Source organism: Bos mutus, chromosome 20 (genome assembly GCF_027580195.1).
Source record: "Bos mutus isolate GX-2022 chromosome 20, NWIPB_WYAK_1.1, whole genome shotgun sequence".
Classification (NCBI taxonomy): domain Eukaryota; kingdom Metazoa; phylum Chordata; class Mammalia; order Artiodactyla; family Bovidae; genus Bos; species Bos mutus.
Window position 1 is genome coordinate 16,422,699 of NC_091636.1, and position 72,089 is coordinate 16,494,787.

Sequence of the window (72,089 nt, forward strand, 5' to 3'; positions counted from 1 at the left end):
TGTAACCCTCCAGGCTCCTCTGTCCATGGAATTCTCCAGGCAAGAATACTGGGGTATTCCCTTCCCCAGGGGATCTTCCCAACCCAGGGATTGAACCCGAGTGTCCTGCATGGCAGGCAGATTCTTTCCCTTCTGAGCCACCAGGGAGTAATCCTGGGATATTACTAGTTACAAGAGGCAACCCTGCAAAAGGCAGAGGATACTAAGTGTGGATAGTTTAGACAAAACCAGGACTCACTGTGAGTTTGTTCTGCCTGGAGATCTTGGAATTACTTGGAATTTTCCAAAGAATCCTCTGGATTAGTCACCCTCCAGGTGCAGATGCAGACAAGCTGCCCTCTCTCTCTCTCTTAAAAGGCAACTCGGGATGTAGAGGAGATGCTCCCACCAGGGGAGGGCCAGTACTATCTGAGTTAGGATGTTGAGGATAACTTAAATGTTTCTTTAAACCACATGGGAGAAAACTTTTGGAGTAGTTTTTAAAATATACATTGTAAAGTTACAGTAAAATGAGCATGAGGAATATAAAGCCTGGAGGTAGCCAGTTTCTGGTGTGGAAAGAGCAACAATAAGAGAAACAAAGGAGAAGAGGCAGTGAGTAGTCAGGAGCCCTAAGGAGAGAGCAGAGGGAACCTCTGCATTGGTCTCCTATAGACGTTTTGACAAAGTACCAAAAATTGGGTCGCTTAAAACAACGAAAACTTATTGTCTCACAGTTCTGGAGGCTGGAAGTCTGAACTCAAGTTGTGGCAGGGACTTGTTCTCTCTAATGGCTCCAAGGCAGATGGATTTGTTCTCTCTGATGGCTTCCTGGCCTTTTCTAGCTTCTGGTGTTTTCTGAGAATGCGTGGTGTTCCTTGGCTTATAGATGCATTACTCCATTCACATGGCTGTCTCTTGCTGCATTTCTTCACTTTATCCTCCCTCTAGCTATCCTGTCTCTGTCCAAATTTCACCTTTCTAGAAGAACATCAGCCACATTGGATTACGATCCCCTGCCCCCCGCAATGATCTCACTTTAACTTCATTGCCTCTGTAAAGATCCTATTTCCAAATAAGATTGCATTCTAAGGTACTGGGAGTTAGGACGTCAATGTATCTTTTTTGGGGGAGACAAAATTTAACTCATAACCTATTCGATCGAAGATGGCAGTTCAAAGGTTAGACTGGGAAGCAGAATTGTCAAATGCAGAAGAATTAACAAGCAACCATGAAGGAAGAATGGACTGTCAGGATGATTTTAAAGGAAAGAATGGGCTAGAGTGAAGAACCCAAGGGAATATATTGGATTGGCCAAAAAGTTCATTCAGGTTTTTCATAGCATTGTACAGAAAAACCTGAACAAATTTTCTGGCCAACCCAATAGTATTTCTTAGGTCATGTCTAGCTTTTATTGATTTGGCATGATCTGAGTTGGAACTCTGAACATTTAAGTAGTCACAAAAGCATACTTACTGACACTGTGTCAGGAAACTGTGGGAAGTCTACATTGGCTGGAGGTACCTCTTAGGAGGCAGAGGGAGATGTTTTAGGGTTAGATCACGTGGGACCTCAAATGGCTATTGAGGAATCTATAGTTCAGTAGTGAGTGGGTCCAGGGAGGGTTCTGTGCAATCCAATGACACAATCAAAGCTGAGTTCAAAAAGGTAATCAAAAAGTGGTGGCGGTTAGATTAGAGTAGGGAGAAATGAGGTGTGAATCTTCCAAATGAAAGTCTAGAGCAAGAGGTTAGGTGAGAGATGTAGAGGGCTTGCACTTCTGTGATGACGGTGGGTTGGTTTAGGAGGGGACCATGTAAAGGTATCATTTTCCCCTAGGGCTAGGCTTGCGGCTAAGGGGAAGGAAGCTGAGTCTTACTTTGTGAGCATCACTGGAGGGGCTTGTTAGGGCACCCAGCACCATTAGATATTTGAGGTTGTTCAGCTAAGATAATCATGTTTTGTTTTTTGTCTAGTTTTTTCAGAGAGAATTTGGTAAGCTGCTGGATGGATTTTGAGGCAGTTAAAAGAGATCTACCCAAGGAATGAGGAAAACTGGGGAGAAGGAATGAATTATCTGCATATTTGAAGTAAGTCAAGAAGCTAGATAATGTTCCTTGATAGGTTTCCCTGTACATGATTCTGTCACACCAAATTAAAAGATTTCACAGTCCTTAGACTGTGAAAGGCTCTCTTAAGAGCCTTCCTGTGGAATGTAAAGATTTCAGACCATAGATCCAAAACAATCAAAATCTCCAGAAACACTCATTCCTATTGTGATACCATGCTATTTATTTTTCACAGAAGACTAGATGGAAAAAAAAAATCATTGTACTGAATTTTTGCTTTATTTTCTTTGGAACCTATGCAGGGTACAATGGATGAAGTGATAATTGCTAGTCCCCATCTCTGGTCAAAATAAGCAAAACTCTGAATTAGACTTTGGAGTTCTCCAAGATACATTCCTAAAGGACTTTTCGTTCTGTGGCTTGAATTCTATTGTCTTTTCTGTGACTGGCTGAATACTCTTTTTGCTGTATTTTCAGAGAAGGTGAGCTTAATTCACAGGAACTTGAACACAGTGCAAAAGGCAACATTTGTGTTGCTAATATCCATTCTTAGAGCCTGGGAAATCCCTCTGTGTTTATGACTTCCCTAGCTCTGCCAGAGAAAACAGCAGCAGGGCATAAGCTGAGAACACAGGGCTTGCAAGCATCTAATTTAGGCTTAGATGCTTTTGATGTAATGGGTTACCTCTGAAGCCTCCTTGTCTTTTGTTATTAGCCACCAGGAGAGAGAGGCAGGAAATAGTGTGTTTCCATTGAAGAAAGCAGGATGTGGTGAGTTGCTGGCTTCTGAAGTCAGGCATAGGATGATGCAATAAGTGTGCCTTTGGCGGCTTGCTGTCAAATTAAACTGTGGAGCCTTAGATGTGAATTGATGTGCTGTGCTCGGGACACTGTCTATACAGTGCGAGGAGCATGGGGCAGCTGAGGGGCGTGAGATGCACACAGAGAGGACCAATCTTCATTGGATTTTTTCCTATTTAGAAAGCATGGTTCTTCTGGGTTACTGCTGGTATCCACTGTCTTTCTCCACATCTGTCATTGATCAAGGATCCAGTGGAGAGAAAAGAAAATGACTCCAGCGGTGTATCATGAGCAGTGGTCAAGGCCCAAGACCAGGAGCCGTGATTATGGTTCTAGCACCAGCTCCGGGTGTCCTGGAAGTGTTCACGCCGTGGCTTCTGCTCTGCTCACAGGCTCCCAGGGGCTCTCACATGGCACCATCTTCCATTTTTGATCTCTTTTCTCCTACGTGGAATTGGATCAAAAATGGAATTGGTCTCTGGAATTTCTCACAAGGCCCAGAAAGAAAAGACAACTCGTATTTGGTGAGAGCCTACTATTTAGCAAGAATCCTTCCAGATGCTTCTGTTACCTCCTTTAATCCTGAGCAATCCCTCTCAAGTATCATTATATGATTTTAAAAATGATAGAACTGAGGCTTGGAGAGGTTCACATTCATAAAAGATTCAAGCAGCAGAGCCTAGATTAGATTCCAGGTTTGGCTTTGCTCCGTGGCACTGAACTGCCCCTGTCACTGTGAATTTTGGGCTAGAAGGCAGAAACTCCAGTTACCAGTGTCTTTTACCACCAGACTGTGGAGCTTTGCATAAGTCTTCCCACCTCTTCCTGCTTGGTTTCCTTGGTTAAATATTAGGACAATAATTCTGACCCCCCTCAGGAAGACCTGCCGAGGGCTAGAGTTTGTTGCAAAAAAAAGCTTTAGAAAATATTAAATTAACATTTACTGTAAGTCCACAAACATTAGACAGTATCAATGGAGTGCTTTTCTCTTCATTGCTCCGACCCAGGCACTATGCAAACCGAGTGAGCCAGGCATGGTCTCAGCCCTCCAGGCACATGTGAGAGCTGCTTACGTTAGATTTGTTTTAAGGAATAAACAGGAAAAAGAAACATATCAGTAACTGTACCAATACAATAGATACAGAGCATAAACAAACTGGTTAGAAACAAAATGTTTTTGGGCTAAAATTATCTTGCAAAATCCTGAAAGAGAAAGGGAATGCTTTGGTTAGAATATGTCCCAGTGGAAAAAGCCACTCCTTTTCTGGTAGGTGGTACATTTTCTTGGCCATCATAGGAAAGTATGGAAGGCAGCTATGCTCACTGTGATCCCACCAGTGTTGCTAGTGGGAAGGTTTGAAAAAAGTTAACTGGTGGATGAGGAGCAGATGGACAAGCACCTAGAGAGAAGAGAAGCACTGAGAAGACAAGTTTAGAGACAAGAATGGGACGCGTTGGAGGGAAAGAAGGAAGGAGACAATTAGGACTTCTGAGTGATCCCAGAGAAGTACTGTAGTCTGGGGTTGCCGTGCGTGCTTTGAGATGTGTGTTTTTTAAATTGAGGTATTGTTGATTTACAATATTGTGTTAGTTTCAGGTGTACAGCAAAATGATTCATATATATATATATATATACACATATATATTTTTTCTGTTATAGGTTACTAGATGATATTTAGTTCCTTGTGCTATATAGCATATCTTTATTGCTTATCTATTTTATATATCGTGTTTGTATCTGTTAATCCCATGCCCCTAATTTACCCCTCCGCTACACATTTTCCCTTTGGTAACTGTAAATTTGTTTTCTATGCCTGTGAGTCTGTTTCTATTTTGTATACATAATCTTTTATATTATTTTTAGATTTCACATATACGTGATATCATATAATATTTATCTCTTTGTCTGACTTACTTCGCTGAGTGAAATATTCTCTAGATCCTTTCATGTTGCTGCAAATGGAATTATTTTGTTCTTTTTATGGCTGAGTAGTATTCCATTGTGTATATATATATTCCACATCTTCTTTATCGATTCATCTGTCGGTGGACAATTAGTTTGCTTCTATGTCTTAGCTATTGTAAATGTGCTGCTGTGAACATTTGGGATGCATGTAGCTTTTCAAATTAGAGTTTTCTCTGGATATATGCCCAAGAGTGGAATTGCAGGATCATATGGAAATGCTAGTTTTAGTTTTGCTTGCTTTCCATAGTGGCTGCCCCAATTTACATTCCTACTAACAGTGTAGGAGACCTTCTTTTCTCCATACCATCTCTAGCTTTTACTATTTGTCCCCTCATAACTCAGTTGGCATATTCAAAAGCAGAGACATTACTTTGCCAACAAAGGTTCATCTAGTCAAGGCTATGGTTTTTCCTGTGGTCATGTATAGATGTGAGAGTTGGACTGTGAAGAAGGCTGAGCGCCGAAGAATTGATGCTTTTGAACTGTGGTGTTGGAGAAGACCCTTGAGAGTCCCTTGGACTGCAAAGAGATCCAACCAGTCCATTCTGAGGGAGATCAGCCCTGGGATTTCTTTGGAAGGATTGATGCCAACGCTGAGACTCCAGTACTTGGCCACCTGATGTGAAGAGTTGACTCATTGGAAAAGACTCTCATGCTGGGAGGGGTTGGGGGCAGGAGGAGAAGAGGACGACAGAGGATGAGATGGCTGGATGGCATCACTGACTCGATGGACGTGAGTCTCAGTGAACTCTGGGAGTTGGTGATGGACAGGGAGGCCTGGCGTGCTGCGATTCATGAGGTCACAAAGAGTTGGACACGACTGAGCGACTGAACTGAACTGAACTGAACTCAGTTGATAAAGAATCTCTCTGCAATGCAGGAGACCCAGGTTCGATCCCTGGGTTGGGAAGATCCCCTGGAGAAGGAAATGGCAATCCAGTCTAGTATTCTTGCCTGGAGAATCCCATGGACAGAGGAGCCTGGCAGGCTACAGTCCATGGGGTCAAAAGAGTCGGACATGACTGAGTGACTAAAGAGAGAGAGAGAGAGAGGGAGAGAGAGAGAGAACTTTTTTAATGATAGTCATGAGATATGTGGTTTGTGTCCTGCTTCTGATCTGTAGGTGATAAGAAAAGAGAAGCAGAGCTGAAGGCTCTGAGGTGGCAGGTGCACTCAAATCCAATAAAATGTGAGAGGCCTGCCCGGCCCTAGCTGGCAGAGGTGACAGTGATGGTTGTAAGGGCCAGTGTTAAAATTGCATCATGATGTGTTACACGATCCTCTCCCAAATCTGTGTGTCAAAATTGCACTCAGCTTTGAATGCCACCTCCTCCATGAAGCCTTTATTGATTTCACTAAACTGGTTATCTTGTCTCATTTCTCAGGACACCCAGTGCTGCTTTTGCCTTTTCTTCAGGGGCTTCACACATTCAGCTGGACTTTCCAGTTATTTTTGTTCATGCCATGTCCATCTAATTAGTAATCTCTTTTAAGGCAATGGAGCACTTTATTCATTTGGGGGGCTCCCATTCCACCCAGGGAAGAGGTTAGCTAAAATATGTTTGTGGAACCAAATGGAAGCAGTAGTGATTTGAATAATAAGGATGTGGCAGCACTGGGAATAGCAGGCATCGAGCTAGTAGCTCTGGCCCGAGAAGGGGCATGTGTGGGTTCAAGCCATGGCTTTGAACATCTGAGGCTATTTTTTTGGTCTTCCATTGCATGCCTCTCATAAATCTTCTCAGCCTAGTGGGATAATATCACTCACTCTCCTGCTATATCCATGGGGGAAATGAGGAGGAAAGGAGAGAAAAATATCATTTATTAGGTACCTGCTATGAGCCAGAAGCTTCTTAATTATTTGGATTTTCTTGATTATAAAATGACATTGATTTTAGAACAATATTTTTTGGGAAAATTAAAAACAACTATATTCCATCAGAAATTCAACTGTAAGATACATTTTGATCTTGGTAAAGGAATTCTGGGATGTAATGTGAAGCTCAGAGACCCCATCTTCTGCTTCACTGGAGCCCACCTAGAGGTAGACCCAAAGCCTTCTTCAAATCCCCCTGGAATCCATGTGAGTCAATGGTGTAGATGTTACTGAGGATTTCATAGGGGAGGTAGGAAGAGAGGTGTATACCGCACACTTGCAGTAACAGCTTATTAATGCTCTTACGAATGAAATTTCTCAAGCACTTCACCACAAGGAGGTTCTTTGAGTTCTCTTTCTCCCAACTGCATCCATCCAAGCAGGTTTCTCTCTCTCTCTCAGTTCTCCTCTCAGCCCCCACGAAGTAAACTCCTCTTCTTTTTTTGTGCAAAGTAGTTCAACTCAGTCTTGTCTATTTCAACAGTCTTTTCTTTCCAACATTCATCCTCTTTTGAAGCCAGTTTAGCAAATCCTTTTTATGACTTGATTGTGCCCTCTGGGATCTCACTCTGCTGCTGCTAAGTTGCGTCAGTCGTGTCTGCCTCTGTGCGACCCCATAGACGGCAGCCCACCAGGCTCCCCCGTCCCTGGGATTCTCCAGGCAAGAGTGGAGTGGGTTGCCATTTCCTTCTCCAGGGAATCTTCCCAACCCTGGGATCAAACCCATGTCTCCTGCTTGGCAGGAGAATTCTTTATCACTGAACCACCTAGGAAGCCCCTCCAGCTAAATATATCATCGAATTCATTCATGTTGTATCTGTGCTACAACGTATTATTATTCACATATTATTCCGATTTTTCAGACAAAGAAACAAGTACAGAAAAAGTAACTTCCTAACTTACAAAGAGGGGCAGAGTCAGGGTTTGTATTTAGGACTGGCAGACTCAGAAACCTGCAGTCGTTCAGTAGACAGAGCTGCCTTGTAGCACGCATCTCTGCTTAGTGCAGTGCCTGCAAATCCTCCACTTCCCAAGAGGGAGTTAGATCTCAGCCACGTTGTCAGGCAATAAACGCCAATTCAGAATCTACTGGACCCTGGAAAGGTTCTGCTGTAGCGGGTACACGAGGATGGAGGCTGCATGGGACAGAGGGGAATGCTTTGTACTCTGGACAAGCCTTCAGTCTAGCCAGGAAAATGGGAATTGCTCCGAGACAGTGGTGGAACAATTTATAATCCGAGGTGGTAGATTTGGGGTGGGTAGGGAGGAGAGCCTCCAAGAGGCCTCCTAGAGGAGGAAGACAAGCACACCTCCAAAGTGGAGTTGGTGATGAATAAGGTAGAGCCTGGGTAATGGAAGAGACCCCTCTGTTCATTCTGAAAATGTTCCCTTGAATAAAAAAAGGAGCCTGGGGCCAGCAGCTTTATTACACTCTTGAAGTTGAGAGTTAGGAGACAGAGGCTTTTACAGAGCACTTCAGAAACCTAGTATTAGGTTTACAAAGATCACATTGTTTAGGAAAGGAAAGGACTTTATACTACCTTGATTGTGTTCTCCTGACATTTCAGAAGAGCCTGGGGGCTCTCTAAGGGTAGTGTGGAATGTTGTGAGCTGATTGTTTTAAAAACCGTTTCCTGTATGCAGAGAGTGATTTTTTTTTTTTTTTTTTTTTAAAAAAAAGCGATGGACTTCAGCTTTCTCTTTATTTCCTTGTTCCTGTGATGTGTCAGGAGCATCATTTAGACACTTGGCAGAGGTGTCCACGTATTTGCATTGAAGGTAGGGAATAAAGCTGGAGATGGAGAAAGGAGATAAGAGTTGAGCATCAGGGTTGCAGAAGATGAGGATGGGAAAGAGGTGTGTCATGGGCCACTGGTGTGGTGGAGGAGAGGAGGTGAGACCTACCTGGTCCCCTGGCTGCCAGCTGCTGTCTGAATCTACACCCAATCTGCAAAAGGTGATTGTCCTGTTTGGTTCCTTCCCCTCTCCTCTCCACCATTTATGCTCATTTATTTTCTTGGCTGAAGGGTTGAAGATTTCTGGTTAAGATGATCTTTCTGATCAGCTTTGATATTCTTATTGTCCGTTCTTGGATTATTTCCCTAGAATGACATTTTTATTATATCAGTGTAGCACTTTTTCCTAACTGAGAATCTATACTGGAAATGTCAGAAAGGATGGCTTGTAACAGTGGATTGTGGGTGGTTAGCCTCCCTATTGAAAGATGAATCTCAAGGCACAGAAATTGCAGGGACTGGAAATAGCAGCTGATGAAAGTTCCCAAGGCAGCCCAGCTGCTGGCCTCCTAGGACTTTACCAGACACGTTTCTCCTGAAATAGCTTCTGAAACAACCAGACTACCACATTCTTCACGAGATGAAGACCATGTGACATAAAAGAGGATTGGATTTAAAGAGTTTTATGGACATTCTGTTAATGTAAACCCAATTTTCTTTACCGTAAATGATGTGGTTGGAACTCTGCAGATAGAATAGAATTCATTAAATTGATGCGCAGAGAAACTGTTTTACATTTCTAGGACTGAAGTCACCTTGATTTATTTGAAAGATGTTTATTCTCCAGCAGTGTCCTCTCTGCTCAGTTCTGTTGTTTTTTATGCCTCCCTGGCTAGGTCTGTGTCTATAGCTTGGAGGATTTGGCTATGTTCCACTTTTTAGGTTCATCAACATCCTTCTAGTGATTGATTTAGTGATGACAGGAGGAAAAAGTGCCTTTGGTCTGCCCCTAACATTTAAAGCACTGGGAGCAAGAGTTCACCTGGAGGTGTGCATGCACCACATGTCTAAATATTTAAAAACTAGAAACCAAACTATGCCCCAATCCTGGGCAGCTTCCCACTTTGTAGCCCTGCAACCTGTTCCCTGGGACTGAGAGCAAGTGCTCTAGAAGCTACTGGAGGATGCTCCAGTGGGGACCAGCTCTGATTCCCAGGAACCAGCAGTGCTATGGTTCTGCTGGGACCCGTAGGAGCTGTGCCCAGCACTCCTGGCAGGTCTCAGGATGGAACTCTGGACTGAGTTAGGCTCCTGGACAGCTGGAAAGGGCATGTTTCCCTCCACTTCACCTCATTTTTTTCATGAGCTTTTCAAATCATTCTGAGCACCTCTAAAATTGATACCATGGGAACAGAAAAGAAGGACAGGGGTGTGCTGTTATTTGGGGGCAAATCAGATGTGTCAAATAGATAATTTGTTGTTTCACTTTAAACAAAAGCAAAGGCAGAGTCTGTGACCCTCTTCTCCTCTCCCACCATCTGACACAATCATACCCCAGGGCTCTTGGACCCCATTGCCACCTGGCCTGGGGGCTTCTGTGGCCCATTCTTCCTTCTCCTTTAATTGTCCTCAGTCAAGTCAGTTATCAAACTTTCAAAAATCTTTCTTGTGGGACTAAAAAGAGAAAGACAATTTTTGTGTTTTGAGAGTTCTTCTAAAGCGCAAGCCCTGACCCAAGAGTCCACTCACTACTCTCCCTTACTCAGGTAGGACTTGAAGGTAGGACTCATAAGGTGTCCTCCCTGTCAGGTTTATGCTTCTGTCTGTACCTGGTTCTCGCTGTGTCTGAAGCTTATGTGTGAGATTTCAAATAAAAGAACAACACCATGTGGTAGACAGAATAATTCTCCATCCCCTGCAAAATATCCATGTCCTAATACCCCAGATCGAAACAGTGACATGCTTTATTATTTTGGGCTACAAAATCACTGCAGATGGTGACTACAGCCATGAAATTAAAAGACACTTGCTCCTTGGAAGAAAAGTTAACCAACCTAGACAGCATATTAAAAAGCAAAGACATTACTTTGCCAACAAAGGTCCATCTAGTCAAGGCTATGGTTTTTCCAGTGGTCATGTATGGATGTGAGAGTTGAACTATAAAGAAAGCTGAGCACCGAAGAATTGATGCTTTTGAACTGTGGTGTTGGAGAAGACTCTTGAGAGTCCCTTGGACTGCAAGGAGATCCAACCAGTCCATCCTAAAGGAAATCAGTCCTGAATATTCATTGGAAGGACTGATACTGAAGCTGAAACTCCAATACTTTGGCCACCTGATGTGACGAGCTAACTCATTTGAAAAGACTGACCCTGATGCTGGGAAAGATAGAAGGCGGGAGGAGAAGGGGACAACAGAGGATGAGGTGTTTGGATGGGATCACTGACTCGATGGATGTGAGTTTAAGTAAGCTCCAGGAGTTGGTGATGGACAGGGAAGCCTGGCATGCTGCAGTCCATGGGGTTGCAAAGAGTTGGACATAACTCAGCGACTGTACTGAACTGAATCCCCCAAACATGTGAATATGTTACCTTACCTGGCAAATGAACTTTTCACATGTGATTAAGTTCAGGATGTTTGATGGAAGTTATTGTGGATCATCTAGTTACTTTTTTACTTGAAATATAGTTGCTCTTCAGTATTACTTAAGTTAACTAGCTAGCTAGTGTGTCTGACTCTTTGCGACTCCATGGGCTATAGCCCACCGGGCTCCTCTATCTATGGAATTCTCCAGGCAAGAATACTTCAGTGGATTGCCATTTCTTCCTCCAGGGGAATCTTCCTGACCCAGGGATTGAACCCATGTCTCCTGTGGCTCCTGCATTGACAGGCAGATTCTTTGCCACTGAGCCTCCTGGGAAGCCCCATTTAAGTTACAGGTGTACAGAAAAGTGATTCACCACTTTTAAAGGTTATATGAAATTTATAGTTATTATATGGATCATCTAGTTATAAAAAAGAGGGTATCAGGAGAGACAGAAGAGGAGGGAGATGTGAGGACAGCAACATAAGCCAGACTGATGCGATTGCTGGTTCTGGAGGGAGAAGAGGGCCTTGAGCCCAGGAGGGCAGGTGGCTTCTAGAAGCTGGAACAAGCAAGAAATGGATTCTCCCTATACTCTTTCCTGGAGCATTTCATGGACAGAGGAATCTGGTGGGTTACAGTGTGGGTCACAAAGAGCCGGATGTGACTGAAGTGACTTAGCCCACTAGAGCTTCTAGAAGCCTCTAGAAGCCCTGCCAACCACGTAGATTCCTGACCTCCAGAACTGTATGATAATAAACTTGTGTTAGTTTAAATCATTAAATTGTGGTAATTTGTGGCATCAGCAATGGGAAATGAATATACCCCCCTTCCAACCCATCCTAAACACCTGTTGCTTCCTCAAATCACACACTTAATCCACTGACTTAGGGATGCTTTGCTTTTTTTTCCTGATGAACTCAAACCGTTTTCCATTTCCCACTAACACACACCATGGCTTCACATTCTTGGACTGAGATTTTGAGAAGTCCTAACGTGCTCTGCTGTGTTTTAGGGAGAAACAGAGCCCCTATGTATCAGCCGTACCAGTGAGCCAGGCGGATAGGCAGGTGTGAAGGGGACTTGAGGTGATGGACCAGCTGTGTGCTTCTGAGGAACCTGCCTTAATTGGGAAACTTGATTAGGTGGTGCAGTGGTAAAGAATCTACCTGCCAATGCAGGAGACATGGATTCCATCCCTGGGTTGGGAGGATCCCCTGAAGGAGGAAATGGCAACCCACTCCAGTACCCTTGCCTGAAGAATCCCGTAGACAGAGTAGCCTGGTGGGCTACAGTCCATGGGGGTGCAGTGAGAGTGAAAGTTGCTCAGTCGTGTCCGACTCTTTGCGACCCCATGGACTGTACAGTCCATGGAATTCTCCAGGCCAGAATACTGGAGTGGGTAGCCTTTCCCTTCTCCAGGGAATCTTCCCAACCCAGAGATTGAACCCAGGTCTCCCCCATTGCAGGCAAATTCTTTACCAGCTGAGCCACAAGGGAAGCCCAAGAACACTGGGGTGGGTAGCCTATCCCTTCTCCAGCAGATCTTCCCAACCCAGGAAATGAACTGGGGTCTCCTGCATTGCAGGGGGATTCTTTACCAACTGAGCTATCAGGGAAGCCCTAATAGCTTCTTTGGGGTTACAGAGTTGGACACAACTTAGCGACTGAGCACAATCAGTTAACTGTGTGCAGCTCTGTATGTTGACTCGCTTCTTGCCCTCCCCCACCCCCCAACCCAAGTCTTGACTAAATCCTCTACAAAGCAGTTCATGTGTGCTATAACTGTGCTGCAGACTTGCAAGGGGAGTTTAATGACTATTTCGGCCAAGGCGATAACGGGGAAACGGCCCTTTTGAAGCCAGAGTTGGGGAGACAACAGCGATAATTAATTTTCCTGGGGGATGCTCACCTGCAGGGAAGAATCCAAAATACTTTTTCTGAGAAAAGCATGTCGTGGCCATAATGATCAGGGTTCTTGGTCTTCCTTAATCAATTGGAAATTGACTAGAGGCCAGACAAGAAATTCAGGCCAGGCTTTATGGGGGCCCTGCTGCAGCAGCAGGGAAGGAGAACAAACAGCAGGGTCCCTTGCTCACTCACTCCCTGAAGGGGCGTGAGCTTGTTCCTCATATGGAGTGAGGCTAGGGCTTGTGCCTAGTGGGTGAGCGGGAGGGGTGGCTTAGGTGTTTTGCCCACCCCTCCTACGGTGATGTTGTGTGCAAGGGGTGCTCAGTACCCTGCTTTTGCTCCTGACTTCCTGATTTTGCTCTTCAGAAGCGGCAGTTGGGCTTTCTTGGTCTTTTTGTAGCTTTTGTCCAGAATTTGCCCCAACTTTCTTTGTATTTTGTTGTTTCAGGAGAGGAGGATCCAGGTGTAAGCATTAATACCAGTCGGTCCCAGGTCCCAGCCTGTCTCAATAAGGGTTAGGATGAAATTCCTTTGCAATGTGAGTGTGCCTCTCTGTGCCAACTACCACTTTTCAACCCCAGGATCTGGGGACACGCAATAACAAAGTGGAACTTAGGAGCTTGGTGGCAATGGGGACTGTCAACCCTAGAAATAGACAGAGGCAGCCTCTGTGGAGTTAGCTTCTTGGCAGGTGAGTCATTGCTTCCATTATACCCAGCCAAGGGCTCAGTTACCTTTACCACGGGTACTGTAACACTTAAACAGCAAACAGCATGTGTTTCTTTTACTATGTCCCACTACAATCATTAGTGGGATGGTTGTTCAGTTGTTCAGCAACTGTTTAACACCTTTGTGCCAGAGAAAATGCATAACCCTTTTGGTCTGCCATAAAACAGAAACAGTTTTAAAAATTGCATTTCTTATAATGAGTGTAAAATTCTTCTGAAATAACATGACCCCCTGCATAATGTGACAATTGTCATACATGCCACACACCCAGATCTTAGCAGTTCTATCTGTAAGCACAGGAACCAGTTTTTCAGCACAATCAGAAACCTGGCTTAAGCCCAGGAAGGATTTTAGTTATTTAAGTGATACTGGAATTAAAACGTTTATGTTCAAGCCAAATAGGTTTCTGAGGGTAGTCCAGAAAGTAGGACTTTGTAATTCACCAACTATCTAACAAATAATGCCACATATTCAAAAGGAGAGACTGGAAAAGATAGTAAATGATGTTGTAGGTTATGGGAGAGAGTGGCTGCTTTGGTATTGGTGGCAGTTGTGAGAACATGACGACAGACTGAAGCTGGTATTTGAAGAGGGAGGGAGTGTCTGACATGACAGAACAGAGTTGGGAAGAGAAAGTGGGAAATGGATAGTCCACCCTGAGGTCAGGGCTTTCCATCAGACCCGCGTTCCAGGAGTGCAACTGTCCCGGGAACAGTGTGGCTAGAGGAAAGGAGCAACAGCTACATCCACCTTCTGCCATCCACCCTCCTGTTTACCTCCACCCACAGCCTTTTGTTTCGAAACTAAGAGCTAAACCTTAGTAACCTGCAGTCATTCTAAAAGGGATAGGAGCTCTTGTGAAAAAGAAGTCATTAAATTCTAGAAATACACATGGCACACATAACTGAGGGAGCTGCTCAGGTGTTGACAACTTGCATTGTGATTTGGAGGACACGGAAAGGCTTCACAAACGGGTCTTTTTACTTCTCTGAAATGTGTTTGGTATTATTGTGGACTTATTGAAATTCTAAGAAGCTCTTAATGATTCATGCTAGCCAAATGAAGAAGTTAGAGCATTTTTGTATGTACCCCATATAAGAGAGTAGAGAAGACATCAGAAGTCAGTTTCATTATTCTTTCTTGTACTTCTCATTTTATTATTCCAGCCAGGGACATGGAATGTCTTGATAGATTGAACAGCTGTATATATTGACTTAGAACTGAGAGACAAAATGTCTTGAGATTTCTGAGAAAGTATAGCGATGAGATTTATTCGAATCACTTAGCAAATATAAGAAGTGGAAAGCTTCATTAATTCAGGAGCAATCATTTTTGAAATTGTCTGCACTTAGAGATTAAAATGATAATCCTGACCTGGTTTGAGCACTTTTATGGAAAACTCAAGAGTTTTATATAGTGTCAACTTTCTTTATATAATTTCTTTACATTTAATTTTTCCTTTCAACTTCAAGTGCTCAGTTGGTTTTGTCACTTAAAGCCTACTGATGACAGCTGAATTATTTCTTAATTTTGTTGGATTTTGATTTTTTTATGGGAGTCTTATTTGTCTTTCTAGAATTATCCTTCATGAAAGCTGCTTCTTTTTATCATTTTTTCTTTATTTCTTGAAATAAATCAAGTATAGCTAAATATGTTATCTCTCGTTATATTAGTTTTGGCAATATATAATGGGTCAATATTAAAAGAATTAAAGAATTAGTGGAAATGCTGAAGCTTTTTTGAGGGAAGGAGGGTGAATTGTTTGGGTTACCTATTCCCTTAAGATTTGTTAGAATCATATTAAGTTACTTAAGCATATTCCCTGGAATAGCCTGATATTTCATCACATTTGAAAGCATGTGTTTCCTTCCTAAAGCGGTAAGCCTTAATATCGCTGGGGCTGGAAATAAAAATTTCAAATGTCAAAAATTTCTCACATTGTATTTTCAAAGAGAACAGACTTCACTGATGTGAGTGGTTGATGCTTTAAAAGTTCTAAGCAAATGTTCACTTTCAACTGAAATTCTATTCCATCTGCTTAATGAATCCATGTGAAGTACATCACCCTCAAGTTATAGTCATTCTTTCTTTGGTGTGAGGCCTCATCTGAAAACCTGGGAAACAAGCCCCACCAAACAGCACACCGAATACAAAGAATTTAGTAATATTGTAGGTTCCGTTCCAATCTGTTTCCCAAGGTCTTGGTGAAAGGTATTACTCCAGGTTTGCTAGGAGAACATAATTAGGGAGTGTGGGAGAGGGAGCATTTGATCAACCTAATCGGTTATTCCTATCTTGCAGAATTTTTTGATTCCTTCCTCAGTATTACAGAAGGGAATTTCCAGCATCTCAACTTCATCTAATAGGGCTCAGCACTTAGTCCAAATTTCCAGCAATTATTGCAGCACACAATTGGAACTGATATCAATTATTGAAGCTATCGCATTAATGCAACATACTCACTGAGAAAACTCATAAGTATGACTTCAGCCTGATATAAAACTATGCTTTTCCCTCTTAGGTAGAGAACTCTTTTTATCAGATTTTTCCCTTTACAAGGAGCAAAGCACTCTTTGTACACAGATTTCCAAGATTTTTGTCTAAAGAGATTAGCAAAATTTCACAGTTCCTCTTTTGCAGCTAAGCCCTTTCCTCCAGATTTTTGACTTCAGAAGTGAGTACCCTAGGTCATGTTGGGATCTGACTCTAGGTCTAGAAATAATAGAGGTGACTGTGGAGCCGGGCATGAGAAGAATGGGTGTGCAGGTTGTTACGTGTTTGCTTCTTCCCATTGGTTCTTTGTCTTCTCTGTCTTGCTTGGTGCTTTGGCAAACTGATCTTTTGGACTGTGTCACTGAGCACAGTCCAAACTGATCTCTTGGACTGAGCTCCTTTGACCTCTGACTTCTCATTGGTTTAGGTGAATGGGAAACAGGATCTTGGGTAGTGAAAGAGGAGAGAGTTCAGAGCTTTTCCTTTGCCTACTTTCTTCTTTTGCCAGGGTCCTGGTTGGGACTGTATCCCTCTATACCCATACTTCCCAGTGGGTGGCCCGCTTCCTGGACAGCTCTCACTGGTTTCAGGCCACATGTCTTTCTTTTCTTGCTCCTTTGGGCTTAGTCATGATAATGGTTTCTTGCTGTTAGCATGGGGTGCCTCGTCATTCCTTACTGGTTCCTTAAAGCTACCTCGCTCACTTGCTCGCTCAGTTTGCTTTAGTCATGTCCGATTCTTTGTGACCCTATGGTCTGTAGCCCACCAGGCTCCCCTCTCCATGGGATTCTGCAGGCAAGAATATTGGAGTGGGTTGCCATACCCTCCTCCAGGGGATCTTCCCGACACAGGGATCGAACCTACCTCTGTTTATGTCTCCTTCATTGGCAGGCGGGTTCTTTACCACTAATGCTGTCTTGGAACCTAGACTTTTGTAAACAGTTATAAAATAAATCCTTTTCAGTTAAAACCCTTTGGGTATTCTGTATCTTACCTATAAGGACCTTAAATGATAAAATTAGCCTTTCCTTTCAAGATACGTCCAACATCTAAGGCTGTTTCATCTGTGTTTATGCAAACAAATGGTAAAGGCCTCATCAGATGAGGAAAAGAGGTTGCTATGGCTACAAGGGTGTGTGGCTGGATGTTTGGAGTCTCCTAGTTCTCCAAACCTCCTAAATAGCTCCACTTTGATTTTTGCTCTATATTTAGCATGAACATTCTAGTGAGTCTGTGAATTCAATCAGTGGAGTTTGTTTTTAAGGTACTTATTTGGAGAGGGCAATGGCACCCCACTCCAGTACTCTTGCCTGGAAAATCCCATGGATGGAGGAGTCTGGTGGGCTGCAGTCCATGGGGTCCCTAAGAGTTGGACACGATTGAGCGACTTCACTTTCACTTTTCACTTTCAGGCATTGGAGAAGGAAATGGCAACCCGCTCCAGTGTTCTTGCCTGGAGAATCCCAGGGATGGGGAGCCTGATGGGCTGCCATCTATGGGGTCGCACAGAGTTGGACACGATTGAAGACACTTAGCAGCAGCAGCAGCAGCAGCAGCAGCAGCCTTATATCTCTAAGAGATAAAAAGATTCTTTTAGCTCAGTCTGTGCTTTGAGATGTAGGTCATGATTTGACTGTGTTACTCTCTTTTTTGAACTGGCCAGAGCCAGTAAAAGAAGCCATCCACCGCTCTACATGGAATTCCTCACATCCTTTATGTTGTTTCATGACACTGAAAAATTGGTCCCCCACAGCCTTGAAGTCCAAAAGGACTTCATTTTAAGTGATCCCAGGAGATACTTTAATGAGCTGTTTCTCCTGTCTGCCGTGAGTTAGAATATTCTCTTTCCTGAATACTAGAGGGATTCTTACTGCTTTCAGCCAGATAACCAATCCTAGATCTGCCCATTTCTTTAAGGGTCCATTACCTGCAATTTCATTCTCTGGTATCAAACTATGTTTCAATCAGCATACGTGATTTTAATCAACAGAAATTGCCTTTAGGTGGTTTAAGCCAGAAAAGAAATTTTTGGAGGATGATGAGTAATTCAGATTCCACTAAAAAATGGGCAGACACTAAGTGAAGAGTCTAGAAAATAAGAAAATTAACTAAAGTCATGTCAAAGCAATAGTTTGGTTAGGATTCTACCATGGGATCTTGCCATAGTCATTGATGGTCTCTCGGTGTCACTGAGACCGTGAATAATTTTTCAACATTTCTAGCATATTTAGGGCATTTTCTCAGATTGCCAGTGTTAAAATCTCTGATTGGAGCATTTGATAGACTTAGTCTAAGCTCTAACTGTTAGTGAATGAGTATGAGCCTGGACCTTGCCTCCCACTAACGTTACCACAAAAGAGAATTCTTGCTGAATTGGTTCAGCTGGTAAAGAACTTGCCTGCCAATAGGAGATATAAAAGATGCGGGTTTGATCCCTGGGTTGAGATTTCCTGGAGAAGGAAATGTCAATCCACTCCAATATTCTTGCCTGGAAAATTCCATGGACAGAGGAAACTTGTGTGCTACAGTCCATGGGGTTGCAAAGAATCAGACATGACTGAGCATGCACGCACACACTCAGTTGTTGGTTAGCTAAAAGTCAAGACAAAAACTGAAAAAAAAAAAAAAAAAGGGAGCAATCACTGTTTAATATATGCATCCTGACTTCTTGACTCTGTATAGTCAGAGTCCTTTTGTGGGGCCAATGTTGGAAGAGCAGTCAAGCATACTTGCTATAATTCTTGGCCACAGTGACTCAAATATGAAAGTAATGATTATTCAAATTGGTTATGGTTTGAGCATTGTTATGCACATCATTTATGGTCTAAACTCCTCTCCCTTTCCTCCTTTTTCCTAATATCCCACTGGTCACAAATCTTTGTTGATTTGTATTCCATTCTACCATAGAGATTTGATAATTTTATTTTTTATTATTTGTAATTTTGGCTGATTAGTCAAATCAGTAAGTGATGCTAAGCCATACCTAGTATCAAACATTAATAAAAGAGGACAGGTAAAGGGGAAGAATGTTCTTGTTATCTTTACTGTCTCTTTTTAAAATTAATATAGTTTTTCTTTGTTTCAACTGTTGTTTCTCTGAGTCCATCAAAAATTGAAAATTGTACATTTTGTATTTATTCTGCTGTAGATAATTTCTTCCATTTTGATAAAATTGACGATTTAGCCAAGGATGTAATGTTTTGATTCTAATGATTAAATGAATACCATTTTTTACAATAAGTAGGGGCATATTTATGATTTCATTTGTCATTTTACTTATTATATAGAAATTGTAGATTTCACATATCATAAGTTCTTACTACTTGCATAATTGAAGATTTATAAAAAGCTTGTATTTCTGTGGAAACCTTCCATTTTTGAACTATGAACACTGTGAATTGCCCTAGAAGATCCCAGTATCGTCACTGGTAAACATAATTTTGACGTCACTGTTGAGGCCAGCTTTTCGCTCATGATCCAGCTATGGAAAAAATAGACAATGTTGAGTAGTTACTATTTATCAATTGAAAGAACAGGAATGATATTTGGGGATGTTCTGAGTGAGTCATAAAGAATATGCAGGAGCCATGAAGTTAAAATATCTTGTTGGCATCTGGCTTTCCCTGTTCACCCCTAACCTATAAAATAGTTAAGAAAAACCCCTCTTACTGCAACACCTCCGTGAAAGGGACATGAACAGGAACTTAAATCCTTCTGCTGTGTCTGTGTATCACGTCCTCTCTCTTCTTTACCAGACGCTATTTCATATGGTCTGTATATAGTTACAAAGGCCTCATTCCCAGTCCCAGAGAGAACAACTTGGCTTTTGACTTACATGTTGTCAAGTAGCCAATTAAATAAGATTTTCCATTTTTCAAGTGGTGTTAGGGTGTTGTCTAGGTAAAATATCTGTCATCCTATCACATTGGCACATCTGTTGACTAGATTTAACTGAATCTAAAACTGTAATATGATTAGAACAGCAGATGTGGAATGACGTGAAAAAAAAGGCAGGCAGCTTGAGGAGTATCTATTGTTTTTTATTAATTATGGTATCAGCTTTAAAAAAATGACAGAGTTCAGACAGATCCTTCATATTTAAAGAGGAAGTCTTCAGGTATCAGTTAATTTTAATGGGCAGGTTCTCTACTGATATGGACATGTATATCCCTACAGACATTCCAAGTATACTTATCAACATCTGGAAGCAGTGTTGGCCAAACCGCATGCTTAGTTCTTAACATCAAAAACCATATTTTGAAAAGAATCTTTTATAAATTTTGGAAGGAAGCTGTGAATAGTTACCAAAAAAGTAGACTTTTCAATATATTCTAATGTCTGAGTTATTAGGGAGTCAGATGTCTGAAACGCAACTCTAGCGCAATCTGGAGTTTAGAAAAAAAGAGAAAAGTATCAGCAAGGATGTGACTAGATTAGACGAGTTGAATATACTATTGTACTCACTGAAAAACTTCTCTTTCATTCATTCATTCATCCATTCTTCCTTCCTTTTTCTTCTTCTCTTTTTTTAGGCTAAAATTTCAGCAGCTACTTAGCTAGCTCACACTCCAAAAAATGAGGTTGATTGATCCTTTGATTAATTAGAAGAATGGGAAAATGTTATGGGTGAGCCAAAGCTTTTAAGATTCAGCTCTGTAGGTTGAAATGCATAGGAGAACTGAATAGGAAAGAGAAGAGATAAAGAAGGGATAAAGAAAAAATATGCCTCAGAGGAAAGACAACACAACAAAAGTGGCAGGCACTAGAAGACAGGAGCTAAGAACTGCTGCTGCTGCTGCTGCTAAGTCACTTCAGTCGTGTCCGACTCTGTGCGATCCCATAGACAGCAGCCCACCAGGCTCCCCTGTCCCTGGGATTCTCCAGGCAAGAACACTGGAGTGGGTTGCCATTTCCTTCTCCAATGCATGAAAGTGAAAAGTGAAAGTGAAGTCGATCAGTCCTGTCCGACTCTGAGTGACCCCATGGACTTCAGCCTACCGGGCTCCTCCATCCATGGGATTTTCCAGGCAAGAGTACTGGAGTGGGGTGCCATCGCCTTCTCCGGGAGCTAAGAACAGAGTGATAAAAAACAGATAATGCAGGACTGTGACGTTCATGATGTGTATCAGATTCCATGAATTCACTCGTTTATTCATTCAAACCACATTTATTGGGTTAATCATCTGTGCCTAACATTAGGAAAATCCTGGATGGTTCAAAGGTGGACAAATACTGTCCCCATCTCTGTCCTCCAGGTGCTCAATGTTGGGTGAGGGTGGGAGAGTGTGGACCCATGTTATAGGTGCGATGCTGCTGCTGTTGTTGCTGCTGCTGCTGCTACGTCGCTTCAATCGTGTCTGACTCTGTGCAACCCCACAGATGGCAGCCCACCAGGCTCCCCCGTCTCTGGGATTCTCCAGGCAAGAACACTGGAGTGGGTTGCCATTTCCTTCTCCAATGATAATGATGATGCTATATGTGTGCAAATGATACAGCGGGAGCACAAGGGAGGAATTTACCACTTTTCCTTGGAAAAGGAGGAAGGAAGGCTAGAAAAGACTCTGAGCTGAGCCTTAAATGTTACTTCCTTACAGTTTCTGGCAGGTTCCAATGGAGACATTCAAAATAAGAATTAACCACCTACCAACCCTAATAAATAGTGATCATAATGGTGCCTGAACCATCTAAGGAAAGTTTTTATGTTCTGTACAACTTGTGTGTGCCTTAAGACTTAACTCAGTGACTCCATCTATTCTTTGGAGGTGATCTCCTTCTTTCATCACCCAGACTTAAACTGTCCTTATTAGAATTATCACAGGCTAATGGACCATGTCTAGTCTATCATTAGATCATACTGCTTTCCACTCTATGTAATTTCCCTCATTACTGGATTGTAAATTCCCTGCTGCTGCTGCTGCTAAGTCACTTCAGTCGTGTCCGACTCTGTGTGACCCCACAGATGGCAGCCCACCAGGCTCCCCCGTCCTGGGATTCTCCAGGCAAGAGTACTGGAGTGGGTTGCCATTTCCTTCTCCAATGCATGAAACTGAAAAGTGAAAGTGAAGTCGCTCAGTCATGTCTGACTCTAGCGACCCCATGGACTGGAGCCTACCAGGCTCCTCCATCCATGGGATTTTCCAGGCAAAAGTACTGGAGTGGGGTGCCATTGCCTTCTCCGTAAATTCCCTAGTGTCCTTGAAATACTTTCCTAGTAAATTTTAGCATCTGTTGTTTGTTGTTGTTCACTCCCTAAGTTGTGTCTGGCTCTTTGCAACCCCATGGAATTTACAGCTGCAAAATGAGTGAATCAATGTGGTAAGGCTCTTGACACGTCAAAAGATTACGCTTTTGATTATCCGGAAAATGTAATACTTAGTTCTAGCCTCTTCTCTATAACAGAATTGTGAATGTAAGGCTCAATCCATCATCTAGCATGACTTTATCTTACTGTTAAAAAAAAAAGCACATCTGAAAGTTAGGGACGAAGTGCAGGTAATGGCTTCGCATCATGAGCACTTTCAGAAGAATATTACCTGTGGTCAGGAAATAACAGTTTTAAGGAGGCTGAGGTGCAACCCCAGTCCTAGATTGCTGCTCAGCATGGTTTATCAGGAAAGGGTGGGAACCACTTACAACGGTGTGAAATTCATCTGTGAAGCCTCTCTCAGTGCTGTGCCATCTGGTGAAACACTGGTGAATAATGAGCCAATTACATTACCAGAAAAGATGACATTGATTCTAAAATTTAAAATTGTGAGTGTTTCCTCATTGAATTCAGCCATCAGGCAGTCAGTCAGTGTTGATGAACAGAATATCTGAAGATCTCCGGCTTAAATTTATTTGCATTATTGAATTCATATTTTCAGCTAATGATCCAGGGCTCAATAGTTCTCTCTCTGACATTTTACATGTCCTAGAACTTTCCTGTGAATGGGGAGATATGTTTTTTCCAGTAATTGAGAATGTGGGTCAACGTTTTTGAGAACCACTCTGCAAATGGGAAGTGTTGCAGTGTATAAATTCAAGCCATTATTATTATTGCTATTAACTCTGCCTGGTAATTACCTGAAGACCAGTTCATCCACTGAAACTTAACTTTTTAATGCAGACTGCAAGGAATTTATAACCTTATCTACTAGTCCTTTTCCTTTTTTAAAATTTTAATTTCCTTTTAATGCTACATGGTCAAATGTATGAGGTATAAAATTATATGAATGAATAGGTTACACATATAAAAAGTGATCCTCTCTGTATGGAGAGAGTAACATGGAAACTTACATTACCATATGTAAAATAGATAGCCGATGGGAATTTTCTGTATGATTCAAGGAACCCAAACAGGGGCTCTGTGACAATCTAGAGGGGTGGGATGGGGAGGGAGATGGGCGGGAGGTTCAGAGGGAGGGGATATACGTATACCTGTGGCTGATTCATGTTGATATTTGGCAGAAAACAACAAAATTCTGTAAAGCAATTATCCTTCCATTAAAAAAATAAATAAATTTAAAAAAGTGATCCTCTCTGGATCATTCTACATTTCTGTGGGAAGAATTGAGGAGAAAAAACAGGAAATGTAGGTGTGAATTAATTTTCATTTATTTAAAATTAAAGAAGAAAGGAAACTCAAGTCTTCTAAAATAAAGTGCCTTTGGAGGTTAATTTTGGTTAAATGAATTAAAAACTGTTTTCAGATTAAAGGAAATAAGCAACAGTCAAATGCTCTGAAAATTTTTAAGGAAAAGAAAGCTTAAAGACTCCAATTTAACATTTAAAACACAAGTATAAGCTTCCCAAACCAAAGGAAAAGAGAAGAAAATTCCTTTTCCTGAGACTGTGATAATGGCTTAATAAGCAACTCCCCCCCAAACATTCTAAAATTTCAGAGAAAAACCCTGAAAAATACAAATATCTCTGATATTCATTTAATGAGAAGTCACAGAATAGATTGAAATAAATGTGCTAGTAATTAAAATTGGTTGAAAATCACCACTGAATTCCTTAAAAATGTTTAGAGAACATAGGAAGATACACAGATGCTTTGTAAGATGTTGATATCTTAGAGACACTTCACATAAAAGATATTGCCTGTTACTGGACATAATAAAATAGAATTATTCTAAAATCTTCCAATAATAAAATTGAAATTATTATACTGGTATTAGAATTTGTAGTTTATAAAAATGCTGCAGATATGTTTTTCCACAGTTAAATCCTTGATAAGAGAAATATTCAAAATCATGACCTATAGAAATAACTCAAGACATGCTATTATGCTAAGCAATGGAAATAAAATTATTTTTGTCAAACGGTAACATAATGATGTTAATTAATATGATATTACAATTTTCCTCTCTATTTTAATAGGCCTTATCTGTAACAGTTTTGCTGTTTTACAAGTATAGTGAAGTTTGATAAGTCAGATATTAGAATACACATTTGATCAGCAGAACTCTACTCTGAGCTAAAAGTTCAGTTGATTATAAACTTTATAAATATTAATGGAATGCTGCTGTTCCTTTATGCTTATTTAATAAGGGAAACAAAATAAGGAGTTATCAAAATGGTGACTTTTGGGGAATTAAGAAATTCACATTAGCTGTTCAGATAGCCAGATTTTTCAGTATATTTTAAGATATTCTATTTCCTCAGTGCTTATATAAATATGAATATCACTGACCCATATAATTCACTGTCTCTATACAAAGAAGTAAAACAAAACCAAAATTCTAACTAAGAAGGCATGTTTGCTAAATACATACACATTTTTTTTACAGGTTGTACAGCCTGATATTGTTAAATATTTAAAGCAAGAACTAGTATTTAAAGATTGAAAATTCTAGTTATCTGTTCTGGAAGGACATTTCTCACTTTACTCCTTGTCATTTATTTTCGTTTAAGCAAGTCTATATTTCTTTGACCCCTCATGGTAAAGAAAATAGAATAGAATATCAGAATTCCCCAGTTGATAGAGGTCATATATTGTTAGCTGGGCGGGAGCCCACAATGCTTGGATGCAGATGAGTTTGCTAGTGTACACACTAGCAAGAGTGGAAATTTACCTTGACTCAGTTGGAAGTGGATAAAAGCAGTACTATCGCCATGATCTAGAACTTGGGGACAATGCCAATGCATTAGCATGGAAGCCCAGTCAGAAACACTTCCTGTGGACAATGGGAGGCCCAGCCTCATCATACTCCTGCTTACTGATCCACATTTGCTGGAACGTGGACAGGCTGGCCAGAATGGAGCCCCCAATCCAAACGGAGTACTTCCGTTCTGGGGGAGCAATGATCTTGATTTTCATGGTGCTGGGTGCCAGGGCTACAATTTCCTTCTGCATCCGTTCAGCAATGCCAGGGTACATAGTGCTGCCTCCAGACAGCACGGTGTTGGCGTACAGATCCTTGCGAATATCCACATCGCACTTCATAATAGAGTTGAAGGTTGTCTCGTGGATTCCACTGGACTCAATGCCCAGAAAGGAAGGCTGGAAAATGGCTTCTGGACATCGAAAGCGCTCATTCCCAATAGTGATCACCTGCCCGTCGGGAAGCTCGTAGCTTCTCTCCAGGGAGGAGGATGCTGCAGTGCTGACCATCTCTTGCTCAAAGTCTAGGGCCACATAACACAGCTTCTCTTTGACGTCACGAACAATCTCCCGCTCAGCCGTGGTGGTGAAGCTGTAGCCTCGTTCTGTCAGGATCTTCATGAGGTAATCGGTCAGGTCTCTGCCGGCCAGGTCCAGACGTAGAATGGCATGAGGCAAGGCATAGCCTTCATAGATGGGTACAGTGTGAGTGACCCCATCCCCAGAATCCATCACGATGCCGGTGGTCCGGCCTGAGGCGTAGAGGGACAGCACGGCCTGGATGGCCACATACATGGCAGGTGTGTTGAAAGCCTCAAACATGATCTGAGTCATCTTCTCCCGGTTGATCTTGGGGTTGAGGGGTGCCTCAGTGAGGAGGATGGGATGCTCATCTGGAGCCACGCGGAGCTCGTTGTAGAAGGTGTGGTGCCAGATCTTCTCCATGTCATCCCAGTTGGTGACCACTCCATGCTCAATGGGGTACTTCAGGGTCAGGATGCCTCTCTTGCTCTGGGCCTCATCCCCCACGTAGCAGTCCTTCTGGCCCATGCCTACCATGACCCCCTGGTGCCGGGGACGCCCCACCATAGAGGGGAACACAGCCCTGGGGGCATCGTCACCGCCAAAGCCTGCCTTGCACATCCCTGACCCATTATCCACCACCAAGGCAGACAGCTCGTCATCACTCATGGTCCTGTCCAGAATCTTCCAGATGGGTGAACAGAAGTTAAATGCAAAGACCAGACTCTGGTGTGCAAGAGAGAGAATGAACAGGCTGACAACTCTTCAGAGCTGCCTGCAGAAAGGGGAGACTCTGCTGTGATGATAGGTATTTAAAGGTGCACACTGGCGCCTCCCATGTCCTATCCCACCAGTTCTCAGCATTTCTGGGTGGGGTTGCCTTTGAGGTATTAATAATTATGATGATACAAATCATTAGTAGACCTTCCTTCATAAGGGGAAAATTGGCTACCGAGTGGCTGAATCTCAGGTTACTATAATTAGGCAACCCACACAGGCTGTCAGCTTGCTTTGGTGCAGTGTCTGGATAACTATGATGATGCACTGGGGCATATAAATGCAAGATGAAAGAAAGCTGGAGCGAGGTGTGGGTAACAATGCCAAAAGGGGCATTTCCTCCCTAGTTTGCCCTCTGGGTCCATTTTCTGTACCCTAGATTTAATTTTCCATTCTTAATACATTGTTCTTGACTCTGAAAACTTAATTTTTTCAAGATTTTATTTCCCATTAGATTCCAAACCCCAAAGGATATCATCATGATAGAAACTGTTTTAATGAATAAAAATAATGTATGACCAAGAGAGGCCTCACAGCTGTAATTATTATGCATTTGTGTCATGTAAAAATTTAGAGATATTTAAGAGACTTCTAGCACATTAGTGATCAAGTAAAATCAATAAACTACTACATATTTTCTTTCCTGATATAAATTCTAATAACCAAATTTCATTAAGCTCTATGCTTATTAGGTATTGTTCATAGAGCTAGGTTTGTTGGGTTCGTGTTGATTGCATAGGGGCTGAATGTCCAACCATCTTGAATGATTTATTAGATAAAATGCAGATTATAAAATATTTATGTGCAATAATTCTTGTTTTATAACAATGAGCAAAGTTTAGCAATAGATAAAATTTTAAGTAATATTTGAATTGATCTTTAAAACATTTTGATCTTCAAGATTCATATTATGATATCAACCATCTCTGTAATTGTTAAAATGTATCCAATTGAAATAGTATTAGCTTTCCTTCAGTTTTAGGATGTATTAAGCCCTGATCATTTCACAGGAAGTTTGTCTGCATTTTATTTCTAATAAAATAGATAGAAATATAGATAACCTGGTAATGTGTGTATCATGATAAAACATAGGATATTGGTAACATCTTACAAGGAAACAGCAATTAAGGGAGTTCATTACTTTGTTCCTTTATGTATTAGGTAAATGGGATATTTAGGAAGTCGAGAGATAACTGGAGTAACAGGCAAGTTTGGTCTTAGAGTACAAAATGAAGAGGACAAAGGCTAACAGTTTTGTCGAGAGAACACTCTGGTAATAGGAAACACCCTTTTCCAACAATGCAAAAGACGATTCTACACATGGACATCACCAAATGGTCAACACCAAAATCAGATTGATTACATTCTTTGAAGCTGAAGATGGAGAAGCTATATACAGTTAGCAAAAACAAGATCTAGAGCTGACTGGCGCTCAGATCATCAGCTCCTTATTGCAAACTTCAGGCTTAAATTGAATAAAGTAGAGAAAACCATTAGGCCATTCAGGTATGACCTAGATCACCTCCCTTATGATTATACAGTAGAAGTGACAAATGGATTCAAGAGATTATATCTGGTAGACAGAGAGCCTGAAGAAGTATGGACAGAAGTTTGCACGTTGTACGGGAGGCAGTGAACAAACTATCCCAAAGAAAAAGAAGTGTAAGAAAGCAAAACGGTTGTCTGAGGAGGCTTTGTTTACAAATAGCTGGGAAAGAAGAGACATGAAAAGCAAGGGATAAAGGGAAAGATATACTCGACTGAATACAGAGTTTCAGAGAATAGCAAGAAGAGACAAGAAGGCCTTCTTAAATGAACAGTGCCAATAAATAGAAGAAAATAGTAGAATGGAAAAGACTAGAGATATCTTTAAGAGAATTGAGAGATCAAGGGAACATTTCACACACAGATGGGCACAATTAAAGACAGAAAAGGTAAGGACCTAACAGAAGCAAAAGAGATTAAGAAGAGGTGGCAAGAATACACAGAAGAACTATACAAAAAATGTCTTAATGACCCAGATAACCATGATACTGTGGTCACTCACCTAGAGCCAGACATCCTGGAGGGTGAAGTCAAGTGGGCCTTAGGAAGTATTACTATGAACAAAGATATTGGAGGTGATGGATTCCAGCTGAGCTATTTCAAATCCTAAAAGATGATGCTGTGAAAGTGCTGCACTCAATATGTCAGCAAATTTGGAAAACTCAGCAATGGTCACAGGACTGGAAAAGGTCAGTTTTCACCAATCCCAAATAAGGGCAATGCCAAAGAGTATTCAAACTCCTGCACAACTGTGCTCATTTCACATGCTATGAAGGTTATACTCAAAATCCTTCAAGCTAGGCTTCAGTAGTACATGAACCGAGAACTTTCCATATGAACAATCTGGATTTAGAAAAGGCAGAGGAACCAGAGATCAAATTGCCAACATTTGTTGGATCATAGAGAAAGCAAGGGAATTCCAGGAAAACATCTGCTTTGTTGACTACATGAAAGCCTTTGTGTGTATTACAACAAACTGTGGAAAATTCTTAAAGAGATGAGGATACCAGACCACCTTACCTGTCTCCTGAGAAAACTGTATGCAGGTCAAGAAGCAACTGCATGTAGATTAAGAAGGCATGAAATTAAAAGACTCTTGCTCCTTAGAAGAAAAGCCATGACAAACTTAGTGTATTAAAAAGCAAAGACAGGAAAGCCTGGTGTGCTTCAGTCCATGGGGTTGAAAAGAGACACAACTGAGCAACTGAACAACATAAAGCAAGATTTAGAGCTGGACATGGAACAATGGACTGGTTCCAAATTGGGAAAGGAGTACGACCAAGCTGTATATTGTCACCTTGCTTATTTAACTTATATACAGAATACATCATGTGAAATACCAGGCTGGATGAATTGCAAGCTGGAATCAAGATTGCCAGAAGAAATATCAACAACCTCAGATATGCAGATGATGCCACTCTGATGGCAGAAAGTCAAGAGGAACTAAAGAACCTCTTGATGAGGGTGAAAGAAGAGAGTGAAAAAGCTGGCTTGAAACTCAACATTCAAAAAACATTCATGGCATCTGGTCCCATCACTTCATGGAAAATAGAAAGGGAAAAATTTAAAGCAGTGGCAGATTTTGTTTTCTTGGGCTCCAAAATCACTGCTGATGTTGACTGCAGCCATGAAATTAAAAGATGCTTGCTCCTTGGAAGAAAAACCTTGACAAACATAGACATCACCTTAAAGAGCAAAGACATCACTTTGCTGACAAAGGTCCATCTAATCAAAGCTATGATTTTTCCAGTAGGTTGTATGGATGTGAGTTTTGGACCATAAAGAAGGCTGAATGCCAAAGAATTGATGCTTTCAAACTGTGCTGCTAGAGAAGACTCTTGAGAGCCCCTTGGACAGCAAGGAAATCAAACCAGTCTATCCTAAAGGAAATCAACCCTGAATATTCATTGGAAGGACTTATGCTGAAGCTGAAGCTCCAATACTTTCACCTGATGTGAAGAGCTGACTCGTTGCAAAAGTCCCTGATGCTGGGAAGGATTGAAGGCAAAAGGAGAAGGGTCAGCAGAGGTTGAGATGGTTAGATAGCATCATCAATCTTGTTGGATATGAATTTGAGCAAACCCTGGGAGGTAGTGAAGGTCAGGGAAGCCTGGCATGCTGCAGTCCATGGGGTCACAATGAGTCAGACACGACTGAGTGAACAGCAGCAGCAGCAACAGCAAAGTGGGATATAATCTCCTCTGTCAACTCTTCTAAAGTAAACTTTTCATGCCCATATCTAAGTTATCTAAAACCTTCCTTTAGGTTAATTAATTAATTAATTAATCATCTCAATAATGGTCACTTTGTAAGAGGTAGCAGTAGCCCAGTAGTCCTGGACAGATATGTATCCTCTAGTTCAAGGTCAGAATCAGGCAGTGTCCTTGCCCATGAACTTCCTAGAGGATCATGGTAACATGAAGTTGTGAGTGTCAAACCCTCTTCTTTGTCTACAATTTGATATAGAACTGTTTTTCTCTGGGTTTTTCCAATGCTTTCCTCTATAATGTGACTTTGACACTTTCCTTCTAACTAGTCCTGGAAAAATGTGTGCTTCACTACAAAGTCCATAGCTTTGCTTCTTTTTCCGCCCACTATCTTTTCCCTTAGTTTTTTTGTAGCTGCAAATCCAATTCCTCGTTCAACAGAATTAAAGAATTCACCCTTAAACCTTCACACTGAATGGTATTGTGTATTTCTGTTTCATGTAGCACAATGAAGCTTTTGATTAAAACAGTATTTTATTGCTATAGGACGGTGCTTCTGGAAATGTTTTTTTTCTTATTTAGACCTGTAAGAAATTGCATGTACATCCTACAATACTGAAACAAAATAAAATATTGCATTTAGCACTGGTTCCTATATATGAATCTCTTCCAGAATATAAAACAAAGTCATGTCAGTATAGGAGCCCATATGACACCAAGAACAACCTTTAGATTCTAGATTTACTAAAGCAGTCTCCTAGAATCACCTTTGAACTGAGAGCTGGCTGGTAATGAGTCTGCACTGCATAATTGTCTTGAGACTTGCTAGAAGACCTTCTAGCCTCTTGGTGTCCCAAGAGAAATTTTCATTAATTATATATTCTTAAAATAAGATTAAGTTCTTTTAATTAACCCCCCAATAATACCAGAGGGATATATTATAATTAGACAGTCATTTAAAAATTGCATCTGTTGGACTGGTTACATTTTTTTTAAGTAGTAAGAATTTGTATGAGTGAAACATAGGAAGATGGGTTTACAAAAGCTGGGCTCTCAGTTCAGTTCAGTTCAGTTGCTCAGTCTTGTCCGACTCTTTGCGACCCCATGAACTGCAGCACGCCAGTCCTCCCTGTCCATCACCAACTCCTGCAGTTCACCCAAACTCTTGTCCATCGAGTTGGTGATGCCATCCAGCCATCTCATCCTCTGTCGTCCCCTTCTCCTCCTGCCCCAATCCCTTCCAGCATCAGAGTCTTTTCCAATGAGTCAACTCTTCGTATGAGGTGGCCAAAGTATAGGAGTTTCAGCTTTAGCACCAGTCCTTCCAAGGGGTCTCTAGTTCCTGAAGGTGATAGATTTCATAACTGACTGGAATTTGCAGATATTTAGTTGTATGTGCTAAGCTGCTCAGTTGTGTCCGATTCTGTGCAACCCTATGAACTCTAGCCTGCTAGGCTTCCCTGACCATGGGATTCTCCAGGCAAGAATACTGGAGTGGTTGCCATGTCGTCCTCCAGGGGATTTTCCCACCCCAGGGATCAAAGTGAAAGTGAAGTTCTCTTTCGTGTCCAGCTCTTTGCGACCCCATGGACTATAGCCTATCAGGCTTCTCCGTCCATGGGATTTTCCAGGCAAGAGTTCCGGAGTGGGTGGCCATTTCCTTCTCCACCCAGGGATCAAACCTGCATCTTTTGAATCTCTTGCATTGGCAGCCAGATTTTTTACCACTAGCACCACCTGGGAAACCCATTTAGTTACCTAAATCTAAAACCTATTAGGGTCTTTAAGATTAACTTTTGGAAGCCCAGAATGTCATATTCTTTTACATTTGGCCTAGTTTGACTCTCACACAGCTATAAAAACCCAGGAAGGGATAGGTAGGGGCATGACACGTAAGGACAGTCAACTGAGGTCACTTGAAGCATTGCCCTGCCTTTTCCATGTAACCTTCAGCTGATTTAATCCACAAACACTTACTAAACATCTCCCATGTGCTGGGGTCTGGTGATGTACCCATGAATAAAACACAGCCCTTATTTTTAAGGGGTTAACTGCCTGATGGGTGAAAATCCCCTCTTATCAGGCTGACTTGTGGTCACTCTGCACTGATGCAGGAACAGCCAGCTTGTGTCCTGCTTGGCACTGCCTGGGCTGCACCGGTCCTTGTGACTTATTTTGAATATCATTCCCCAGTACACAGATAACTGTGGTTGATGTATAGGGAGAAGGAGCTTGGGGTGATAAGAACAAGGAGGGAGAAGGCCTTGAATCTGGGGTGAGGGGAAGAAGAAGACCCCTATGCTGAGTCTCAGAGGAAGAGCAGGAGGCTGCTGGCCCATGTAGAGAATGTTGCATGTATGAACTTGGAAAAAAATCAGAGAATCAATAATGATTTGAAATTAGGTATCTATAGAAATGTCAGCAAGGGTTTGGAACACGAATGTGGATCCTACTAGAAGGGGTGACAGAGTGAGGGGAACTCTAGAATTGGAGGTAATTTCCCCTCTGTGCACAGATAATTGGACTAGGGGTCTCTCGGCCATGTGCCCATGGAGGCCTGTCTCAGTGATTATCTCCTATCCCCAGACTCTCATCTCTAAACCAAACCACTTGAGATTGAAAGTTTGAATGAGGCCCCTTTCTGCTGCCACCCTAGGGACCCAATTTGAAATTCGAAGCCAGCTACCGTGTTCCCTACTCAAATACATGGATGAATGGGTAGTGAGATTTTTTTCATTACATTTGCTGATTTATTCATTGATAGATATAAATGACCACTTTTTAAGTTAAAAACTCTTTTATCTTATACGTAAATACTATCCAATATTTATATTTCATATTGGTAAAATGGCTTAATCATATATTGGGAAGTATAATTGTTCACTCAAGAGAAATCTAACTTTATGGTTTAATAGTTTCTTGTGATAAATTCATGAAAAGCATTTACTGATAAAGAGTTTATAATGATTTACTGTTTATTTATTTTAATATATAGAACTTTGTAGAAACATGGGAAAAATTTACAAAATACAACAAGCACTCCCCAAGATAAAACCCAACTCACCTGTTTTTTAAGGCAGGTGTGGGCAAGAGGGAGGAAGAGGTGGTATTGGTGAGGTGTCACCTAGTTAGTTCCGGGAGGCACTTGGAAGAATAATTGGGGCACAAAATTGTTTTAGTGGCACAGTGACCACAGCTCCCAGCCCCCGGCCTGTGCTGGCCTATTTTTATGTGAGCAAGACCAGCATTCACTCCTCAGGCTGACAGGGCTTCCCCTGTGATATTTAACAGGATGAATTTTATGGCAGTTTTTCTTAACTCTTAACTTTAAAATACGCCATAGATCAGCTTTCGGCTAGATGGATTGACTTATTAATATAAACAAAGTTGTCAAGAGGAGGAATGGATTTCTATGTGCAGTAGATGAGCCTTGGGAAAATATCTTGATTCTAAGGAGGAGAAAAAGCAGGGGAAATTTGTGCAAATGGAAATGTCAATATTCACCGCGGCTCACCCACTGCTTCACATCAGGCAAGCTCCAATTGTGCTCTGATTCTGAAAGGTGGAGAGAGCAACAGAAAACATTGAGATTCCTGATCACTGAATGTGTGCCAATTTCTTGGCTAAATGTTTTCCTCACACACGCCAGTTCTTTAATCATCATGACAGTCCTCACAAGAAATCTAGCATTATCATCCCCATCGTAAGGATTAGACTGAAGTTTAATGAGTAAACTGATCAAAGCTACACAGAGTGATAGAGGCAGTGTCAGCATTCGAATCCAAGCAGATCAATTCCAGAGCTCAAGCTCTGCCTGAAGATGGGCTGAAAGAAAGTGTACGGGGGCCTCTGACTGGCAACCAGTGAGACAGGCAACCAGCTAGGACCATGCCTGTGAAGTCTTTGTATTCCTGTTGGGAAACATCATCTTAAAGTGTCCAAACACCATTGTAGAGTGGAGACCAGGTTGAATATTAAAGTCAAAAGACGAAAACGAAAAATAATTATAGAGAAATCTAACAGGTTCTTTCAAGTTATTGGTGCTTCCCTGGTGGCTCAGAGGTTAAAGCATCTGCCTGGAATGTGGGAGACCCACGTTTGATCCCTGGGTAGGGAAGATCCCCTAGAGAAGGAAAATGGCACCCCACTCCAGTACTCTTGCCTGGAGAATCCCATGGAGGGAGGAGCCTGGTAGGCTACAGTCCATGGGGTCGCAAAGAGTCGGACACGACTTCACTTTCACTTTCAAGTTATTAATAAGAATATCAAGACCTCTTACTCTCTAAATGGAGAAAAAGAAATGGTGACTTATGCCTGGACTGAGAAGGGAAGACATTTACAAGTAAAGAGTCAAATCTATGATCTAAAATAAGAAAATAGCAGAAAAGTGATTTCATCAGGCAGTTGCAGGATGTGGCACTAAATAGCAAAAACCAAATCATTACAGTAAATGCATGCTTTGGATTGCAGCCATTTGCAAAGTGAAGCCTTCCGGGTGTCAGTCTTCAGAGCGTAAATGGCATTGTCTCCAAACCTCCACACTTGACCATGACATGCCAGTGGTGAATGGTAGAAAGTGGGGCAAAGACTTTCTGCTTTCAAGGGATTTAGGAAGCACGGTGAGCCTGGGGTAACTGAATCCATTTGATGGTTTCTGAAGCAGGCCAAGAATAGAAGTCAACCAAAATGGACAGTAACTATAGATTACAGAGGTGAGGTAGCAAAACTTAAGAATAATAAAATGTCAGATCAAAATAAAGGCCCTAATGATCAGAACATCTTAAAGATTATAAGTTGGAGTTGGGGATAATTCACCTGGGAGCTCAGATCATTCACTGAGTGTGGGGGCCTGACAGGACCTGAAGGGAAGATATTATAGACAGAGAATAAACAACTCTACATGTAGGTATGGTCTGATATAGGCTGGGGCTGGGGAGACCATGGGTCCTTAAGGCTAATTTACTGAGTCCAGTCTTTCATAAAAAGTCACAGCAAAATGTGAAAAATACCTTTCAGTCACTGGCTTGTGTTTGCTGCTGCTTATTCATTCTGGGGAAACTGGCTTTGTGACTGCTCAAGTATCATGCCTGATTTATTGCACATTTTCATTAGGATCATCTATAAGTCCTTGTCTGCCCAATGGGATTATGACTGTCAAATGCTGGACTGTAGCAGTGTCTCCTCTCTGGAAGAGCGCTGATACTCTGGGGATGCGCTGCCCAGGATCAAGTACGTAGAAGGGGATGACGTAGGATGAGGAGCTCACTTAGGGTCTGGAAGCACTGTAACTTACTTTCCAGGGGAAACGGTGTGATTGGCAAGAAATGACTCGGTGTATTGTTTCTCTAGTCAAGGGAAGCGGTCTTTCTGGGGATCTCAGAAGACATAGCCAGGGAATCGTTTCTGGTATCTGGGACAATAAGGCCTCCTTAAGGTTTTCTTAGTTCTTTCTGCTGATGGCAAGGCAGCATGTTATCTGTTGATAGGAATGGGCAAGAGGACCCTTTGGGATGGAGTATAGGAGATGAGGGGGCAGAACTTACAGTAGGGAATCTAGAAGAAAGTAAGGGCAATGAAATATGAAAACTTACACCTGTCTGTTATGGTCTCTCTCCCTTTAGTTATGTCACAAAGCCTAGCAGAAATATCACTGAAGACGTTACGGTAAAGACGGTCCTGCTATTTGCTGCAGGTCCTGGATTGCTCATCGGGGCTGACCCTCAGCGCAGTGCAGGCGTGCAGACTGGGCACAACTTCTTTGGTCCACACAGTGCTCTTACAAAGGTTTTTAAATTTTTACTTGTGAATATTTGCAAAACAATTAGCTTCTGAAATTCTCACTTCTCTTGGAAAAAAAAAGACGAATTAAGCAACACCGGGCCCAAGTACAGCTAAAGAGCAGCTGCCACCTTTAACAGGGTCTCCTTCCCCCACCAGCCCCCACATTCCTGTGGCATTGCTCCCACTCAGCTTCATTCAGGCTCTTTACAGGTGAGTTTAATGTGTTCTGAGAAGCCAAAGAGGAGCATGCATCTTGGAGGGGTGGGGAGGGGAAGAGACAGGTGGAAGCCTGTGCTCTGGGACCCTTCGTTGTTTGGGGTATGAGCTGGTATCCGCAAGAGAGGAAAAATACTATGTAGCCAAATTTCTTTAATTAACATGACAACTGTCCAATGTAATATTTAGTCTTTAGGAGTTTAAAAAGAAATTCACTTCAAAATACAGTAGAGCACAAAGGGAGGTCCTGTTCACTGTTTTTGAGGCTGGGATAGGGTGGAATGGGTTTGTTTTACAGAAGGAAGGATTTTTAAGTCAATAATTAGAAGAAAATGGCCGAGAATATAATGCATTACAAGTCTGTTTTTTGGTTAACTGTCTCTGTTGCTGCTTTGAAAATTCAGAGGGGTGGCACCTGGGATTTTCTCTGTTCTGGTTGGACAGGTTGAAAAAGACTGGTCTGAGTTTTTAAATGGTGTTATCTCATTCTGGACTTTCCCCCACCTCTTTAAAGCAGGACATCTGTCCTTATGAAGGAAATGAATGTGTTTTCACTTCTTCAGATCCTTTTCCTCTGAAACTGTGAGTTATTTGTAAAAGGGCACCCAAAGATGCTGCAATATAAAAATTCACTCAAGGAAAACATTGGTTGAAGCATTCAGAGTAAGTCCTCCTTTTGTATCAGCTATAAATGGAATCTGAATCAAATTAGTAGAGTATCTGAAATTGACTTCTGAATTAAAATAAAAGAGAAAAAATTATTTCATTAATGTCTCTGGTCCACATTGGTTACATTTTCAGTTTTAACCAAAAAGGGAAGAAAAAGTACTCCAGGTTAGAGAGAAGGTTAATTAAAAGTACTGTATGGAATATAAAAATGCAAAAACATTCAGGAATGTTAACCTAAGGGCAAACTTTGCCAAAGAAAGTAGAGTGACTTGGGAGAGAGAGAAAGCAGAATTTTATTTATTTTACATAAATCCAACATTCATTTATGGAAATGAAAGATTAGCATATAACTCACAAATGAACCTGTCACTCCTTGCTCTAAAGCTTTTGATGACTCCCATTTGCTATAGAACAAAGTCCAAACTGCTTAGCACAGGCTTTAAGGCCCTCTATTATCTGGCTCCAACTATTTCCCGAGCCTGACATTTCCCATCCTTCCCTCCCCCATTCTGGAATCTTGTGTTCCAGGCTCCTGGACTAATTGCTACTCCCACTCCCTTGGACCTGCTGCTATTACTTACTCCACTGGGAATGTCCTTTCGACCTTCTCTGTCGTTTGACCTTCCATCAGTCTTGGAAGCTCATCAGTTTCCCCATAAAGCCTTCTCTAGTTTCCCCAGTAGGAGTTACTCTATTGCCTCTCTCAAGTCCTGCAGCACGTAGCTTGGATTTCTGTTGTAGTTTTTTCCTTTTCTGTTTTCTGCTGTTTATGTGCATGGCTGTCTCCCTCACTCTACTCTCTAGATCAGGTCCACATTTTATTTCTCACAGGGCCAGCGACAGGGTTTTGTGACTTTTGTTGTTTAATTATTGCCTATTGACCTGTACTTCCGGTGTTTAAATAGTATTTGATTGATTGGGCTATGATAACATTCCAACATATTCTGTGTATAAGTTCTAACCAAACACCTTTAATACCAAATTCATCAGCTTCTCCAAAATGCTCTGTTTACACCAGTGGTTTCAAAATATTGAAAATCATTCCATTTTCTAATTTGGAGTTCATTTTTGACTCAACTGTTTTATCTTTTTTTTTTTTTTTAATCATAATGTAGGAGAAGGCAATGGCAACCCACTCCAGTACTCTTGCCTGGAAAATCCCATGGATGGAGGAGCCTGGTGGGCTCTAGTTCATGGGGTCGCTAAGAGTCGGGCACGACTGAGCGACTTCACTTTCACTTTTCAGTTTCATGCATTGGAGAAGGAAATGGCAACCCACTCCAGTGTTCTTGCCTGGAGAATCCCAGGGATGGGGGAGCCTGGTGGGCTGCCGTCTATGGGGTCACACAGAGTCCAACACGACTGAAGCGACTTAGCAGCAGCAGCAGCAGTATGACACCAGATTCTATTGGGTATTCTTTGAGATTATTTCCATTTTCTCATTTCTGCTGCTCTTTACTCTTAGTTCAGGCCTGGGTCACTTCACAGTTAATTAAGGTCCAGAGAACTTTGCTGAATAACTCTTCCAACAACAAACCATTCTGCCAGGAAATTCTTAAATCATGTATACTGAAATCTCCCAAGCTCCAATTTGCTACCACATGCAATCTAAACCTCTCTGCCCTGCTCTGGTTCTAAGTAACTATCAGAACACGGTGGTTAAGAACAGAGCTCTAGACTCTGGCAGAGCTGGGTTTGTCCCTACGCTTATGAGGTCTGTAAACTAGGGCATTTCAGAAGTCCCCAAAGTCTGTTTCCTCTTCTCTGAGCTGAAGATAAGTGTACCTGCCTCATAAAGTTGTCTTGGGTTTGGCAAGAGATGATGCCTATAAAGCCTTTAACAGAGTGCAGAGGAAGAGCAAGAGTGTAAAGGATATGCACAACAATCATTGCGTTTCCCATGACTCTGGGATGCTAGCTCAGCTCTGCTCAATTGCGCCTCCTCACTATGAAGGAGGCGAAGGGCAGGCAGCAGAGCTACCCTGAAGGGCAAGCTGCTCAGTCGTGTCTGACGCTTTGGGACCCCATAGACTATACAGTCCATGGGATTCTCCAGGCCAGAATACTGGAGTGGGGAGGCTTTCCCTTCTCCAGGGGATCCTCCCAACCCAGGGATTCAACCCAGGTCTCCTGCATTGCAGGCAGATTCTTTACCAGCTGAGTCACCATCGAAGCCCAAGAATACTAGAGTGGGTAGCCTATCCCTTCTCCAGTAGATCTTCCTGACCCAGGAATTGAACCAGGGTCTTCTGCATTGCAGGAGGGATTCTTTACCAACTGACAAGGATCCTAATGGGGACTGAGCAAACTCTATATATGGGGCAGGAATCTATGTATACTGCTAAGAAAAGGAAGTTCAGTTAGGGATGGCTAAATGGAGGTGGCCAAGAAGCAACAGTTAAAACCAGACATGGAACAACAGACTGGTTCCAAATTGGGAAAGGAGTATGTCAAGTCTGTATATTGTCAAGGCTGTATATACCCTACTTACTTAACTTATATGCAAAGTGCATCATGCAAAATGCCAGGCTGGATGAAGCACAAGCTGGAATCAAGATTGCTGGGAGAAATGTCAATAACCTCAGATATGCAGATGACACCACCATTATGGCAGAAAGCAAACAGGAACTAAAGAGGCTCTTGATGAAGGTGAAAGAGGAGAGTGGAAAAAGCTGGCTTAAAACTCAACATTCAAATAACTGAGATCATGACATCTGGTCCCATCACTTCGTAGCAAATAGATGGGGGAAACAATGGAAACAGTGACAGACTTTATTTACTTGGGCTCCAAAATCACTGTAGACGGTGATTGTAGCCATGAAATTAAAAGACGCTTGCTCCTTGAAAGAAAAGCTATGACAAACCTAGACAGTGTATTACAAAGCAGAGACATCATATTGCCAACAAAGATCCATATAGTTAAAGCTATGATTTTTCCAGAAGTCATGTATGGATTTGAGAGTTGGACCATAAAGAAAGCTGAGCGTCAAAGAATTGATGCTTTTGAATGGTGGTGTTGGAGAAGATTCTTGAGAGTCCCCCTTGGACAGCAAGGAGCTCAAACCAGTCAATCCTAGAGGAAATCAACCTTGAATATTCATTGGAAGGACTGATGCTGAAGCTGAAGCTCCAATACTTTGGCCACCTGATGTGAAGAGCTGACTCACTGGAAAAACCCTGATGCTGGGAAAACTTGAAGGCAGGAGGAGAAGGGGACGACAGAGGACGAGATGGTTGGATGGCATCACTGACTCAATGGACATGAATTTGAGCAAGCTCTGGGAGATTGTGAAGGTCAGGGAATCCTGGCATGCTGCAGTCCACGGGGTTCAGAAAGAGTTGGACACGACTGAGTGACTAAGCAACAAAAGGGAGGTGGACAATTGGTGAAAGACCCTGCAGCCAATAGTGAGTGTTTTGAATTCCATAAGCTGGGCAGTGATTGGTCATCCTGTGTCAGGCTATATTCTGAGCAGAGATGGAAATGAAGTTGTTTCTTGTGATTTATTGATTTAGACATAGAAAGCAGAAAATACAAGGCCAGAGGTTTCTCCTACTGATCGTGATGCAGTGTTCTTGTACTACTGGGGTTTGGAGAGAGGGTGGTCTGTTTGCACCTCTGACCCCATGTTGGGATGCTGCTCACTGGAGTCCTGTGGTAGAGCTGCACATGCTCCCTGGAGAGGGCAGGGAGCACAAGGGCAGCCCTCGTGGGCACCTCATGAGTGACCCCAACATGTAAACCATGCTCTTCTGCATAGTCAGTGGTGACTATTGGCAGAAACTAGATACCTGCAACTAGTCTGTGGGCCATTCAGATCAGATCAGTTGCTCAGTCGTGTTCGATTCTTTTCGACCCCATGAATCGCAGCACGCCAGGCCTCCCTGTCCATCACCAACTCCCAGAGTTCACTCAGACTCACGTCCATTGAGTCAGTGATGCCATCCAGCCATCTCATCCTCTGTCGTCCCCTTCTCCTCTTGCCCCCAATCCCTCCCAGGATCAGAGTCTTTTCCAATGAGTCAACTCTTCCCATGAGGTGGCCAAAGTACTAGAGTTTCAGCTTTAGCATCATTCCTTCCAAAGAATACCCAGGGCTGATCTCCTTCAGAATGGACTGGTTGGATCTCCTTGCAGTCCAAGGGACTCTCAAGAGTCTTCTCCAAAACCACAGTTCAAAAGCATCAATTCTTCAGCGCTCAGCTTTCTTCACAGTACAACTCTCACATCCATACATGACCACAGGAAAAACCATAGCCTTGACTAGACGAACCTTTGTTGGCAAAGTAATGTCTCTGCTTTTGAATATGCTATCTAGGTTGGTCATAACTTTCTTTCCAAGGAGTAAGCGTCTTTTAATTTCATGGCTGTAGTCACCATCTGCAGTGATTTTGGAGCCCAGAAAAATAAAGTCTGACACTGTTTCCACTGTTTCCCCATCTATTTCCCATGAAGTGATGGGACCGGATGCCATGATCTTCATTTTCTGAATGTTGAGCTTTAAGCCAACTTTTTCACTCTCCACTTTCACTTTCATCAAGAGGCTTTTTAGTTCCTCTTCACTTTCTGCCATAAGGGTGGTGTCATCTGCGTATCTGAGGTTTTTGAAATTTCTCCCGGCAATCTTGATTCCAGCTTGTGTTTCTTCCAGTCCAGAGTTTCTCATGATGGACTCTGCATATAAGTTAAATAAACAGGGTGACAATATACAGCCTTGACGTACTCCTTTTCCTATTTGGAACCAATCTGTTGTTCCATGTCCAGTTCTAACTGTTGCTTCCTGACCTGCATACACATTTCTCAAGAGGCAGATCAGGTGGTCTGGTATTCTCATCTCTTTCAGAATTTTCCACAGTTTATTGTGATCCACACAGTCAAAGGCTTTGGCATTAGTCAATAAAGCAGAAATAGATGTTTTTCTGGAACTCTCTTGCTTTTCTATGATCCAGCGGATGTTGGCAATTTGACCTCTGGTTCCTCTGCCTTTTCTAAAACCAGCTTGAACATCAGGAAGTTCACAGTTCACATATTGCTGAAGCCTGGCTTGGAGAATTTTGAGCATTACTTTACTAGCGTGTGAGATAAGTGCAATTGTGCGGTAGTTTGAACATTCTTTGGCATTGCCTTTCTTTGGGATGGGAATGAAAATTGACCTTTTCCAGTCCTGTGGCCACTGCTGAGTTTTCCAAATTTGCTGGCATATTGAGTGCAGCACTTTCACAGCATCATCTTTCAGGATTTGGAATAGCTCAACTGGAATTCCATCACCTCCACTAGCTTTGTTCGTAGTGATACTTTATAAGGCCCACTTGACTTCACATTCCAGGATGTCTGGCTCTAGGTGAGTGATCACACCATCGTGATTATCTGGGTCGTGAAGATCTTTTTTGTACAGTTCTTCTGTGTATTCTTGCCATCTCTTCTTAATATCTTCTGCTTCTGTTAGGTCCATACCATTTCTGTCCTTTATCGAGCCCATCTTTGCATGAAATGTTCCTTTGGTATCTCTGATTTTCTTGAAGAGATCTCTAGTCTTTCCCATTCTGTTGTTTTCCTCTATTTCTTTGCATTGATCGCTGAAGAAGGCTTTCTTATCTCTTCTTGCTATTCTTTGGAACTCTGCCTTCAGATGCTTATATCTTTCCTTTTCTCCTTTGCTTTTCACTTCTCTTCTTTTCACAGCTATTTGTAAGGCCTCCCCAGACAGCCATTTTGCTTTTTTGCATTTCTTTTCCACGGGGATGGTCTTGATCCCTGTCTCCTGTACAATGTCACGAACCTCATCCCATAGTTCATCAGGCACTCTGTCTACCAGATCTAGGCCCTTAAATCTATTTCTCACTTCCACTGTATAATCATAAGCGATTTGATTTAGGTCATACCTGAATGGTCTAGTGGTTTTCCCTACTTTCTTCAATTTAAGTCTGAATTTGGTAATAAGGAGTTCATGGTCTGAGCCGCAGTCAGCTCCTGGTCTTGTTTTTGCTGACTGTATAGAGCTTCTCCATCTTTGGCTGCAAAGAATATAATCAATCTGATTTCAGTGTTGACCATCTGGTGATGTCCATGTATAGAGTCTTCTCTTGTGTTGTTGGAAGAGGGTATTTGTTATGCCCAGTGCATTTTCTTGGCAAAACTCTATTAGTCTTTGCCCTGCTTCATTGCATATTCCAAGGCCAAATTTGCCTGTTACTCCAGGTGTTTCTTGACTTCCTACTTTTGCATTCCAGTCCCCTATAATGAAAAGGACATCTTTTATGGGTGTTAGTTCTAAAATGTCTTGTAGTTCTTCATAGAACTGTTCAACTTCAGCTTCTTCAGCATTACTGGTTGGGGCATAGACTTGGATTACTGTGATATTGAATGGTTTGCCTTGGAAACGAACAGAGATCATTCTGTCGTTTTTGAGATTGCATCCAAGTACTGCATTTCGGACTCTTTTGTTGACCATGATGGTTATTCCATTTCTTCTGAGGGATTCCTGCCCACAGTAGTAGATATAATGGTCATCTGAGTTAAATTCATCCATTCAAGTCCATTTGAGTTCGCTGATTCCTAGAATGTCGACATTCACTCTTGCCATCTCTTGTTTGACCACTTCCAATTTGCCTTGATTCATGGACCTGACATTCCAGGTTCCTATGCAATATTGCTCTTTATAGCATCGGACCTTGCTTCTATCACCAGTCACATCCACAGCTGGGTATTCTTTTTGCTTTGGCTCCATCCCTTCATTCTTTCTGGAGTTATTTCGCCACTGATCTCCAGTAGCATATTGGGCACCTACTGACCTGGGGAGTTTCTCTTTCAGTATCCTATCATTTTGCCTTTTCTTATTGTTCATGGGGTTCTCAAGGCAAGAATACTGAAGTGGTTTGCCGTTCCCTTCTCCAGTGGACCACATTCTGTCAGACCTCTCCACCATGACCTGCTCATCTTGTGTTGCCCCGAGGGCATGGCTTAGTTTCATTGAGTTAGACAAGGCTGTGGTCCTAGTGTGATTAGATTGACTAGTTTTCTGTGAGTATGGTTTCAGTGTGTTTGCCTTCTGATGCCCTCTTGCAACACCTACCGTGTTACTTGGGTTTCTCTTACCTTGGGCGTGGGGTATCTCTTCATGGCTGCTCCAGCAAAGCACAGCCATTGCTCCTTACCTTGGACGAGGGGTATCTCCTCACCGCCACCCTTCCTGACCTTCAGCGTGGGATAGCTCCTCTAGGCCCTCCTGCGCCCGGGCAGCCACAGCTTCTTGGGCGTGGGGTTGGTCCTCCCGGCCACCACCCCTGGCCTCGGGCGTGGGGTTGCTCCTCCTGGCTCCCCGGGCGTGGGGGTGTGGGAGGCGTGGGGGGTGTGGGGTAGTTCCTCCTGCCTGCCTCCCCTGGCCTCCAAGCAAAGGTTGCTGGTGTTGTTCTAAAGGACCCAGTTCCAGCTACTTCTTACCAGTTCAAGAGTCATTTGTCTGTCCAGTGAGGACGCTATGTGTAGTTTGCAATTTTGTTTTGGTGTAGAGCATGAGCATTTGTTTATGTAGTTAGAATTTTAAATGCTTTTTGAATATTTTTAAAATTGTGTCTGAGTGTTTACAGGTAATTGGTTAAAAAAAAAAATTCACAATTCTATGTGAACAATGGTTTAGTCATCAGCCGAGATGCTGTGGGCTTCTCTGGTGGCCCAGATGGTAAAGAACCTGCCTGACAATGTAGGAGTTTGATCCCTGGGTGGGGAAGATCCCCTAGAGAGGGGAATGGCTACCCACTCCAGTATTCTTGCCTGGAGAATCCCATGGGCAGAGGAGTCTGGCAGGGTACAGTCTACGGGTTCGCTAAGAGTTAGACACGACTGAGTGACTAACACTTCACTTCAGAGATCACATATTTACACAATATACAGTATATTTTTACTGTTTACCTCAGAATGTGTGGTGAACTGGCTGATCATACTGTTTTTAAGGCTGGAACAGACAATGGCACACCAGGATCTCCTGTTCTGTGCAGAAAAAACCTGCAATTATATCAACTAAGGAAACCTTTAGTCCTGTGGGCTTCCTGATGTAGTCATGGAGGCAGCAGGGAAGAGAGGAAGGACCATTGACTGCTGCCAGGGCTCTGGAGGGTTCCAGGTGTTTCACTAACCACCCTGGCTTTGAGCAAGTCACTCAGCTGCTATGACTTCAGTGTTCTTCTCTATAAAATGAAGTGAGGAGATTTCATCTTATTTGGCAGATTGAACATACGTGTTTGGCTACATATGCTCTGAAAACACCACTACACTTTGCAGTAGTTAAGTAAAAGACAGTAAAATTGAGGGCAAAGAGAGGAGGAGAGGATACAGCAATAACATTTTGAAAGCAGGAATGGTGTGAATGAGGGGTAAGTAAGCTGACTTGAGGAAACGGAAACCTCAGCTGGGTGTAGAGGAGCCCACAAGCAATAATGTTCTTCCTGCAAAGACGCGGCAAGGCTCAATATGCTGAGACCCCAGGTACTTCTGAAACTGGGGGTGCACTCGGGTCAGAAACAGGAAAATTGGCTAAAGATGTGGAGCAAAAGCAGGTAATCAAAGATACCCTCCCTGCCTTGCCCCATATCTTCAGCTGGGAAAGCTGAAGTGACCCATCTCTGGTCCATAGGGCCTTTCATCTTCCGGCAGGCTGGGCCCAGGCTTTTCCCGTTGGCTGAGTGGGTTTCTGAGAGAAACCTGAAATTGAAGCCTGAAGGGATGCTTGAGGCCGAGAGTGAGAAGCGACAGAGTGTCTCTTCCATGCATTCATCTGGGCAAAGCAAGGCGCACGGCCAGCTCAGATTCAAGGGGACAGAGAGAGATTCTACCTCTTGATGGACAGGGCTGCAAAGTCACGTGAGCGCCAATGGGGTGTGGATAAAAGAGAAAAAGTCTACCATAAGATGCCGTAAGGATGGGATCCCTGAAAACACCCATAGGTTTCAAGATTGCACTGTAAAAATAAAAGGCCATATGGGAGAGAGAAAAAAAAAAAGAGTGGGGCAGAGAACTCAAAACTTATACAAAACATTAATAAAAACAGTAATTGATACTCAGGGAAATAACTTGGACTCTGAAGGCAGGCAGCGTATTTGCGGCTGGGGCCTCTTGTGGCTGGTATGTAATACGAAGTTGGAGAAATAATTGAGTGGGAATGTTGGCAACATGTTCATGATAGCAGGGCTGCTAGTAACTCACGCAGTGTAGATAGAAGTGGCATTTTAAGTCAGTCCCAAGAGGCAGTAAAACCTGCCTGGAGTCCAAAGCCACACAGGGCTTGGGTGCAGCCTCTTCTGGGTGGGAGCCCAGGTGGAAATGCTTGTTTTTAATTTTCAAAATACAGGCACATTTGGAATTCCACTCCACGATCTATTCTCTTGTGCTTAGGAAATACTGCATGTGAATTAGTGTGACTTTTGCATTATACTGACATTTTTTATGTGCCAAATGCATAGGAGCCATTTGTATGGCAGAACCATGCCTTGTAGGGGAACAGACTCTACTGAGGGATTAAGTAAAAGTCTACATTGTTCACGGAGAGATCCTTAGCCTCCTTTCCCAACTTGCCTTCAAAAGCAGGCTTCCAGCCAGGCTTTCGCCCCCTGGACATGGGAGTAGAGGGTAAAATGAGCCGTGGAGGGAAGATCTCCGACACTTCTCAGTCCCTCCCACGGTGCAGTGTATCATGTTAAGCATGAGGAGCCCCCAGGCTGGTTTGATTGCCTCACTTTTAAATTTTTTATCTAAAACATTTTTATTTTTTAGTGGTTCAGTGTCTTTGTATGTTACAAAATGATCACCAAGTGTCTCACTTCTGAAGAATAAGTGACAGCCAAGAATACCAGTCATCTGAAAACAGCTTCTAAAAACAGACCCTGAGAAGACAATGGGAACAAAAGGGCCATGAAAGACGCCAAAAAAAATCAAGAAACAGAGAAAAGAAAACCCTGCAAAAAGTAAAACTATGAATAATATCCTCAGGGAGATAAAAGGTGATATTGCATCTGTAAACCAACAACAGGATGACATAAAAAGAAATATAAAAAGAAATATTAAAAGCACCAAAAAGAACTTTGAGAATTTAAAAACAAGATTGCACAAATAAAAATGTCAACAACACAACGGGAATGTAAAGTCGAGGAAATCTCCCAGAAAGTATAATAAAATGATACAGAGGCAGAAAAATAGGAGAAAAGAAATTTAGATAAAAAATAAAATGATTAATCCAATTGTAGAAAATCCAACTGTTTTTTTCCATAAAGAAAAAAAATGGTTTCTAGAACTGAAACATGTAAAATTCCAGATTGAAATTTTAAAGTTACAAATAGACGGAAAAACCTCTCTCACAACTCATGTCATTGTAAGACTTAAAAATATTGGCATAGAGAAAATGTCATAAAAGCTTTAGGTGGGGAAAAAAAACACAGATCATAATCAAATAAATGAGAATTGGAGTGTCATCAGGCTTCTCAATAGAGAATGAGAAATTCTGGCAGAAATTGATATCCAAGCTAGAGTTTCATACCCAGCCAATCTCATAATTAATCTGAGGAAACAATAAAGCTTTTTTCCAAACATGTAAGATCTCAAAATTTTATCTCCCATTTACCTCTTCTTAGTTCATACTGGCATATGTGCTCAAGGAAAACTGGAGGATATATTCCCAGAAAGAGGAAAACGGGGGCTCTAGAACATCAGAAACTAAACTCAGAAGACAAAACAAAAATGTCTCCAGGATGGTGGTAAAGGGAAATTCAGATGCAATAGCGGTGAAACAGGCTTGGAGAGCAACACATCCAGAGGGAATGGGGCACAGAAGGCTCCAGACAGGCCTTAGAAAGGGGTGGATGAAGCGTTTAGAATTCCTGATGTGCTTGATGCATTGAGAAAAGATTTATTCATTTGATAGAGATTGGAGAGACGGGTACATAGAATAGTAAACAAAGAAAAGAGACTGTTAGTAACACTAAAATAACATGTAGGTAGAAATGTGGGTGATCCTGAGATGGCCATAGTGCTGTAAATACTGAATAATGATTCCATAAGAATTAATGATATAATGATACCCAAGTTTGGGGAACAGGGAATCCATGAACATATGGAGGCATCAAGAGTGCTAAATCTTCCTCTTCCTTAATAGGAAGACACAGATAATATCTAAATCTGGAACATTAAGAAATAGCTATATAAATATGTTATTTAAAAATAAGGAGGCAAAACTCAAAACAAATGTCTAAAAGAATTATTCATTGCCTCTGAGGAGAAGGATTTGGTGATAGAAAGAGGTGAGACAGGGAAATCCATTTTTTTTTTTTTTTTACTTTGTGTTGGAGTATAGTGCATTAACAGTGCTGTGATAGTTTCAGGAGCACAGCAGAATGATTCAGCCACACATATGCATGTATCCATTCTCCCCCACCTCCCCTCATACTCAGCCTGCCGAGGAACATTGAGCAGAGTTCCCTGTGCTGTACAGCAGGTCCCCTGCTGGTTATCCGTTTAAAGTAAGGCAATGGCACCCCACTCCAGTACTCTTGCCTGGAAAATCCCATGGATGGAGGAGCCTGGTGGACTGCAGTCCATGGGGTCGCAAAGAGTCAGACAGGACTGAGCAACTTCACTTTCACTTTCACGCATTGGAGAAGGAAATGGCAACCCACTCCAGTGTTCTTGCCTGGAGAATCCCAGGGACGGGGGAGCCTGGTGGGCTGCCGTCTATGGGGTCCCACAGAGTCAGACATGACTGAAGCGACCTAGCAGCAGCAGCAGCAGTGTGTACATGTTGATCCCAAACTCCCTGACTATCCCTTCCTGTGACCATAAATTCATTCTTTAAGTCTGTGAGTGTGTTTCTGTTTTGTAAATAAGTCCATTGGTATAATTTCTTTTTAGAGTCTGTCAAAAGGGCTGCTGTATGATACCTCTCTTTCTCTGTGTGGCTGACTTCACTCAGTATAACCGTCTCTAGGTCCATGCATGTTGCTGCAAGTGGCTTTATCTCATTCTTTTTTAAAGGCTGGTAATATTCCATTACATGTATATGTACCACAACTTCCTTATCCATTCCTCTGTTGATGGACATTTAGGAAAATCTAGTTTTTAAAAGGTGGCTCAGACAGTAAAAAGTTACTAACCTTTAAAAGATGCATATATAACTTTGATACAAGAAGCCAAAGTTTAAAAAGTATTGGACCCTCATTAGAAGCAACTTTGTAAACTTGCATCCAGAGATAATCACTACTGTTATTTTCACGTATTTTTCCTACATATTTTGTAATATATAATTTATTTCTTATTTTCCTTGCATATTAATGCATCACAAACATTTCTCCCTATATCATATAAAACACAAACAATAAATAATTAAATGAAGAAGAGCTTCCGGTAGATATTCTGGGGTATCTTCATAAGATGAAACAATGAGTTAGGCTAGACACAAGAGGAGAAGGCAATGGCACCCCACTCCAGTACTGTTGCCCAGAAAATCCCATGGACGGAGGAGCCTGGTGGGCTGCAGTCCATGGGGTCGCTAAGAGTCAGACACGACTGAGTGACTTCACTTTCACTTTCCACTTTCATGCATTGGAGAAGGAAATGGCAACCCACTCCAGTGTTCTTGCCTGGAGAATCCCATGGACAGAGAAGCCTGGTAGGCTGCAGTCCATGGGGTCGCACAGAGTCGGACACGACTGAAGCGACTTGGCAGCAGCAGACACAAGAACCAAATTTCCTGGACTTGAATGGGGGATATTCCAATTTCAAATTATTCTGTCTATTTATCAAATCATGTTTCCTTTTTTAGAGGAGGGGGAAGAGGTAGTTTAGAATATATGATCTTTGAAGGAAAAAGCACCCTTATCCTTATCCTTGGGGACATGCTCTCACCTTCAGGAAAACTGACTCTGACATAAAAGTTGCCTCAGTTCAGTTTTACTGTATTTGACAATAACAATGACATCTTATATATGCATACTGTCCTTTAAGAGCTGTCTTTACTTCACTTGATTTCAGAACAACTGTGAGATACATAAATAGAAGATTTTTTTGTACAGCCCACATTAATATTTAATATAATATAAACACTAATAATATCTACTGTAAATAACATTTTGTGTTTGTCTAAGAAAGGATTTTTTTCATGTAAAATTGCATGAGATTCTTTGTTTAGGAGCATAAGATTGTAGAAAATTCATGAATATGCTGGAACTCTGATGAAATTTTGTTCCTTGCTCACTTCTGTCCATCCATCCATCTATGGTTGGTCTGGGGACTGTAAAAGAGATAATTACACAGATAGCCAATTTTTTATTTTGCTCAATTACTCAATCATAACTGAGTTATAACATAAGTTTCTCTTTTCTTGTTCTAATAGTAGTTTCTCTCAAGGCTTTCCCCCTTGAATAGAATAAGCTCAGGATTGTAGTATTTGTAGGACCCCAGCAAAATCAGAGGCAGGAGGTGGACAGGGCTGCTCCCTTAAACAGTGAGGAGGAAGAACCATCTCAATTTATGTAAGCACCCTGAACTATGAGCTGGTTTGGGAACAAAAGGACTGGGTGGGTCAGCATAAAATGTCCTAATATTAATCAACCAACCACTATCTCTTTGTCCAAAAACACAGAAATAGAGTTCAGAACCCATTCAAAAGGCACATTGTGAAGATCACAATAAGTTTTCTCATTTGGATGTTTAGGAATCTCCATGGTGAAGGAGTTGGAAGCTTTCTACCTTTGGCACATGAAAATAGTCAAAGCTCAGTCCTTTCAGCCTTGGTAGAGCTTGAGGAAGAACACCAAAAAGAATGAAAAGGGAGCCTACAGTTCTGGGTAAACTGCCGTCCTCCAGCTTGAGGTCTGATCCTCTGGAAACTGCAGGGAAGGTGGTTCCACTCTCCTCGGGGGGCCGGGGGCGCAGTGTAGGTGTGTGTAGGACAGTGTGGTTGGAGAAAGACTTCTGTCTATATTCTCGTTCTTCTTAATTTTCATTTTATTAGAGTCTGTTTAATTTTTAAAAATTCATATATATTTTTTTAAAGCGAAGGAATTCCCTTGATTTATAATTTGCTGAGAACTTACTGCTGTCTTGCTATGATCCAATGAAAAGCGTGAGTAGAACGGAAGGTCCTACCAGAGTTCTGGGGCCACTGAGACCGCCTTACCCCTCTCCACCCCCAATCAACTGTGAGAATAGAAACAGCCACCGAACACCTGTTATCAGAAAACCAGACCTTCCATTTCGCATGACACACGTGAAACGGAGAAAATAAATTAATTGAAGGCACTAAGTTAATTAATTAATTGAATACTCTAAGTCATGTATATTTTTAAAAAGTTGTGAACAATTGCTTGCCATGCAACCAAAGGTTTTTTTTTTCTTTTTTCTTTTCAGTGTTACGAACGTGGAAATAGGTTCATTCTATGCCTGTAGACCTTGTGGCGCCTGCCCTTGGAGCCAGGAATGCTGTGCTGTTGAGGATCCCTTTTCATCCGCTAGGTGGCAGCAGCGTTCTTTCTGGCTCACGGGGAAATAGCTCTGTGGCACAGCACATCTCTACTAAAGGCAGAGGCTGCACGTTTTTACAGTCAAATTTTATTTACTGCTGTTTTTGAGGCTGTTTGACTTAGTCTACTGTTTACTAATGAGAAAAAATGATTTTTCTCTTTTGTATGGAAAAATAATGGTTTTGTATTTCTAGAGTCATTCATACTTTTAGACCTGGGCTGGAGTCGGGGGTGGGGCGGGTTTCTCAACAGTGGCATTGAAATTTTGGGCTGGATAGTTCTCTGTTGTGGGGGTTGTCCTGAGGAATGTAGGTTGTTTATCAGCATTTCTGGCCTTTACCAACTTGATGTCAAAAGCACCGTTACCCAGACTCCCCATTTGTGACAACCAAAGATATCCCCTGGGATTCTCCAGTCAAGAATGCTGGAGTGGGTTGCCATTTCCTTCTCCAGGGGATCTTCCCGACCCACGGATCGAACCTGCATCTCCTGCATTGTCAAGTGGATTCTTTATGGCTACACCATCAGGGAGGACCATAAAGATGTCCCCAGACATTGCCAAATGTCCCCTGCGGGAAAAAATTGCCCCTGGCTGGAAACCACTGAACTGGGTGGTTTTAAGTCTCTCCAAATGATTGGAGCTTGCATTCCTCCCCATTTAATTTTATATGAGTGGATAAATTAAATCATATATGCTTACAGTTTCAGTTCAGTTCAGTTCAGTTCAGTTGCTCAGTCATGTCCGACTCTTTGTGACCACATGAATTGCAGCACACCAGGCTTCCCTGTCCATCACCAACTCCTGAAGTTCACTCAAACTCACGTCCATCAAGTCAGTGATGCCATCCAGCCATCTCATCCTCTGTCGTCCCCTTCTCCTCCTGCTCCCAATCCCTCCCAGCATCAGGGTTTTTTCAATGAGTCAACTCTTCGCATGAGGTGACCAAAGTACTGGAGTTTCAGCTTTAGCATCAGTCCTTCCAAAGAACACCCAGGACTGGTCTCCTTTAGAATGCACTGGTTGGATCTCCTTGCAGTCCAAGGGACTCGCAAGAGTCAGTTCAAAAGCATCAATTCTTCATTGCTCAGCTTTCTTCACAGTCCAACTCTCACATCCATACATGACAACTGAAAAAATCATAGCCTTGACTAGATGGACCTTTGTTGACTTACAGTTTAAATATATTTTATTCTTTTATTTATTTTCTTAGAGGATAATTTTTCTAGAGAAGAAAAATAAAGTAGAAAAGAAAGTTAATGGTTCAAGTATAGATGTTATGCATCCCTCCCCATGAAAAGATTGAGGTTTTAAAATTAGAGTTTCCTATTAATAATAATGACCACAGACATGTGGTTCTGTTACTCTTCATTCCTTTTGATTTGAACCAACTTAACTGAAAGTGAATCATGAAAAGAAGAAACACCATAAGAAGCTATACTTGCAAAGCTTTGTTTTTGAAAAAAAAAAAAATTTTTTTTTAGTAGATGAAAAATTTTCAAAGAATTATAGAATCTCAAATTGGAAAGGGCTTTAGGAGTAGCTTGGTCCAGACTTGGAATCTCTTAAATCTGGGGTGCAGGGGTGGGGTGGGGCCCGAGTGGAAGGGTGGGGAGTGACGATGTCTATCTCAGGTCCTGGTCTCTTCCAGGTGAGCAAGGTGAAGGCCAGTTTAGAAATAAAGACAAATATTTGGTTCTTTGCAAAACAAAAGCAAGCAAAGCAAAACATACAAAACAAAATCTAGCTCTTCCTTCAGCCAGTCTTACATTGCAAATTCCCAGAGGAAGATGGCACTAGGGTAGGAGGCCCCTATTAAGACAAGACCCCCGAACCAGGCTCACTGAGACAGTGATAGGACTCAGGAGTCATATCAAAAACTCCACTACAGTAAGAACTTCTTTTTTTCTATTTGCTCCAGAGACTCCTTACATTATCAGAGCTTTCCAGTGAGTGAGTGGAAGGAAGACAAGGCTGTGAGACTTGAAGTCAAATATGAATAAATTCTAAAGGTGTATTCTCTACCCTTTCCCTCTTTGTGCTGGTTCCAGTTTTGGAGAAGGGAGGTATTTCTCTGGGCAACCAGCCAAATCGGGCTTGGACGTGTGTTCCGAGAACCCTGTCAGCTGACACAGAACCATGTTTGCATGTTCACAATAGATTTGACTTCCAAGTCAGCTGAGACAGACCATGTTCACAAGAGATACGATTTCCAAAATAGAAGGGGTGCTTTCACTGGTGAAGAAAGAGACAGAGGCCAGAAAAAGAAGTCCGTTTGGGATCATTTGAGTCCTCTTCCTCTGAGCACATAGCAACTGTGATGGACTCACAGGGCAAAGGGTATCAAAGGGTTACCTATTGAGTGTGGCCTGGGGAAGGGTAGTGTGGAGAGCAGAGGGAAAGCCCAGTTCAAATGTACAGAAGGTATCTGTTCTTTAAAGGCATAGTCACATTTTACTAGAATTTTGCTACACTGTTGGGTTAAGCTCTGTCAAGAACGTCAGTCCCATTGGAGAATGAAATCTTTCCTACAACCCATTTCTCCTCACATGGATCCTGTTGTTCAAGGATTGGCATCCAAGCAGTGGCTGAGATGAGAGAGAGAGCTGGATCCCAGGGAGAGACACAGCTGAAGAGGTCTCCCCTCAGTGACTTGACTTTGTGGCCTCCATCCAAGTAGCATCTCAATGGTCTTGGCAGTGCAGGATGGGTCACAAAGCCCTGTGTGTACCCTGGGAGGCTGGGGATGTGAGAGCAAGCGAAGGTCAGCAGTGAACTGGGGTTAGCCAGGGCCGGGGTAGAACTTGATTCCCTAATTCTTGTTCCAGGATTCCAGCAGCTTGGCTTTGCTGGGACCGGTCTGGTTCTGTTCATAGAGCTGTCATTTAATTTTTGGTCACTTATACACCATTTGCTAACTGTTCATAATTCCTGTGCAATTTTGCTCATGACATGGGAAACAAAGACAGCAAAACAAGGGGCCCTTATGCTTTTCTCTGCTGTCGTCAGTGGGTAAAATTGGCTGAAAAAGCAGAGCAAGAAGCTTTCCCTAGCTACTCTGGATGGATTTTTTTTTTTAGTCTCATGAGCATTTTTTTTAGGAAGAAAATATATGTGTGTGAAGTTAAGTGTAGAATGTCTGGTGAGTTGTATAAAATAAAACATTTATCCATCTATTTTGATAGGGAGATGGATTAGAGTTAGCAAATTAATCTTTCAGTCAGCAAGTATTTGAATAGATACAAATCAGTCATTGTAGTCAGAGCTGCTGCTAGCCTACACTGAGTTGTGCAGAAAGAGCCCTGCACCAAGCCACATGCTTTTAGGCTTCAGCCTCTCTCAGGTGGATGTCTTTGTGCAGTGTACCAACTGTACAGCTGTGCATGACTGTACCTTGAGGCAAGAGACTGGACCATCTATTATGCCCTTTGACTGGAAAAGTTTCTGAAGAATTAGGTGTTAAGCAGGGTTTAAAGCAAATAGCTCTGTCTTTGGGGCGTGATGTACAGGAGGAAGGTAGGTTGTTTATTCTGTGGGGAAAACTATAAAGACCCACTGGGATCTGCCCCTGCAGTCTTTACCCCTGCAACTGGGTTAATGAAGCCTTCTCCCTGCAGCTGTAGGAGCCATCTGGACTGTAGGGAGAAGGATAGAAGAAGCTGAGAAGTTAGCATTGAATGACTTGCCTCCCCTTTCAGTTTCAGGGCACTACCTCCTGTCCATCAACCTCAGCTCCTTGTTTTTTTTGACAGTGGCCATGTCTTGGGAGGGAGTTTTGCACCTGGTCTCTGGCCTTCTCCCCATCACCCCTCCCCTCTGCCCCAGAAGCCATGACTGGCACCCGTGACCCCTCAGGCCGTCCTGACTTCCTGGCAGCCTGCATGCTTCCAGGCGCCATGGACTTCTGACCACTGGCCTCACCTATCTGGGTGATATCCTGGATCAAGGACTCATTTTGGACCTCTAAATACTATTTAACCCATAAATCTCTCTCCTGGCTTTGGACTGAAGTTTAGAACAATGGTTCTCAAAAGGGACTGCTCATTAGAATTGCCTAGGAAACTTTGTAGAATTTGGAGGCCCATGGCACACCCTGGATCCATGAAATCAAGATTCCTGGGGAATGTATAGGCACCAGGAATGTTAAACCTCCACAGGTTAACCCAGTGCACCACTGTTCTTGACTACGTGTCCTGTCTATCCAGCCACAGATTACTCAGCCCCTTCTGTGCCTCCATGTTTAGACCCATGGCCTTTGTCCAGCCTCGTGAGTGGATTGTATCCCTGGTTCCAGTTCTCCCTGGGATGGCCTGGCTCACCACCAGCCAACCTTAGATTATGATTATGTTTTGGAGCCAGAAGGCTAAGAGGGATATCTGGAGACCCAAAGTAAGCCTTTTGTGGTTTCCTTAGCCTGTAATTCTAATAAATGCAATCCATCAGCCTTGTCTTCCCTAAGAAAGAACATCCTTTGTAGGCAATCCTCAGTGTATAAATGGGTTGTGTTCCAAAATTTGTTTGTGGTCAGTTGTTAGGGATGTAGAACCCAATTCCCATAGTAACAAAGTTACAAAGGAAAGTGGCAGGTTGCAGTAGTCATCTGAACCATTAAAAAGCTGAACTTTATTAAAAAAATTTTTTTTAAGATTTTTTTTTTTTATGTAGACTGTTTTTGAAGTCTTTATTGAATTTGTTGCAATACTGCTTCTGTTGTTTATAATTTGGTCTTTTGGCCTTGAGGCATCAAACCTGTACTTTCTACATTGGAAGGTGAAGTCTTAACCACTGGACCCCAAGGGAAGTCCCAGAAAGCTGAACTTCAGAACGAACAGATTCAAAGAATCAAGCCACTATTATTAGATTGAGTCATATGAAACTGACATTTTTGCATGTCAAAAAAGATTGAATATTGGTAATTTTATGTGTTGTGTTTTACTTATGCAGGGGAAGAAAGTTTTAAGCACTAGATTAGAAAATTCAAGGCACAGTCACCCTTATAAGGATTCTAAGAGGATCAATAATGCCTTTCTTCCTACCCTCCCTCCTCCTCCAGTCTCTCCCCTTCTAGCCAAGTAGACAAAGAGCACAAGTCTTCCAAGGGAGAAGGTATGCAAATAAAGAGGGCTTTCCCAGGTGCGGACTTCTCCTGATCCTGCTGGTGACTAGGGGTGAGGCGGGGGAGGTGAGAAGGGGAGGGCATGGCTCTGATGTCAGCAACCACTAGGGAAATAGACATTCCTACAGAAACCATTTAGGTGCCACATGGAAAACTGAGCCTTTCTTAGAGCTGTCTTCTGGGAGTTAGGGGCAGCAGCAGCTAGGATTTTGCCAGGAGCAGGCAGACTGGAGATAAGGAGAAGCAGTAGCATCCGTTTCACATACATGGGCCACATGTCAGCTGAGAGTCTGTACGTGAGGCCAGTGAAAGTTACCTGCCTTGATGAGTGATGAGCGTGCTCCATGGATGAGTAAAACCATCTGAACCTCCCTGTGTGCACTGTCTTACCATAGAAGCTGTGCATTTAGACAGTGTGCTTTATATGAGTCACAAAGTGGCCGTGTGTCCTTTTTCTTACTAACCCAGGAAAGACCATTTTGTTTCCAGAGCTCAGGATACGTGTCTGACACATAGTTGGTATGTGGCAGGGGTTGCCTAGGAAACAAATAGCGCTGATAATTTTCCCTGTCTCTTTTCTATGATCAGCTTGAAGAATCATGCACATGATGCCTCTGGAGGGAAATGTAGAGTTCTCAGAAAAAATTTTATGTATTCGTATTACCTAGGAAACTCATGATTTTAGGAGAAGCTGTATGTTCATTTAGGAAACAGCTGTTTTCTTTATTTCAGTGCTGGGTATTTTATAAAGGAAAACACCATTTTTCTTTGATGCTTGTTGTTTCTCTGATAATCCAAGTTCCTATCTTCATTCCACATGATTTAAAATCCTGTTTATATCCAATATTCATTCAGTAAAATGGCTTGAGATTTGTGATGCTCCAAATGAATTCCAGTTCGAGAGGGGGAAATCTCAGAGTCCTACTGGAGCTGGCTGTCTGAAGACAACTGAGGATTTACACTCAGAACAGATAATAATAGAAATGGGATATAAAAAATGAAAAAGATTTGATTGCATGGACTACAATGATTATGGAAGCTTTTTTTTTCTCCTTAGCCAAGTGTAAGTGAGTAAAAAAAAAATTAGAGGCCATGTATGGGAGCCTTCACAAAAGTCTGGGTCACATCTTTCAAAACAATGAACATAGCAGCAAACAAATAATTATAAATTCCACGGACTCTGAAAAATAGGCTGATCTCTTAGGTTTTGTAAATGCTTTCCCTAATGCATTTTCCTTCACCATCACATTTTAATGCCATCTGTTGCCTGTTTTCATGAGTGAGGTCAATTCTGAGTCACTTTATGCAATTATGCAAATATGGTTTCTATGAAGTACAGGGAAAGTAATGTTGCTTTCAATCATTTTTGAAAGCCTTCCAGTGATCAAGTCTCACTCTAGACTGGTAAAACTATATTGTTCTTTCAATTGTTTAATATAGTTTAGCAGTAAAAGTTTGTCAATGTCTTTTAGAAATGGTTTCTAATATACCTCTCTCAAAGGTTTGCTTATTTTTAAGATGAACTGGAATAGTCTTTTATTTTTTTAGTTGGTGTGCATTACTAATTGCTACTCCCAGACTGGGGCCAATCTGACTATAATTGTATTTCTGCACATTAGGCCCAGCAAAACACAGACACATCCTCTTATACACACTGTGATAACCTTCTGCCCCAGCCCCAGTCAAGGGGAAGAATCATGTGGGGTTTTCTCATTATCTTTCTTCTGTGATTACGCAGCTTACACAGCAGCAGACATAGACTGATCCACAGCACGATGCAGGAAGTGACATCAGCCCAGCAGTGCTGTCTAGGATTTGTGTGTCTAGGGCAGGAGGGCTGGGAGGAGACAGAGATAAGGAGGGAAAATGTTTTCTCTCTAGAGCCTAATCAGAAGATTATACTTGTATCCAGAGGAACATAATAAAAATACTCTTGCCATTGAGGGTACATAGGCTGTATTTGGACTACTCAGAGATCAAGAGTATTTAGGTAAAAAAGGCAGAGATGTAGCATCTAAAAAATAGAGGAGTAAGTCTAGCCATAATTAGGAAGTGGGTAACTGGTATTGAAGGGATAAAAATTCAGTGTATGAACTATAAACAAAATGAACTTCTGGCAACTATATAGGAAGATACTAAAGATAAAGGCTATATTGGGAAAAGTAACAGAGCATCACAGAATGGCATTGGGCATCCAGAAAATTCAGGTATTCAATTATCACATTTATTGAGTGCCTGCTGTGTTTCAAGGACTGTGGTTAGCAGTGGAATACAGCAGTGAAAAAAAAACAAAACAAAACAGATGAGAGATTACATTCTAATTGGAAAGCAGAGAATAAATGAATAAATAAATGGGTAAATGAATCCATTTATGGAGAAATGTATATGGACAAATAATAAGATAGTTATGACAGTAATAATTAAAATAATTCCAGGTAAAGGGCTCTGAAGAGGTTAAAGCAAGATAAAGGAATAGAACTAGGGGTGTTTGTGTTTCATGGTATGAATTTAACTGGGACAGTTGGGAAAGTCTTCTCAGAAGGGGTTACATTTGAGCAGAGAGACCTGAGTTATGTGAAGGCATGGGCTATGTGAACATTGGGGCATAATGTTCCAGGAGGAGAAAGAGTTAGTACAGAGTTCAGAGGTAGGAATAAGCTTGAAGCATTTCTGGAAGTAGCAAGGATGTGGGTTGGAGCGAGTGAAGGGAGAGAGGTAATTGATGAGGCCTAAGAGGTTGGAGAAGGAAATGGTAACCCACTTCAGTATTCTTGCCTGGAAAACTCCACGGACTGAGGAGACTGGTAGGATACAGTCCATGGGGTTGCAAAGAGCTGGACACGACTGAGCTACTTCACTTTTAAGAGGTAGGAGGATCTGGCTCATGTAAAGCACTGAAGGCCATTGGGTTTTATTATAAGTGGGAATACAATGAAGGATTTGAGCAAAGGTGGATCGCATAATTTGATTCATCTTTAAGAGTTCTGACTGACTGCTACATCAAGACTAGACTGAAGGCAGAGAGGAGTCAAAGTTGGGAGAGCCAGTAAGCTTTAGCAGCTGTGCAAACAGGAGATGTTGGAACTTGGACCATAGTGGTATCAATGGAGGTGGTAAAAAGGTTTGGACTTGAGGCACATTTTGAAGAGAGAGTCAACAGGGTTTGCTGATGGCTTGAATAAGGGGTTAGAGGAAAAAGAGGATTCAGAATGACCCCTGGGATTCTGGACTGAACAGTGATGTGAAAAGGGATTCAGTTTATTAGGAGTGATGTTTTAGATATGTTAAGTTTGAAATGCCTGATGGAGGCCAGCTGGTGATGTCGAGGAGGAGACTGGATATATAGACCAGGTGCTTAGAGGAGACGTGAACTAGAGATATGCATGTTGGGTCCGTGAGTACAAATGTCAACTAAAGTCTTGAGCCGGGATGAGATAAATTTAGGGATAATGTGAAGAGAGGATGGGGTTCTGGAACATTTCGATATTTAGAAGTGAGAAGGAGCAGGAGCAAAGGACACTGAGAAGCAGTTGTCATGTCCAAAGGGCAGCATAGGGATGGAGACAGTGTTTCAAGACTGAGGGTGATGTTACCTGTATCAGCCGCTGCAGAGGGGACAGGCAGGATAGTGGGAAATATGCGTCACTGGATTTGGCCAGATGGGTGGACATCTCTCTCCGTTTCTTCAATTTGTATATATATATGTACACCCATAGAAAAATTGAGTAAGATTGTTAGAATACCTCCTTTAAACCCGCTTTTTTTTTTTTTTTTGCAGACCAAAAAAGGAAACTTAACTGAATTGTGGGTTGACAATGCATTAGTTGTTTCAGAATAATTCAGATATTTACATATTCATGGGGCACCTTATACCTCCTACTTCTTGAAATGTCAAAGGCCTTAGGAGGAAAGTATGCATTTTTATTAAAATTTTATTGCAGTACCTACCTGATGAGTTGTATATGCTTTCATTTATTTTGATCTCCTTTGATAACAGTTCATAGGGCATGTGGATACAATTCTTTTCCTATTAGAACTCAACTATTTTTGCAATATAAAGATTTCAAATTGCTATGTTGTACACCTGAAATTAATATAATGTTATGTGTCAGTTATATCAGTAAAAAAATAAAGTAATGAATCACAGAAAGGAAGAACTCAACTATTAGGACTCTATCCGGAATCAGAATATTAATAGTATTTTAGAGCTAATAGGGATGAAAAACAGAGAGAGGTCTTAATATTTAAATAGAAGAGCAGTTTCTATTTAATAAAGAGTACTGAAGAGTATTTTTTTATTGGAATATTGCTACTTTACAGTGTTCGTTTCTGCTGCACAGCAGTGTGAGTCCACCATGCGTCCGCATGTCCGCTCCGTCCCTTAGAGCCTCCCTCTCAGCCCCGCACCACCCGTCAGGGTCAGCACGTAGCGCTGAGCTGAGCTTCCTGTGCTATACAGCAGCTTCCGCTGGTTCTGTTTCGCATCTTAACACATGGTGATGTATATATGGCAGTGCTGCTCTCTCAGCTCGTTCCGCTCGTTCCGCTCTCTCCTCCTCTGACCTCACGTCCACAAGTCTGCTCTCTACATCTGCACTCTGTTCCTGCCCTGCAAATAAGTTCACCAGCACCAATTTTCTAGATTGCATATATATGTGTAGGGGCTTCCCCAGTGGCTCAGCGGGTGAAGAATCCACCTGCAATGCGGGAGACACAGGAAACGCGGGTTTGATCCCTGGGTTGGGAAGATTCCCAGGAGGAGGAAATGGCAAGCCACTCCAGTACTATCACCTGAAAAATCCAACGGACAGAGGAGCCTGGTGGGCTACTGTCCACGGGGTCGCAAAGAGGTGGACACGACTGAGCAACTAAGCACAGCACAGCACATGACTTAATACCTGGTGTTTGTTTTCTCCTGCTGACTTCACTCGGTATGACAGGCTCTAGGTACACCCACATCACTACAGTTGACTCAGTGTCGTTCCATAAAAGGCTTTTTTTTTTTTCTCCCTCCCATTCCTTTTTATCCCTTTACTTGAAGGGTATTTATTGGTTTTGAAGTTAGAAAAATTTGGGTGTGAATTCTAGCTCCACAATGTACTGTTTGATCTTCCATAAGTTTGTGGAGGCTTGATTTTCTAATCTATAGAATGGGGATGAATAACACTTTTATATGCTTATACAGGCGTCTGATTAGTGTAAAGTACGCAGTGCCACACAGCATGTGCCTGGCATGGCTTAGGAATTCACACCGTGTCGGCTGTTCTCCTCTCCCAGGCCTGAAGCCCTGGAAGCAGAAGAGTAGGGCTAGAGCCAGAGGGCCCGTGTCCTAGCTTGGTTTCCGAACTTGTCACTTCTCCAGTAGTTACTGACCTTGCTCACATCGTGAAAAGTGTGACTTTCTCCAGTGAGCCATCGATGGAGTTGTGTGGGGTTGAAGGAAGGGAGGCATTAAGCCGCCTATGTCTTGGCTCCAATCAGAATGACTGGGACCCTCTGTTGTTGTTTTGTTCAGTTGCTAAGTGGTATCCGACTCTTTGTGCCTCCATAGACTGCATCACACCAGGTTCATCTGTCTTTCACTATCTCCCTCTTAGGGGAGTGGTTTGTAACCTGGGAACATTGTGAAAACAACCAGAAAGAGGCTGCCCTGTCCTGCAATGAACTCTCATCAAATATAGGCATCATTGCTCACTTGCATAGGGAAATTTAAGTGATAATCAGTGTATAACTTGCACTCTGTTCCAAAACTACTGGTCTTGGATGTTGAGGGGCCTGGGCTAGCCTTTTGGCATTTATTTGCAAAGGAAAAGGGATGTTAGCTCAGCAGATACAAGAACTGATGTCTGTCATCATTTTTTTCTTGAATTGATGCTTTTGAACTGTGGGGTTGGAGAAGACTCTTGAGAGTCCCTTGGACTGCAAGGAGATCCTACCAGTCCATTCTGAAGGAGATCAGCCCTGGGATTTCTTTGGAAGGAAATGATGCTAAAGCTGAAACTCCAGTACTTTGGCCACCTCATGTGAAGAGTTGACTCATTAGAAAAGACTCTGATGCTGGGAGGGATTGGGGGCAAGAGGAGAAGGGGACGACAGAGGATGAAATGGCTGGATGGCATCGCTGACTTTATGGATGTGAGTCTGAGTGAACTCCAGGAGTTGGTGATGGACAGGGAGCCCTGGCGTGCTGCGATTCATGGGGTCACAAAGAGTCGGACACGACTGAGTGACTGAACTGAACTGAATGCAGGCTACGTATTTATATTTTAAAGCCATGCATTTTGTGCATTCTCATCTCTATATTTTCAATGGTATCTTTTCCTTTCCCTGCTCCTCTCCTTTCTCCATCTGCCGGAGATCTTCTTGTACTCTCTTTGACGCTACATGATACACCCATCCTCAGAGGCTAGTTGTATTCCATTGTTTTTCTGGAAATTCCAAAATTTTCTGGAAATTCCAATTTATATATAGAAGAGTGCTCTCCCTCCTCAGAATAAGGGGCTACTATTCAGTCTATGGGGCTTCCCTGGTGGCTTAGATGGTAAAGAATCTGCCTGCAGTGTAGGAGACCTGGGTTTAATCCCTGGGTTGGGAAGATTCCCCTGGAGGAGACCATGGCAACCCACTCCAGTATTCTTGCCAGGAGAATTCCATGGACATAGGAGCCTGTTGGGCTATAGTCCATGGGGTCAGACACAACTGAGTCAGATACAACTGAACTGCTAACACTTTGATGCTTCATTTAGTCTATAGAATAAAACTACGCAAACTTGACAGAAAGACCGCCACTGCCCACAATTTCCTTGGGACTGGCTGTCTTTCTAAAATTTATACTGATCACACGCAGGCCTCTTCACAGGTCACCTTAGGTTCAGTAATGGCAGAAGTAAACTGAAAGGCCTGGATCACTTCTATCCGCAGAATATACCCGGCATCGGAAATGACGTGAAAGCATGAACAAAGGATGACTCTGAGCCACCTGGCCCCTCAGTAGGGTGAAGGCTCAGGGGTGGTACAAGTGGTGCTGACAGCCCATGGAGGGAGAGTCTATGAGCCACAGGGTGTCCCTAGATAGAAGACTGTATCCTCTTCTCCCTGGAGAGACCAGATCATTTGAGAAACAACTCCTGCTCCCATGTAAATCAACAGATCTGGTGTTCAGTAAACCTAGAGACTGATGTCAAAATTCAAGTTTAATTATGAGACCTCACTGGAGAGTGTGGAGTCCTGCTCAATGCCTGACCCCACAGGTTGACTAAGCCTGGAAGAGTCATGATGAACGTGGATGCAGTGGGCTCCTCTGCAAAGAGCAAGTGCAATAGGAACAGGGAGATTCAAGTTGACATTCCGCCTCTTGACTCAGCAACTCGTTCTTTGTTCTTGGGTGAGAGGGTCCATCTCTGCGAGTCTCAGTCTCTTCATCTGTAAAACTGTGGCAGATCCACCCTCTGCTTGGTTTCACCTGAGTGCACGTTCAGCTGGCTCATCAGCTGATGGCTAGCTTATATGTTCAAATTTGCCTTCTTTTCTTCGACTTTTTTGTGAGAGCAAAACCAGAAATGGAGAGGATAAAAGCAGAAATGGAGTTTGTATGATGCTCTGCCTGTATCCATTTATTTGTACCCAAAGAACTGGATGCTCTTAAGACCTATGAAGATGGAGAAAGGCTTCATTGCTAGCAATTGAGTTGGAATCAAACTGACCTGGGTTTGCAAGCTGGAGGTGGCCCCTGTGGCATCACCACACTGAGCAGCAGTGAAATTATATCTCCCAAGACAAACTGATGGTTGCAGCTCTATTAGAAATGTTTCCTCCTTAGATATCTAGCATTGATTTTAAAAAAATGAAATCTTTTTGCACCTGAGTGTCATCATTTATTAAAAAATTAGTAATAATACCTCTCTCTCCAGATGGCTGTGAGGATTCAGAACCATAAGACTGAAATGCCCCACATATATTAGGTATTCAGGAAATAATAGTTACTTTGTTTTATCTAGGGGGATAGGGTTGAGTCTGAGAAGATATTATGGTGCTGGAAAATACTGTGGTGCAGAGAGTCCCTTGGACTGCAAGGAGATAAAACCACTCAATCCTAAAGGAAATCAACCCTGAATATTCACTGGAAGGACTGATGCTGAAGCGGAAGCTCTAATACTTTGGCCACCTGATATGAAGAACTGTCTTGCTGGAAAAGACCCTGATGCTGGGAAAGATCAAGGTGAATGGAGAAGGGGCAACAGAGGATGAGATGGTCTTAGCATGACTGACTTGATGGACAGAATTTGAGCAAACTCCCGGAGACAATGGAGAACAGAGCAATCTGGTGTGCTGCAGTCCACGGGGTCACAAAGAGATGTGACGGAACGACTTAATGACCAAACAACAATAATGGTAAGATAGGATGTATGCCAGGAGGTACCAGAGTTCATAGGTTTTTGTTTTTCTTTTCTGTTCACACAATAACTTTTTTTGTAGGAGTGTTGATAGGATTAGCCCAAGACAGTTTTTCCAGCAGTGAAGGACTTTGTGTGTTTGACTACTATTCATTCCAGTAATTGATATGATTACCTGACTCACAACATTGCATCTAGTCACTCATCTAGTCATTAGGACATTTGTCTGGGTGGGTGAGTGATGAAAGTAGCTTGGTACTGCTGCTGCCTCTCCTGTTTTCTTGCCCCCAAACCAGAGCTTTGGGTGTGGGCTCTGATAAAGTGGAAGCAGCGGGCATGCCCGCTGTGGGTGAGTGGTTCCCCATGTGCTTCTGACCCTCCCTTTGAGGTAAGTGGAGCCACATTTCTTTCCTGGCAGCTGCAGAGCCTGAGCATCAGCAAAAGAGCTTTGAAGTTTCCTGGGGAGAAAAGGCATTCTATAAAGAGAAGGAATTATTATTGCTTCCTGACTTTGGTGAGTTAGCAATGGTCTGGTGAGTTTGGAAAGCAGCAGTTGGCTTCACATTCAATAATCTTTTGACTTATTTTTAATCAAAAATAAAAACTCCTCTTAGTTAGATATGATTAGCAAAAACTAACAAAATAATCTAAACAAAACCCTGACTTTTTTCCCCTCCAGAACTGTACAGATGTGTATTTATGAATCAGGAAGTACATAAAAGCAAATGAAAAATGGATGTGACTTTATAACTCTCTCAGAACATGCAGCAGGAATTTAAATAATATTAAATTTACTGACATGTTTTCTTCAGTGTGTCTTCAGAATATGTTTTGAAACCTTTCTTCTCTCTTTGAGTAGGCCTTGGGGTGGGGAGTGTTTATTTAAGAGTGACGCAAATTCAGCCCTGCAGCTCCCCCCCTTCCTGTTGCAGCATGGCTATTCTCCTTCCTCCTCCCTTCTCTTCTCCTTCTCTTAATATTGCATATTTCCTTCTCTTTGTCTCTGTGTGAGGAACAGCTCTCTTGCCCATTTGTGTGCGCAACGGAATCTGCATTGCTTTTTGTTGGCAACAAGAATGATCATGTGTAGGCATGGGTTTATGAGTGTGAATATGTGCTGTGCTGTGCTAAGTCTCTTCAGTTGTGTGAGACTCTTTGAGACTCTATGAACCGTAGCCTGCCAGGCTCCTCTGTCCATGGGATTCTGTAGGCAAGAATACTGGAGTGGGTTGCCTTCCCCTCCTCCAGGGAACTTCCTGACTGAGGGATACAAGCCTGCATCTCCTGCAGCTCCTGCGTTGCAGGCGGATGGTTTGCTGCTGAACCACTAGCGAAGCCCAGTAGGCCTTTAACTGACCCAAGGGAGACACGGTGGATATGGCTGATGCCGCTGGCATATTTGATTAGAACAGTAATGTTAGCCTCAACTTATCAGTCTTCTGTTGTATCTAAGGCATTGTGTTAGGTGAGATGGGATATTTCAAAATATAGAAGACACTCCATGAAAGTTTGCAGATGTGTCACAAGCAATGCAGACCATGGACACCTAGAGGGATGACCTTGTTCCCCACAGAAGAGTGCAGAAGAGGAAGGTTTCATACAGGAGCAGGATTCACTATATTTTTTTGAGGGGGGGTGATTTTTTATTTTTTAAATTGAAGTATCGTTGATTTATAATATTGTGCTAGTTTCAGGTGTATAGCAAAGTGATTCGATTATACACAAATGCACACACATATATATGTTCTTTTTCAGATTCTTTTTTATTAAGGTTATTACAAGATATTGAATACAGTTTCCTATGCTATACGGTAGGTCCTTGTTGTTTATTTTTTATATAGTAGTGTGTATCTGTTAATCCCAAGCTCCTAGTTTATCCCTATATCCTTCTTTCCCCTTTAGTAGGTGTAAGAATTTTTTTTCTATGGCTGTGAGTCTATGATTTGTAAATCAGTTCATAAGAATTATTTTTTTGGATTCCACATGTAAGTGATAGCATATGATATTTGTCTCTGTCTGATTTACTTCACTTCGTGTGATAATTTCTAAGTCCATCCATATTACTGCAATGGCATTATTTCATCCTTTTTGTGGCTGAGTAATATCGGAAGGAGACCAGTCCTGGGTGTTCATTGGAAGGACTGATGCTGAAGCTGAAACCCCAATACTTTGGCCACCTCACGCGAAGAGTTGACTCATTGGAAAATACCCTGATGCTGGGAGGTATTGGGGGCAGGAGGAGAAGGGGGCAACAGAGGATGAGATGGCTGGATGGCATCACCGACTCGATGCACATGAGTTTGGGTGAACTCCAGGAGTTGGTGATGGACAGGAAGGCCTGGAGTGCTGCGATTCATGGGGTCGCAAAGAGTCGGACTCGACTGAGTGACTGAACTGAACTGAACTGAATATTGGAAGAAAGCTATGAAGGTCAAGAATCCACAGAGAACTGGGGGAGACTGAATAGACTCGTGAAACCAGAGCAGAGTTGAGCAGAGCTTGGAAGGTGTTGTAGAACAGTGAATTGGAAAAAGCAAGCATTGAAAGCACATGTGGAGAGAAAATCTGGGGAAAGGAGACCCCAGTCAAACATCCAAAACCAAAATCCTAATTTAAATTAAGGGGTCAAAGATTCAGGGGCAGACTTCCCTGGTGGTTCAGTGGTTAAGAATCGGTCTGCTAATGCGAGGGACATGGGTTCAATCCTTGGTCTGGAAAGATTCCACGTGCCAAGGAGCAACTAAGCCCATGCACCACAACTATTGAGCCTGTACTCTAGAGCCCATGCTCTGCAAAAAAAGAAGCTTCTGCAATGAGAAGCTCATGCATTGCAAATAGGAACCCCTGCTTGCTGCAACTAGCGAAACCCCAAACTAGAGAAAGCCCGTGTGCAGCAACGAAGACCCAGTACAGCCAAAAATAAATTAAATTATATGCAAAGAAAAAAATAATAGAGCCAACAGGTTAGAGAATTGGGCTGAAGTGAAATGAAAAGGTAGAGTTACATTAAAGGCAAGATCAAGAAGGAAAGGAGGGATATTTCTTTTCCGACCTCAGACACTGGCCTCCTCCTCTTCTCACCTTCAGGCTGGTGGTCTTCTGGCTCCTTGAGGGCAGTTTAACCTAATGATTAAGCACTGAGCATTTTGTTAATCCCAGTCCACCATATGGACTCTGTGACCTGGGGCAAATTACCTTTCTGTGCTTCAATTTCCCTATCAGCAAAATGGTAGAAAATAATAGTACCCACGTCGGGGTTGTTGAGAGACTTGAAAGAGTCAAAGCATCTGATGTGCTCAACCGCTTCCTGGGCATTGTTACTACTTGAAACTTTCCTTTGCTTCAACATTTCCTGGAAACTAGAGATTGGGACTCTAGTATGCACCATGCATACTGATCCTCTATTGTATTAATTTCCAGGTAACATTAGAAGAAAGTGTGTGAGTTAGAGTTTAGCTGAAACATAGAGACAGCATGAAAAGCTTTTTAGGCTGCTCCTGAATTGAGAAGATATCGCTTGTTTTCTGTATGCAGAATGCTGCACCACGTTTCTGCACTTCTTCCAAGGTGAGAGGAAATTAAATTCAATGACTGACAGAGCACTAAACAGTTTCCCCTATATTCTCTCACTTAGTCCTTATCACTAGCCTACGAGAAAGGCATCGTTATTCTCTTTGCAGGCAAGGAAACAAATTGAGAGCCATTAGGTTAGTCATCTGTTGGCAAAGAGCAAGTATGAGACGTCTAAACCCTGTCTCCTGATGAGGACAGTGAAAGAAGTACCTCGCCCCTCTCCCTCCAAGAGAAGCAGGGATTTTTCTCTTGACGTATTCGAGGTCTTGGATGATCGCTCAGCACGGTTACCTCACCTTCCCCACTGTGATCACAGTTCCTGAATCTCTATCGATCACGGTAGATGGCGGATGAGAAATGTTCATAGGCTTGTAGCAAATCACTCTGAACAATTTAGGAGGCAGGTTCATAAATTCAACACTGTCATTTCCTGTGGATTAGAGCAAACAGATTTCCTCAGGAGGGAAACCCGTGTGTAAAGGTGCTGTGCTTACACGTGTGTCACAGAGCTAGATTTGAAAGCAAGGAAAGGTTTCTGGAATGGATTCTGTGCCCAGTTTGAATGGTGAAATAGGCTGCCCTGCCCAGACCCTCACATGTCAGTAGTTTGGGCTCCCAGTTAGGTGCTGGCCTCGTGGGGTTCTCAGTTGATCCTGTGTCAGCCATCAATGAATGACACCCTTCTAGCTGTCACTGTACGTGACAGGGGAGGAGGAGCCCCATGTCTGGGGCTACCCTCCTGGGGACTCATGTCCCCTGTGCCCGAGGGGAGGGTGAAGGGACTCACGGTCCTGTCTGCAGCTTAGCTCTGCAGCTTGCCCACTGCCATCCCCCTCCTGTAGAGAAGGGGAGAGAGGCCTGGTGAGGGTGTGATCTTGGGAAGGCAGTGTCGGAGTGGTGTCCTTCCTTCAGCCCTCGGTCTCAGTCATTGCTGATGTCCTTTCAGACGTGGAGTGAGCCTCGAGTTCATGGTATAAGGTACCAAAATATTTCATGCTATAAAACTCTGGCCAGTTACTCCCTGTTCAAGCTCATAAGCTGAAGAGTTTTCTTTAAAATATCTATTCTTAGGATTTTTTGGTAAGGAATTCTTAGTCAAAGCATAGTGATTTTTATTCCAAATGTATTTATTCGAATGGACACATTCAAAGAAAAAAACTAAAGAGTACCAAAAGACATCCTGTGAAAACTGCATTATATATCCACCCCTACCATTGCCCAGACCTCTAATTTCTTTCTCCCTCCTGAGGTCATCACTGCGTCTATTTTCTAGAGATACTCTGTATATATATAAAAAGACTATATGGATAAATATTTTGTTTTTATTCTTATTGGTTTTCATTTTTCCCCCTTTCTTCCCTCCTTCCTTCCTCTTCCTTACTTCCCCTCTCTCTCTCTTCATGTGAGTCTTCTTTAAGTTTTTTCATTTATCAAAGTATCTTCTATGGCAATTCTTATAGACATATGTATTAATGAGGGTTCTTCAGAGAGACAGAACCAATAGTGTATACTATAAGGAATTACAACAGTTAATTATAAGGAATTGTCTTACACGATTATGGAGGCTGACAAGTCCCAAGATCTGTAGTCAGCAGGACCCAGGAAGCACCACTGATTCAGTCTGATCCAGGGGCCAGAGGAGACCAGTGTACCCACACATGTACTCAGGTAGGAGGAGTTCCCTGTCTACATGAGAGGGTCAGCTTCTTCCTCTGTCCAGCCTTCAGCTGACTGGCTGATGGCCTTCCACATTATGGAGGGCATTCTGCTTAACTTAGTCTATCAATTCAAATGTTAAGTGCATCCAAGAACATCCTTCAGAATACTCAAGATTATGTTTTGACCGAATAGCTAGGTACCTTGTGGTCCAGTCAAGTTGGCACAAAAAATTGGCCATCACAACCTCTTTTCTTCTTCTTTTCTTTTAATTGTAGTGAAAAAAATTGACAAATTTTTAGCTTCATAGCAAAATTTAGTGGAAGGTATGTATAGCATATTCAAAAGCAGAGACTTTGCCAACAAAGGTTCGTCTAGTCAAGGCTATGGTTTTTCCTGTGGTCATGTATGGATGTGAGAGTTGAACTGTGAAGATGGCTGAGCGCCGAAGAATTGATGCTTTTGAACTGTGGTGTTGGAGAAGACTCTTGAGAGTCCCTTGGACTGCAAGGAGATCCAACCAGTCCATTCTGAAGGAGATCAGCCCTGGGATTTCTTTGGAAGGAATGGTGCTAAAGCTGAAACTCCAGTACTTTGGCCACCTCATGTGAAGAGTTGACTCATTGGAAAAGACTCTGATGCTGGGAGGGATTGGGGGCAAGAGGAGAAGGGGACGACAGAGGATGAGATGGCTGGGTGGCATCACCGACTCAATGGATGTGAGTCTGAGTGAACTCCGGGAGTTGGTGATGGACAGGGAGGCCTGGCGTGCTGCAATTCATGGGGTCGCAAAGAGTCGGACACGACTGAGTGACTGATCTGATCTGATCTGATGGAGATTGCCTGTGTATTCCCTGCCCCTACACATGTCCATGCAAACAGCCTACTCCATTATCAATATCCTGCCCTAGAGTGGCATGTTTGTTTTAATCAAACCTGTGTTGGCACGTTATCACTCAGGGATATATACTTGGTAAGCGATTTCCCTTCCCTTACCTATAGTTTTCATTCAGTGGAAAATAACTTTCCATTAGAGACTTCCAAAAATGGAATTGGCTGCTCCTTGAGTATGTTTCTGTCTCTGGAGGTTTTCGAATTGGGATTGTCTTATGGATGCTGGTAAGGGACTCTTTTCTGCACTGGCTGGGATACAATCTAGAGCTGTGAAATGTGGGTCATATAGTTAATTTTAGCTTTTCAAGTATCAGGAAGGTAAAAAGAAATAGGTGAAATTAATTTAAAAATATATTATATTTTAACCCAATACATCCGAAATACTATTTTAATAGCTTTCCTGGTGGTTTAGACAGTAAAGAATCTACCTGCTGTGTGGGAGACCTGGGTTCGGTCCCTGGGTTGCAAAGATCCCTTGGAGGAGTGCATGGCAACCCACTCCAGTATTCTTGCCTGGAGAATCCCCATGGACAGAGGAGCCTGCTGGGCAACAGTCCATGGGGTCACAAAGAGTTGGACAAGACCGAGTGACTTTCACTTTCAAATAAAAATACTAATAAGGTATTTTATATTCTCTTTTGCATACTAAGTTTTCAAAATCGAGGGTGCATTTTATACATACAACAGATCTCAATTTTGACCTGTCACATTTCAAATGCTTAAGAGCCATATGTTGATCATGTTTTCTTTCTCCCACAATGTGTATTACAGGACTAGATAGGACCCATTCCAGTGATGAGTCTTGTTTCTGAAGTTATTTACAGAATAGCCCAGAAACTCAGTTTAGTTCAGTTCAGTTGCTCAGTTGTGCCCAGCTCTTTGTGACCCCATGGATTGCAGCATGCCAGGCTTCCCTGCCATCACCAACTCCAGATCTTACTCAAGCTCATGTCCATTGAGTCGGTGATGCCATCCAACCATCTCATCCTCTGTCATGCCATTCTTCTCCC

The 72,089-nt window shown here is 42.4% G+C and overlaps 1 protein-coding gene across 3 annotated transcripts; it reads right to left on the reverse strand.

Annotated features, from left to right (window-relative positions):
- Positions 1 to 25,290: 25,290 nt before the first annotated feature.
- Positions 25,291 to 26,421, reverse strand: ACTBL2 (actin beta like 2). Of its 3 annotated transcripts, none has more exons than XM_005897465.1 (2): positions 26,293 to 26,421; positions 25,291 to 26,166 (listed from the first exon to the last, which is right to left on the reverse strand). In XM_005897465.1, exons 1-2 carry the CDS (start codon positions 26,419 to 26,421, stop codon positions 25,291 to 25,293), a joined length of 1,005 nt encoding a protein of 334 aa, XP_005897527.1. The 3 variants fall into 3 exon arrangements, with proteins under 3 accessions (XP_005897527.1, XP_070213926.1, XP_005897526.2); XM_070357825.1 differs by lacking the exon at positions 26,293 to 26,421 and having other exon boundaries at positions 25,291 to 25,970; positions 26,111 to 26,123; XM_005897464.2 differs by having other exon boundaries at positions 25,291 to 26,421.
- Between the last annotated feature and the right edge of the window lie 45,668 nt (positions 26,422 to 72,089).

Bases quoted from the DNA above. Each gene is read 5' to 3' on its own strand.
- ACTBL2 (XM_005897464.2), bottom strand. From the start codon at position 26,421: ATGAGTGATGACGAGCTGTCTGCCTTGGTGGTGGATAATGGGTCAGGG.